At 47.5% G+C, this 72,089-nt stretch overlaps 1 protein-coding gene across 1 annotated transcript; it reads right to left on the bottom strand.

Moving 5' to 3' along the window:
• Nucleotides 1-49,371: 49,371 nt before the first annotated feature.
• On the bottom strand, nt 49,372-62,755 carry ZDHHC19 (zinc finger DHHC-type palmitoyltransferase 19). Its single transcript, XM_038750689.1, has 8 exons — nt 62,610-62,755; nt 61,949-62,070; nt 59,479-59,618; nt 55,793-55,965; nt 52,517-52,622; nt 51,043-51,128; nt 49,868-50,036; nt 49,372-49,550 (listed from the first exon to the last, which is right to left on the bottom strand). The coding sequence occupies exons 1-8, from the start codon at nt 62,711-62,713 to the stop codon at nt 49,392-49,394; spliced, it is 1,059 nt and encodes a 352-aa protein (XP_038606617.1). The 5' UTR covers nt 62,714-62,755; the 3' UTR covers nt 49,372-49,391.
• Between the last annotated feature and the right edge of the window lie 9,334 nt (nt 62,756-72,089).

Here is a 72,089-nt window from a genome sequence, read left to right as displayed (position 1 = left end):
CATATAGCTATAATTCTATTTATTCTGATGGTACCGACACCTGTCTATTTGTTTTGTTTTGTTGTCTGTCTCCCCCTTCTAGACTGTGAGCCCGTTGTTGGGTAGGGACCGTCTCTATATGCTGCCGATTTGTACATCCCAAGCGCTTAGTACAGTGCTCTGCACACAGTAAGCGCTCAATAAATATGATTGAATGAATGAATGAGAACTTCCAGGCCTGCCCAAGTACCTCTAGGTCCCTCTGTCTGAGGGCAGAGCTAGGAGAATCCCCAATCTGGCTTGACAGGCTGTCAGGTGGGACAAGAGAAATTCACCCTTTCCAGGGCAAGTGGGCAAGTGGGCAAGAGAAATTCACCCTTCCCTGCTCTGCCTCGGTGACTGGCCCAACTTCAGAAGCAGCGTGGCTTAGTGGAAGGAGCCCAAGCTTGGGAGTCAAAGGTCATGGGTTCTAATCCCGGCTTCGACACTTATCAGCCGTGTGACTTTGGGCCAGTCGCTTAACTTCTCTGTGCCTCAGTTACCTCAGCTGTAAAATGAGGATGAAGACTGTGAGCCTCACATGGAACAACTTGATTGCCTTGTATCCACCTCAACACTTTAAACAGTGCTTGGCACAAAGTAAGCGCTTAACAAATATCATCATCATTATTATTATTATTCAGCTCAGGAGATAATTAATTCCTGGGGAGGGCAGTTTCTCTGAGCAGTGCTTAGCAAGTCAAGGTCAGCCTTCTCTTCAAAAGAAAGAAATGATGAGGACCAGATTGGCCAACTGGAAAGAGCATGGGACTGGGAGCCAGGAGACCTGAGTTCTAATCCCAGCTTGGCCAATTGCCTTTTACGTGACTTTAGCCAAGTTGTGTGACTTGTTTGGCCCTCAGTTTCCCCATCTGCAAAAAGGAATGCAATGCCTTTCCTCCCTCCCCCTTTGACTGTGAGCCCTGTACAGAACAGGGACTGTATCCATCTGATCGTCTTGTATCCACCCCAGAGCTTAATACGGTACTCGGCACATAGTAAGACCTCAACTAATACCATAAAAAAAAAAGAGGCTGGGACCAAAGCAACAAAAAGAGTGTGGCTTAGTGGCCATAGCATAGGCTTGGGAGTCAGAGGTTGTGGATTCTAATCCTGGCTCCACCACTTAACAGCTGTGTAACTTTGGGCAAGTCACTTAACTCCTCTGAGCCTCAGTTACCTCATCTGCAAAATGAGGATTAATACTGTGAGCTCCACATGAGTCAACTTGATTACCTTGTATCTACCCCAGTGCTTAGAACAGTGCTGGGCATATGGTAAGCCCTTAACAAATACCCTCATTATTATTATTATTATTATTATTAAAAAGGCCAACTGGAAGATCATCATTATTAATTGCTTATTAATCATAATAACAATTAAGATTATGCTAAATCGGTGGTATTTATTGAGAGCTTACTCTGAGCTGAGCACTGTGCCAGGAGCTTGGAAGAGAACAGTGCAGGAGATTTGATAGATGCATTTCTTGCGCACGACTAGGGGATATGGGAGAATATAAGGATACGTTCATAAGTGATGTGCGGCGGGGAATGGAGTGGTTATCAAACACGAGCCCGTTGTTGGGTAGGGATTGTCTCTATCTGTTGCCGAATTGTACTTTCCAAGCGCTTAGTATTCATTCATTCAGTCGTATTTATTGAGCACTTACTGTGTGCAGAGCACTGGACTAAGCGCTTGGGAAGTACAAGTTGGCAACATATAGAGACGGTCCCTACCCACCAGCTTAGTACAGTGCTCTGCACACAGTAAGCCCTCAATAAATACGATTGAATGAATGAAATGCTTAAAGGGCGTAGATCCAAGATCCAGAAGAAAGAGTATTTAGGAGAAACGAAGGCCTAGTCAGGAAAGACCTCTTGGAGAAGGTGTGATTTTAATAGGCTTTGATGGTGGGAGGAATGGAGATCAGTAGGATATGAGGTGGACGGACAGTGACTTCTAGGCCAGGAGGAGGTCATGGGCAAGGCGTTGGCAATGTGACAGACAAGATCAAGGTACAGTGGAGATGAGTGAACTTTATAATAATAATAATAATAATCCTGGCATTTATTAAGTGCTTTCTATGTGCAAAGCACTGTTCTAAGCGCTGGGGAGGTTACAAGGTGATCAGGTTGTCCCACGGAGGGCTCACAGTCTTAATCCCCATTGTACAGATGAGGGAACTGAGGCACAGAGAAGTGACGTGACTTGCCCAAAGTCACACAGCTGACAATTGGCAGAGCCGGGATTCAAACCTATGACCTCTGACCCCAAGGCCTGGGCTCTTTCCACTGAGCCACGCATTGTAGTAGGGAATCAGCAAGGTAAGATATGAGGTAGAGAGCTGGTCAGATCAATCAATGGTATTTACTGAGAGCTCCCTATAATAATAATAATAATAATAATAATGATAGCATTTATTAAGCGCTTACTATGTGCAAAGCACCGTTCTAAGCACTGGAGAGGTTACAAGGTGATCAGGGGGGCTCACAGTCTTCATCCCCATTTTACAGATGAGGGAACTGAGGCCCAGAGAAGTTAAGTGACTTGCCCAAAGTCACACAGCTGACAAGCGGCGGAGCTGGGATTTGAATCCATGACCTCTGACTCCAAAGCCCGTGCTCTTTCCACTGAGCCATGCTGCTGTGTACTAAGTGCCTTAAAGCTCCCCACCTTCAAAGCCTTATCATTATTACTGTTATAATTGTAATATAATTATTAATAACAATAACATTAATAATCAATCAATCGCATTTATTGAGCGCTTACTGTGTGCAGAGCACTGTACTAAGTGCTTGGGAAGTACAAGTCGGCAACACATAGAGACAGTCCCTACCCAACACCAGGCTCATAGTCTAGAAGGGGGAGATAGAGAACAAAACCAAACATACTAACAAAATAAAATAAATAGAATATATATGTACAAGTAAGACAAATAAATAAATAAATAAATAAATAAATAAATAGAGTAATAAATATGTAGAAACATATATACAGGTGCTGTGGGGAAGGGATGGAGGTAAGATGGGGGGATGAAGAGGGGGACGAGGGGGAGAGGAAGGAAGGGGCTCAGTCTGGGAAGGCCTCCTGGAGGACATAATGGTCCTCCATAATAATAATAATGGTGTTAAGCACTCACTATGTGTCAAGCACTGTACTAAGCTCTGGGGTAGATACAAGATCATCAGGCCCTACGTTGGGTTCACAGATTAAGTCGGAGGGAGAACAGGCATTGGATACCAATTTGCAGGTGAGGGAACTGAGTCGCAGAGAAGTTCAGGGACTCGCCTAAGGTCATCATCATCATCATCATCAATCGCATTTATTGAGCGCTTACTGTGTGCAGAGCACCGTACTAAGCGCTTGGGAAGTACAAGTTGGCAACATATAGAGACAGTCCCTACCCAACAGTGGGCTCACAGTCTAAAACGACTAAATGCAGGTCATGCAACAGACAAGTGGTGGGACCAGCATGAGAACCCAGGTCTTCTTACTCCCAGGCCCATGCTTCTTCCTCCAAGAGGCTTTCCCCAACTACTCCCTCAATCAAGCACTTAGAACAGCGCTTGGCACATAGTAAGTGCTTAACAAATACCACCATCATCATCATCACCATTTCCTTTTCTCCCACTCCCTTCCGTGTTACCCTTGCACTTGGATTTGCATCCTCTCTTCTCCTCCACTCAGGGCCACAGCACTTATCCGCCTGGCTCAATGGAAAAAGCACAGGCTTTGGAGTCAGAGGTCATGGGTTCAAATCCTGACTCCACCAATTGTCGGCTGTGTGACTTTGGGCAAGTCACTTCACTTATCTGTGCCTCAGTTACCTCATCTGTAAAAATGGGGATTAAGACTGTGAGCCCCCCATGGGACAACATGATCACCTTGTAAACTCTCTAGTGCTTAGAGCAGTGCTTTGCATATAGTAAGAGCTTAATACATGCCATCATTATTATTATTACATATCTGTAATTTACTTATGTATATTTATGTCTGCATCCTCCTCTAGACTGTAAACTCACTGTGGGCAGGGAACATATCTTCTAGACTGTGAGTCCTTTTTTGGGTAGGGACCGTCTCTATATGTTGCCAACCTGTACTTCCCAAGCGCTTAGTACAGTGCTCCGCACACAGTAAGCACTCAATAAATACGATTGAATGAATGAATGTCTACCAACTCTTTTATATTGTACTTTCTCCAAATGCTTAGTGCCAAGCTCTGCATACAGTAAGAGCTCAACAACTACAACTGATTGATGGAGTAATTGACTGGTTGATGTTTGATGCAGAGGTGGATGGGCAACTCTTGGAGGTTTCTGAGAAATGAGACGCAGACAGAACAGTTTTGCAGAAAAAGATCAGTAAGCAGAGTGAAGTATGGATTGGAGAGGGGAGAGACAAGAGGAAGGGAGGTCAGTGAGGAAGCCAACGTGGTAGTTAAAGGTGGGATATGATAAAAGTTCAGATCATCCCGGTAGCTATTTGGTTGGAAAGGAAGGGATGGATTCTAGAGATGTTGTGATGGAAAAATAGACCAGATTTGGTGATATATTGAATATCCTTCCTTCCTTCCTCTCCCCCTTGCCCCCCCTCCATCCCCCCATCTTACCTCCTTCCCTTCCCCATAGCACCTGTATATATGTATATATGTTTGTACATATTTATTACTTTATTTATTTATTTTACTTGTACATATCTATTCTATTTATTTTATTTTGTTAGTATGTTTGGTTTTGTCCTCTGTCTCCCCCTTTTAGACTGTGAGCCCACTGTTGTGTAGGGACTGTCTCTATATGTTGCCAACTTGTACTTCCCAAGCGCTTAGTGCAGTGCTCTGCACACAGTAAGCGCTCAATAAATATGATTGATTGATTGATTGATTGATATATTGAATATGTGGGATGAGAGAGAGAGAGAGAGAGAGAGAGAGAGAGAGAGAGAGAGAGAGAAAGCAGAGGATAATGTGAGATTTCAGAGGAGAGAGATCAGGACTGGAGAGCTGGATTTGGAAGTTAATCTCTTGAAGCCCTGGGAGCAGTTCATTCATTCAATCAGCCCGTTGCATTTATTGAGTGCTTACTGTGTGCAGAGCACTGTACTAAGTGCTTGGGAAAGTACAACAATGAACAGTGACATTCCCTGCCCACAACGAGTTTACAGGCTAAAGCTGGAGAGACAGACATCAATACAAATAAATAAAATGACAGATATGTACATAAGTGCTGTGGGGCTGGGAAGGGGAAGAGAAAAGGGAGTAAGTCAGGGGGACGCAGAAAGGGAGTGGGAAGTGAGGAAAAGTGGGGCTTAGTCTGGGAAGGCCTCTTGCAGGAGATGGGCCTTCGATAAGGCTTTGAAGTGGTGGAGAGTATTGTGAGCCCACTGTTGGGTAGGGACTGTCTCTATATGTTGCCAACTTGTACTTCCCAAGCGCTTAGTACAGTGCTCTGCAATCAATCAATCAATCAATCAATCATATTTATTGAGCGCTTACTGTGTGCAGAGCACTGTACTAAGCGCTTGGGAAGTACAAGTTGGCAACATATAGAGACAGTCCCTACCCAACAGTGGGCTCACAGTCTAAAAGGGGGAGACAGAGAACAAAACCAAACATACTAACAAAATAAAATAAATAGTAAGCACTCAATAAATATGATTGAATGAATACGGGGAAGCAACGTGGCTCAATGGAAAGAGCACGGGCTTTGGAGTCAGAGGTCAGGGGTTCAAATCCTGGCTCCTCCAATTGTTAGCTGTGTGACTTTGGGCATGTGTCTTCACTTCTCTGGGCCTCAGTTACCTCATCTGTAAAATGGGGATTAAGACTGTGAGCCCCCCGTGGGACAACCTGATCACCTTGTAACCTCCCCCCAGAGCTTAGAACAGTGCTTTGCACATAGTAAGTGCTTAATAAATGCCATTATTATTATTATTTGTTATATGAGGAGGGAGGGGGTTCCAGGCCAGGATGTGGACTAGGGGTCGGTGGCGAGACAGGCAAGATGGAGGCCCAGTGAGAAGGTTAGCACTAGAGGAGCGAAGTATGTGGGCTGGGTTGTAGAAGGAGAGAAGCGAGGTGAGGTAGGAGGGGGCAAGGGACGGCTTTATAGCTAACGGTGAGGAGTTTTTGTTTGATACAGAGGTTGATGGGCATCCCAAAGCTTGAACTCCCCAGTGGAGGTGGGTGTGAGTGGAGGATAGAAGGGGATCCAGAGCTGGGCCTTGAAGAGGAGGAACTGGTGAAAGAGATTGACAAGGAGGGGCCAGAGAGATAGAAGGAGAGGCAGTGACAGAGAAACCAAGATTAGAGAACATTTCCAGGAGAAGGGGGTGGTCCATGGTTTTAAAGGCTACTGAGAGGTCAAGGCGGGTTGGGGTGGACTCTGCTAGATATTTCTCTTTTCCATTCCGGTCCTCCTAAGTTTTATCTAGCTCCCCCATTGGTCTCCATCTTTGTGCACAAGCCAATTGAGGCCGAGCAGGGTTTGCTATTTATCCTTTATTGTTGTAATGTACTTTCCCAAGTGCTTGGTACAGTGCTCTGCACACAGTAAGCGCTTAATAAATACCATTGAATGAATGAATGAATGAAAAGAAGGCCCACAGAAATGTTATAATAATAATAATGATGGCATTTATTAAGCGCTTACTAGGTGCAAAGCACTGTTCTAAGCACTGGGGAGGTAACAAGGTGATCAGATTGTCCCACGGGGGGCTCACAATCTTAATCCCCATTTTACAGATGAGGCAACTGAGGCCCAGAGAAGTTAAGTGACTTGCCCAAAGTCACACAGCTGACAATTGGTGGAGCCGGGATTTGAACCCATGACCTCTGACTCCAAAGCCTGTGCTCTTTCCATTGAGCCATGCTGCTTCATTAATAATAATGATGGCATTTATTAAGAGCTTACTATGTGCAAAGCACTATTCTAAGCGCTGGGGAGGTTCCAAGGTGATCAGGTTGTCCCACGTGGGGCTCACAGTCTTAATCCCCATTTTACAGATGAGGTAACTGAGGCACAGGGAATAATAATAATAATAATGGTATTTGTTAAGCGCTTACTATGTGCAAAGCACTGTTCTAAGTGCTGAAGCACTGTTCTAAGAGCTGAAGTTAAGTGACTTGCCCAAAGTCACAAGCTGACAATTGGCAGAGCCGGGATTAGAACCCATGACCTCTGACTCCAAAGCCCCTGCTCTTTCCATTGAGCCGTGCTGCTTCTCTAATGTTCCATGTTATGTTTCCATGGCCACAGATCATGAACACAATAATTGGTACAGTGAATGTGAGTGTCTCACTCAGTAATGGTATACAGCAATTTACAGCATTCACTCAAAATTCACTACTTGCTATGAGCTAATAATAATAACAATAATTACGGTACTCATTAAGTGCTTACTATGTGTCAAGCACTGTTTAAATGCTGGGGTAGATACAAGCTAATCAGGTTGGTTGACAGGATCCCAGCATGCACATCCAAACAGCTGCAAAATCTGTGGATTCTTCCTGCAAAACACTTCCCAGATAATAATAATGGCATTTATTAAGCGCTTACTATGTGTAAAGCACTGTTCTAAGCGCTGGGGAGGTTACAAGGTGATCAGGTTGTTCCGCGGGGGGCTCACAGTCTTCATCCCCGTTTGACAGATGAGGTAACTGAGGCACAGAGAAGTTAAGTGACTTGTCCAAAGTCACACAGCTGACAGGTGGCAGAGCCGGGATTTGAACCCGTGACCTCTGACTTCAAAGCCCATGCTCTTTCCACTGAGCCACGCTGCTTCTCCTAGGAAAAGATCTATCTTTTCCTCTGCCCCTATCCAGGTTCCACCCTGCTCCCAGCCGGCGTCAGCTCCCGGAAGGCTGGATCAGCTTGTTTTCCTTGTTTCCAGCCTCTCCAGCCCTTTCATCCAGAACTTCCCACTGCGGTCCCATTCCCCTCCCGGAAAGCCCGCTCAGCACCCGTCTTCCCTCTCCTCAAAGGTTTCCCTTCTCCTCGCCACATCAGCCTGGCTTAGTGGAAAGAGCTCAGGTTTGGGAGTCGGAGGTCATGGGTTCTAATCCCGGCTCCACCACTTGTCAGCTAGGTGACTTTGGGCAAGTCACTTCACTTCTCTGGGCCTCAGTTACCTCATCTGGAAAATGGGGATGAAGACTGTGAGCCCCATGTGGGACAACCTGATTGCCTTGTAGCTACCCCAGTGCTTAGAACAGTGCTTGGCACATAGTAAGCGCTTAACAAATACCATCACTATTAGAGAAGCAGCTTGGCTTAGTGGAAAGAGCACGGGCTTGAGAGTGAAAGATTGGGGGTTCTAATCCCGACTCCGCCACTTATCAGCTGTGTGACTTTGGGCAACTCACTTAACTTCTCTGGGCCTCAGCTACCTCATCTGTAAAATGGGGATGAAGATTGTGAGCCCCACGTGGGACAACTTGATTACCTTGTATCTACCCCGGCGCATAATACAGTGCTTGGCACATAGTAAGCGCTTAACAAATTCCATTATTATTATTATTATTAAATAGCAATTCCTGACCATTGGCTTCAAGGCACTCGACTGGCTCTAATCATTTTCCATGATTAGAGAAGCAGCATGATTAGAGAAGCAGCGTGGCTCAGTGGAAAGAGCCCGGGCTTGGGAGTCAGAGGTCATGGGTTCGAATCCCGGTTCCTCCACTTATCGGCTGTGTGACTTTGGGCAAGTCACTTAACTTCTCTGTGCCTCAGTTACCTCATCTGTAAAATGGGGATTAAGATTGGGAGCCTGCTGTAGGACAACCTGATCACCTTGTATCCCCCCCAGCGCTTAGAACAGTGCTTTGCACATAATAAATGCTTAATCAATGCTATTATTATTATTATTATTATTATTATTGTTATTATTATTATTATGTCGGCCCTATTCACCTGGCTACTCCCCCATCCCCTCGTAGCTACACTACTCTCTTTTTCACTCATTCATTCCTTCAATCACATTTATTGAGCCCTTACTGTGTGCAGAGCACTGTACTAAGCATTTGGGAAAGCGGCGCTCAATAAATACGGTTGAATGAATGAATGAAAGTACAACACAACAATAAACAGTGACATTACCTGTCCGTATCAAGTTTACAGTCTAGAGGGGGTGAGACAGACATCAATACAATTAAATAATCCCTGCAAGCAATGTTGTTCTCTCCCCAAAACCAACCGACCATAGCTCTCCCCAGAGACAATCCCTACCCAAAAATGGGCTCGCAGTCTAAATAAACTCATGAGCCATCTCTACCACGTATGTTTTTTTTTAATCGTATTTATTGAGCGCTTACTGTTTGCAGAGCACTGTACTAAGCACTTGGGAAGTACAAGCTGGCAACATATAGAGACAGTCCCTACCCTATAGTGGGCTCACAGTATGTTCTTTAAAAAAATTAGTTAAAAGGCCTCTGTGGGGAGAAGGGGTGTTGGATTCAAGGCAGGTGAGGAGGTTACGTTCAGATCGAGGGATTTCAGAGTTGCTGAGGTTAGAGACTGTACAGTGACTACAGGGGATGAGAGAAAGTATGTCAAGCCCTGTTCTAAGCTCTGGGGCAAATACGAGTTCAACAATCAAGTTAAACATATTTTTTGAGCACTTACTGTGTGCAGAGCACTGTACTAAGCGCTTGGAAAGTACAATTCAGCAATAAAGAGAAGGAATCCTTGCCCACCCTAGCCTTACAGTCTAGGAGGGGGAAGACAGACATCAAAACAAGTTATCAGACAATACTACTACTAATAATAGTAATATAAATAAATAGAATTGTGGATCTATACATCAAAACAAATACGCAGGCATTAATATAAATAGAATTATAACAGTGCTTGGCACAGAGTAAGCGCTTAATCAATCAATCAATCGTATTTATTGAGCGCTTACTGTGTGCAGAGCACTGGACTAAGCGCTTGGGAAGTCCAAGTTGGCAACATCTAGAGACGGTCCCTACCCAACAGTGGGCTCGCAGTCTAAAAGGGGGAGACAGAGAACAAAACCAAACATACTAACAAAATAAAATAAATAGAATAGATATGTACAAGTAAAATAAATAAATAAATAGAGTAATAAATATGGCTTAACAAATGCCATCATTATTATTACATATGTACACAAGTGCTGTGGGGTGGGGAAGAGGGGGATAGAACAGAGGGAGCAAACTGGACTGGACAGAGAGTGGGAATCCCTCTCAGTTCCCTCATCTGTAAAATGGGGATTAAGAGTGTGAGCCCCACGGGGAACATGGACTGTGTCCAGCCTGACTTTCTTGTATCTACCCCCGCGCTTAGTAAAGTGTCTGGCACATAGTAAGTGCTTAACAAGTACCATAAGAAAAATCACCTTTCATTGCCCCTTCTTTTTTCCAAAGGCTCTCAAACGTTTTGAGGCTATCTGGTAGGAGGAGGAGGAGGAGAAGCAGTATTAAAGGAGCACTCACTGGGTGCAATGTATTATTGATGTGCTTGGAAAGGTCAACAGAAGCGGGAGACAAATTCCCTGTTCACAAGGATCTCACATTCTAACAGGAAGACAAACATGAAACGATTTATAGAGTAGTCAGAATACAAGACTGTAAAATGATCATCTACATAATCATTTAAGTGAGCCCACTGTTGGGTAGGGACTGTCTCTATATGTTGCCAACTTGTACTTCCCAAGCGCTTAGTACAGTGCTCTGCACACAGTAAGCAATCAATAAATATGATTGATGATGATGATGATATCACATCATCATCATAAGATTATGGCATCGCATTATACATTATTCATATATTGTATGTTCTATATTTTATTATGTATATATGTATATATGTTTGTACATATTTATTACTCTATTTATTTATTTATTTGTTTTACTTGTACCTATCTATTCTATTTTATTTTGTTAGTATGTTTGGTTTTGTTCTCTGTCTCCCCCTTTTAGACTGTGAGCCCTAGGTAGGGCTCACAGGGTAGGGACCGTCTCTATATGTTGCCAACTTGTACTTCCCAAGCGCTTAGTGCAGTGCTCTGCACAAAGTAAGTGCTCAATAAATATGATTGATTGATTGATTATTATATTACATTGTATAAACATGCACTAATAATCTATAGTATTCCGTCTACTTGTTTTGTTTCCGTCTATTTGTTTTGCTTTATTGTCTGTCTCCCCCTTCTAGACTGTGAGCCCGCTGCTGGGTAGGGACTGTCTCTATATGTTGCCAACTTGTACTTCCCAAGTGCTTAGTACAGTGCTCTGCACACAGTAAGTGCTCAATAAATATGATTGATTGATTGATTGATTATTATATTACATTTTATAATCATGCACTAATAATCTATAGTATTCCGCCTACTTGTTTTGTTTCCGTCTATTTGTTTTGCTTTATTATCTGTCTCCCCCTTCTAGACTGTGAGCCCGCTGTTGGGTAGGGACTGCCTCTATATGTTGCCAACTTGTACTTCCCAAGCGCTTAGTACAGTGCTCTGCACTAATAATCTATAGTATTCCATCTACTTGTTTTGTTTCCGTCTATTTGTTTTGCTTTATTGTCTGTCTCCCCCTTCTAGACTGTGAGCCTGCTGTTGGGTAGGGACTGTCTCTATGTGTTGCCAACTTGTACTTCCCAAGTGCTTAGTACAGTGCTCTGCACACAGTAAGTGCTCAATGAATATGATTGATTGATCGATTGATTGATTGATTATTATATTACATTGTATAATCATGCACTAATAATCTATAATATTTCGTCTACTTCTTTTGTTTCCGTCTATTTGTTTTCCTTTATTGTCTGTCTCCCCCTTCTAGACTGTGAGCCCACTGTTGGGTAGGGACCGTCTCTATAGGTTGCCAACTTGTACTTCCCAAGCACTTAGTACAGTGCTCTGCACACAGTAAGTGCTCAATAAATACAATTGATTGATTGATTGATTATTAAATTACATTTTATAATCATGCACTAATAATCTATAGTATTCCATCTACTTGTTTTGTTTCCATCTATTTGTTTTGCTTTATTGTCTGTCTCCCCCCTTCTAGCCTGTGAGCCCGCTGTTGGGTAGGGACCGGCCCTATATGTTGCTGACTTGTACTTCCCAAGTGCTTAGTACAGTGCTCTGCACACAGTAAGTGCTCAATAAATACGATTGATTGATTGATTATTAAATTACATTTTATAATCATGCACTAATAACCTATAGTATTCCATCTACTTCTTTTGTTTCCGTCTATTTGTTTTGCTTTATTGTTTGTCTCCCACTTCTAGCCTGTGAGCCCGCTGTTGGGTAGGGACCGTCCCTATATGTTGCCAACTTGTACTTCCCAAATGCTTAGTACAGTGCTCTGCACACAGTAAGTGCTCAATAAATATGATTGATTGATTGATTGATTATTATATTACATTTTATAATCATGCACTAATAATCTATAGTATTCCGTCTACTTGTTTTGTTTCCGTCTATTTGTTTTGCTTTATTGTCTGTCTCCCCCTTCTAGACTGTGAGCCCGATGTTGGGTAGGGACCGTCTCTATAGGTTGCCGACTTGTACTTCCCAAGCGCTTAGTACAGTGCTCTGCACCCAGTAAGCGCTCAATAAATAGGATTGAATGAATGAATGAATGAACCCATCAATCCCATCTAGTATTTATGGATTTCTTTTACCTTTCTCAGCACTCATGAGGAGCAGCACCGAGCTAAGCCCGGGAATCAGAAGACCTGGGCTCTAATCCCGAGTCTCCCAGTTGCTTGCTGGGGGACCAGGGGTGAGTCACCTATTTTCTCAGTACCTCAGTTTCCTCACTTATGAAATCAATCAATCAATCAATCGTATTTATTGAGTGCTTACTGTGTGCAGAGCACTGTACTAATACCTGTTCTCCTCCTACTTAGACTGTGAGTTCCATATGGGACAGGGACTGTGTCTGATCTGATTAACTTGTAGCTAGTCAGTGCTTGGAACAATGCTTGACATGGCATGGCTCAGTGGAAAGAGCACAGGCTTGGGAGTCGGAGGTCATGGGTTCTAATCCTGACTCTGCCACTTAGCTGTGTGACTTTGGGCAAGTCACTTCACTTCTCTGGGCCTCAGTTCCCTCATCTGTAAAATGGGGATTAAGACTGTGAGCCCCACGTGGGACAACCTGATCACCTTGTATCCCCCCCAACGCTTAGCACAGTGCTTTGCACATAATAAGCGCTTAACAAATGCCACCATTATTATTAAGTGCTTAAAAAGTGTATCAAGTGCTTTAAAAATCCACAATTATTTCTATTATATATGATTATAATAATTCATTCATTCAATCATATTTATTGAGCGCTTACTGTGTGCAGAGCACTGGACTAAGCGCTTGGGAAGTACAAATCGGCAACATATATAGATGGTCCCTACCCAACAACAGGTTCACAGTCTAGAAGGGGGAGACAGACAATAAAGCAAAACAAATAGACAGAAACAAAACAAGTAGCCAGAATACTATAGATTATTAGTGCATGATTATAAAATGTAATATAATAAAATATTTATTCTTCTATTCATTTTTTAATGATGTGTATATATATCTATAATTCTATTTATCTTCTAGACTGTGAGCCCACTGTTGGGTAGGGACTGTCTCTATATGTTGCCAACTTGCACTTCCCAAGTGCTTAGTACAGTGCTCTGCACACGGTAAGCACTCAATAAATACTATTGAATGAATGAATGAATGAATTTATCCATTTGTGATGCTATTGATGCCTGCCTATTTGTTTTGTTTTGTTGTCTGTCTCCCCTTTCTAGACTGTGAGCCCGTTGTTCGGTAGGGACCGTCTACATGTTGCCCACTAGTACTTCCCAAGCGCTTAGTACAGTACTCTGCACACATAAGCGCTCAGTAAATACGACTGAATGAATGAATAAATGATTGACTGACTGATTGGAAGACGTGAGGATTATAAAACTGGGGGAAGTGGGGAGGAAGTCCCACCCCTGAGAAACAGGGTCTCAGGAAATAATAATAATGATGGCATTTATTAAGTGCTTACTATGAGCAAAGCACTGTTCTAAGGCTGGGGAGGTTACAATAATAATAATAATAATATTTGGCATTTGTTAAGCGCTATGTGCCAAGCACTGTTCTAAGCGCTGGGGAGGATACAGGGTGATCAGGTTGTCCCACGTGGGGCTCACAGTCTTAATCCCCATTTTACAGATGAGGTAACTGAGGCCCAGAGAAATGAAGTGACTTGCCCAAGATCACACAGCAGACATGTGGCGGAGCGGGATTCAAACCCATGACCTCTGAATCCAAAGCCCGGGCTCTTTCCACTGAGCCACACTGCTTCTCTACCAAGGTGATCAAGTTGTCCCACGGGGGGGCAGTGAAAAGAGCCCAGGCTTTGGAGTCAGAGGTTGTGGGTTCGAATCGCAGCTCTGCCACTTGTGAGCTGTGTGTCTTTGGGCAAGTCACTTCACTTCTCTGGGCCTCAGTTCCCTCATCTGTAAAATGGAGATGAAGACTGTGAGCCCCACGTGGGACAACCTGATTACCTTGTATCTACCCCAGCGCTTAGAACAGTGCTTTGTACATAGTAAGCACTTAACAAATACCAACATTATTATTATTATTATTTAATCCCCATTTAACAGATGAAGGAACTAAGGCCCAGAGAAGTGAAGTGACTTGCCCAAAGTCACACAGCTGACAATTGCGGAGTCAGAATTTGAACCCACAACCTCGGACTCCAAAGCCCGGGCTCTTTCCACTGAGCCACGCTGCTAAGGGAAAGTCAATTTGGTAAAGCAAATGCTGAGGGGGTAAATGTGGTAACTGTTGCAGCAGCTGCAGCAGCAGCAAGAGGAGGAAAGAACATTTCACACTGGAGATTGCCTGGTGGCTCTCAATTCCGGGAACTGGGAATTCTCCGGACTTTGCGGAAAAAGCAGTGCCCTGCACACAGTCGGCGCTCAATAAATACGATGGAATGAATGAAGAAACAACGGTCAGAAGGTGCCTGCGAACCCCAAATAACGGGCTCTGGGAGAGGGTGTCCCTTAGTGTGTTCGGAACTTGTCACATCCCCTGGAAAGCGTCCCCCGAGAAGTAGCATGGCCTGCTGGAAAGAGCCAGGGCCCAGGAGTCGGAAGGCCCTGGGTTCTAATTCTGACCCTGCCACTTGTCGACTGTATGTCCTTGGGCAAGACACTTCACTTCTCCATGCTCAGTACCTCATCTGTAAAACAGGGATTAAGACTGTGAGCCCCATGTGGAACCGGGACTGCGTCTGTTAATTGTTGTGTTGTGCTCTCCCAAGCGCAGGAGTCGGAAGGCACTGGGTTCTAATTGTGACCCTGCCACTTGTCGACTGTATCATCAATCGTATTTATTGAGTGCTTACTATGTGCAGAGCACTGTACTAAGCGCTTGTATGACCTTGGCCAAGACACTTCACTTCTCTGTGCTCGGTACCTCATCAGTAAAACAGGGATTAAGACTGTAAACCGCATGTGGGACAGAGACTGCATCTGTTTATTGTTGTGTTGCGCTCTCCCAAGCGCTTATTACGGTGCTTTGCACACAGTAAGCACTCAATAAATACCATTGAATAAATGAATGAATGTGAGCATGGCGTAGTGGCTAGAGCATGGCCTTGGGAGTTAGAAGGTCATGGGTTCTAATCCTGACTCTGCCACTTGTCTGCTGTGTGGCCGTGGGCAGGTGACTTCACTTCTCTGGGCCTCAGTTACCTCATCCATAAAATGGGGACCAAGACTGTGAGCCTCACATGGGACAGGGACTGTGTCCAACCCGATTTGCTTTGTCTCCACCCCAGCACTCATTCATTCATTCATTCAATCATATTTATTGAGCGCTTACTGTGTGCAGAGCACTGTACTAAGCACTTGGGAAGTACAAGTTGGCAACATATAGAGACGGTCCCTACCCAACAGTGGGCTCACATTCTACAATGCCTGGCACATAGGAAGCACTTAACTAATACCATCTTTATTATCATTATTATTGTTCAGTGCCTGGCATAAAGTAAGTGCTTAACAAATACAATTAAAAAGTCAGGGCTAGAGGAGGGTAGGGGGGTCCTGGAGGTGTGGGTGGAGGGTAATAATAATAATGGCATTTAATAAGCGCTTACTGTGTGCAAAGCATTGTTCTAAGTGCTGGGGAGGTTACAAGGTGAACAGGTTGCCCCACGGGGGGCTCACAGTCTTAATCCCCATTTTACAGATGATTTAACTGAGGCACAGAGAAGTTTAGTGACTTGCCCAAATCACACAGCTGACAACTGGCGGAGCCGGGGTTTGAACCCATGACCTCTGACTCCAAAGCCCAGGCTCTTCCACTGAGCCACTTCTGCTGAATCCTGCTCCTTTCCTGCAGGCCTAGCCTGATGCTCCTTGGCAGAACCTATAAATGGCCTGGCAGTTCCCTGAGATCATTAATTATAATAATAATGGTATTTATTAAGCACTTATTACTCGCCAGGCACCGTTTAAAGCACTGGGGTAGATATGAGGTAATCAGGTTGTCCCACATGGGGCTCACAATCTTAATCCCCATTTTAGAGATGAGGGAACTGAGGTCCAGAGAAGTTAAGTGACTTGCCCAAGGTCACACAGCAGACAAGTGGAGGAGCGAGGATTAGTGGAAGAGACGCAGACCCCAATCCTTCCCCTGACCTCGGACTGCTGGGGCTCCCCGAGTGACTTGCCCAAAGTCACACAGCTGACAATTGGCGGAGCCGGGATTTGAACCTATGACCTATGACTCCAAATCCCGTCCTCTTGCCACTGAGCCACGCTACTCTCCCCAACACTTAGTACAGTGCTCGACACATAGTAAGCCCCCAGCAAATACCACTGATTGATTGAGTCACTGATTTTTCACTCATTCACTACTGGCTGATATTTATCGGGCACTGACAATGCTCAGAGCATAGCTGTTCAAGGCGCCGGGGAATATACAAAGGAGATATAAATGAAAATCGTCCCTGCCCTCAAGTTTTGGGGGTTTTTTAATGCTATTTGTTAAGCGCTTGCTCTGTGTCAAACACTGTTCTAGGCGCTAGGGTAGGTACAGGTTAATTAGGTCAGACACAGAGTCCCTTTCCTGCATGGTGCTTATAGTCTAAGTAGGAGGGAGAACAGGTGTTTAATCTCCATTTTACGGTTGACTCTTTTAGACTGTGAGCCCACTGTTGGGTAGGGACTGTCTCTATATGTTGCCAACTTGTACTTCCCAAGCGCCTAGTACAGTGCTCTGCACACAGTAAGTGCTCAATAAATACGATTGATGATGATGGTTGAGGGAACTGAGGCACGGAGAAGTGAAGGGACTTGTCCAAGGTCACACAGCAAGCAACTGGCAGAGCCACTATTAGAAACCAGGCCCATTTAATCCCCATTTTACGGTTGAGGGAACTGAGGCACGGAGAAGTGAAGGGACTTGTCCAAGGTCACACAGCAAGCAATTGGCAGAGCCACTATTAGAACCCAGGCCCTTTGACGCCCAAGATTGTGCCCTTTCCACTAGATCATGCTTCTTCTCTGCATTTTGCCTCCCATTTTACAGATGAGGAAACTAGACAAAGAGAAGTTGTTTCTTGCCCTAGGCCACACAGCAAGCAAGTAGCTGGGACAGAATTAGAACCCAGTTCCTCCAACTCCCAGGCCCCTGCTCTTTCCATTAGACCATGCTGCTTCTTATTCAGTCGGATTTATCGAGTGCTCACTGAGCAGCCCATTCTACTGAGCGCTTGGGGGAGTACAAATACCGTCATCATCATTACATTATCATCATCATCATCAATCATATTTATTGAGCGCTTACTGTGTGCAGAGCACTGTACTAAGCGCTTGGGAAGTACAAGTTGGCAACATATAGAGACAGTCCCTACTCAACAGTGGGCTCACAGTCTAAAAGGGGGAGACAAAGAACAAAACCAAACATACTAACAAAATAAAATAAATAGAATAGATATGTACAAGCAAAATAAATAAATAAATAAATAGAGTAATGAATATGTACAAACATATATACATATATACAGGTGCTGTGGGGAAGGGAAGGAGGTAAGATGGCATAACAATAAACAGTCACATTCCCTACCCACAGCGAGCTTACAGTCTAGAGGGAAGACCGAAGACTCGGGTGAGGAAGGGTGAAGTAATCAGGCGGGAATTCCCTGGAGAGGGGAGGAAAGATTCTGTAAGGAAAAGACCAAAAGACCATACAGTGACAGGGCTCGCGGTGGGGAGAAGGAAGTGGGGAAGAGGCCCAGGAAAGGTAAGAAGGGGTAATCAATCAATCAATCATATTTATTGAGTGCTTACTGTGTGCAGAGCACTGTACTAAGCGCTTGGGAAGTACAAGTTGGCAACATGTAGAGACAGTCCCTACCCAACAGTGGGCTCAGAAGTGAGGGGATCATCATCAATCGTATTTATTGAGCGCTTACTGTGTGCAGAGCACTGTACTAAGCGCTTGGAAAGTACAAGTTGGCAACATATAGAAACAGTCCCTACCCAACAGTGAGGGGATGATGTCTGGCTTCCAAGGGCAGTAGAAGAAACAGCGTGGCTCTGTGGAAAGAGCCTGGGCTTTGGAGTCAGAGGTCATGGGTTCAAATCCCGTCTTCGCCAATTGTCAGCTGTGTGACTTTGGGCAAGTCACTTCACTTCTCTGTTACCTCATCTGTAAAATGGGGATTAAGAATGTGAGCCCCACGTGGGACAACCTGATCATCTGGTATTCCCCCAGTGTTCAGAACGGTGCTTGGCAGATAGTAAGTGCTTAACAAATACCATTATTATTATTATTATTAAGAAACATGAAAGGAATGAGGGGGCGTGGAGGGATGTCTGGGAAGAGCAGAAGAGGAGGATGTGGGCAGGAGCAGAGAGATAGGAACAGGAAGCAGGAGAGGTAGAGGGTGGCTGAGTGAGTTGTGATAAAAAGGGGCTCTCCCCACAGCCCCGCCAAGTGCCGGGACTGATAGCGGGGCCCTGCCCGCTGTCACCCATCCGCCCACCCTCCTACCGACGGACCCACCCACCACCCACCCTCCCACGATAAGGCTGGAAGAAGACAGATCTCCCCGGATGGCTGTCCGGGCGGATAGGGCCGGGGAGAAAAACCGGGACGCAGAGGCCACCTGGGGAAACCAAGGCTCCGGAGCCCATCATCATCATCATCAATCGTGTTTACTGAGCGCTTACTGTGTGCAGAGCACTGGACTAAGCGCTTGGGAAGTACAAATTGGCAACATATAGAGACAGTCCCTACCCAACAGTGGGCTCACAGTCTAAAAGGGGGAGACAAAACCAAACATACAAACAAAATAAAATAAATAGAATAGATATGTTCAAGCAAAATAAATAAATAAATAGAGTAATAAATATGTACAAACATATGTACATATATGCAGGTGCTGTGGGGAAGGGAAGGAGGTAAGATGGGGGGGATAGAGAGGGGGGCGAGGGGGAGAGGAAGGAAGGGGCTCAGTCTGGGAAGGCCTCCTGGAGGAGGTGAGCTCTCAGTAGGGCCTTGAAGGGAGGAAGAGAGCTAGCTTGGCAGATGGGCAGAGGGAGGGAATTCCAGGCCCGGGGGATGACGTGGGCCGGGGGTCGATGGTGGGACAGGAGAGAACGAGGTACGGTGAGGAGATTAGCAGCAGAGGAGCGGAGGGTGCGGGCTGGGCTGGAGAAGGAGAGAAGGGAGGTGAGGGAGGAGGGGGTGAGGAGATGGACAGCCTTGAAGCCCAGGGTGAGGAGTTTCTGCCTGATGTGCAGATTGATTGGTAGCCACTGGAGATTTAGGCATCGGGCTCTGCTCAGCCAGAGGCGGCTTGTCGGGGCCCAGGGAAGGAAAGGGTGAAGGAAGAGGTGGTCAACTGCAGGATTCTACCCTTGTCCTCCTCCTTTCTTTCCCTCTTCCGCCCTCTCATTGCTCCCAGGGGCTGCGGCCTCCTTTCAGATTAGGATCGGAGAGCTCGTGTGGGAGGGCAGTGACCTCTGGAGGTCAGAGAAGCAGCGTGGCTCAGTGGAAAGAGCCCGGGCTTTGGGATCGGAGGTCATGGGTTCAAATCCCGGATCCGCCGCTTGTCAGCTGTGTGACTTTGGGCAAGTCACTTCACTGCTCTGAGCCTCAGTGACCTCATCTGTAAAATGGGGATTAAGACTGTGAGCCCCAAGTGGGACAACCTGATCACCTTGTAACCTTCCCAGCGCTTAGAACAGTGCTTTGCACATAGTAAGCACTTAATAAATGCCATTATTATTATGTATATATGTTTGTACATTACAGATGAGTTAACTGAGGCACAGAGAAGTTGAGTGACTTGCCCAAAGTCACACAGCTGACAATCAATCAATCAATCAATCAATCGTATTTATTGAGCGCTTACTATGTGCAGAGCACTGTACTAAGCGCTTGGGAAGTACAAATTGGCATCACATAGAGACAGTCCCTACCCAACAGTGGGCTCACAGTCTAAAAGGGGGAGACAGAGAACAGAACCAAACATACCAACAAAATAAAATAAGTAGGATAGAAATGTACAAATAAAATAAATAAATAAATAAATAAATAGAGTAATAAATATGTACAACCATATATACATATATACAGGTGCTGTGGGGAAGGGAAGCGGTGGAGCCGGGATTTGAACCCATGAACTCTGACTCCCAAGCCTGTGCTCTTTCCACTGAGACACGCTGCAAGTGTTTAAGAAGTACCATCATTATTAGAAAAGATACTGGTGTATATGAACTATACAAAGATGGATCTTAAATCTTGAATTGAATTGAATCTTGAATCTGGGGGAAGCAGCGTGGCTCAGTGGAAAGAGCACGGGCTCTGGAGTCAGAGGTCGTGGTTCAAATCCCGGCTCTGCCAAATGTCAGCTGTGTGACTTTGGGCAAGTCACTTAACTTCTCTGGACCTCAGATACCTCATCTGTAAAATGAGGATGAAGACTCCGAGCCCCCCGTGGGACAACCTGATCACCTTGTAATCTTCCCAGCGCTTAGAGAAGTAGCGTGGCTCAGTGGAAAGAGCATGGGCTTTGGAGTCAGAGGTCATGGGTTCGAATCCTGACTCCACCACATGTCTCCTGTGTGACCTTGGGCAAGTCACTTAACTTCTCTGAGCCTAAGTTACCTCATCTGTAAAATGGGGATTAAGACTGTGAGCCTTACGTGGGACAACCTGATCACCTTGTAACCTCCCCAGCGCTTAGAACAGTGCTTTGCACATAGTAAGCGCTTAATAAATGCCATTATTATCATTATTATTAGAACAGTGCTTTGCACATAGTAAGCGCTTAATAAATGCCATTATTATTATGTATTTTACTTGTACATATCTATTCTATTTATTTTATTTTGTTAGTATGTTTGGTTTTGTTCTCTGTCTCCCCCTTTTAGACTGTGAGCCCACTGTTGGGTAGGGACCGTCTCTATATGTTGCCAACTTGGACTTCCCAAGCGCTGAGTCCAGTGCTCTGCACACAGTAAGCACTCAATAAATACGAATGATTGATTGATTGATTGATTGATTATTATTATTATCTCTTTCAGTCCCCTGCTTCCAGACAGAGCAGCCCCTCTGCCGGCCCAGGGGACAGGCACCTCATCCTCCTTTTCCAGTCTCCGGGACACCAGTCCCCGAGATGCCTAACGGCCCCCTGAGGGGAAGGAGGCAGAGCTGGTGGAAGGGGCAGACTTCCCCTCTTTCTCTCTAGCTGGAGACACTAGCCATGAGAATCCAACCCGGGTTGGCCACTGAGGCAGCAGCTGAAGTCAGGACGGAGCCCAGGGGTCCGGGCAAGAAGGTTGGCATATGATAGCCGGTTGAGGTTGTTGCCAACTTGTACTTCCCAAGCTCTTAGTACAGTGCTCTGCACACAGTAAGCGCTCAATAAATACGATTGATGATGATGATGAGGCTGGGGACCTATGTGGTTGAGCTTCCCGGTGGCCCTGCTGTGCCTCCATAAAGGCGGAAGCCCCAGGGCGGCCGACATGGTGAGCAGAGCGAGGTGGTTTCCCGTTCTGTGGTGAAGGTAGAGCTCAGGGGATTTCCACCTTGGAGCCCGGCCGCCCACCGCCCGGCGAGGCTGACTTCCTCACTCTTGTCTCTCGCTGACTCTGGGAGTCTCTGGGCCCAAACCGAAACCCACCGTGGGCACCGGCAGGGCGGGCCAAAGGGAAGCATTGGCAGGGAAGTCGGAAACGGTCCGGGAGCAGCCCTGCAGCCCACCAAACCCTACAAACGGCTTCAACGGCAGCTCCCTCCTTGCCAGGGCCTGGCGGGGTCCGTCCGCCCTCCCGCCCTTCGGGCCCTTCCTCCAGAGACGATGCAGCCTTCTCCACGCAGGGTCCCCAAGGGCAACTCTTTTTTTATTTCCTTTTTTATTTTTTGATGGTACCTGTTAAATGCTTACTACAAAGGAAGCACTGTACTAAGCGCTGGGCCCTGGCAAGATAATCAGGTGGTACCACAGTCCACGTTCCACGTGGGACTCACAGTCTTGATCCCCACTTTACAGGGAAGCAGCGTGGCTCAGTGGAAAGAGCCCGGGCTTTGGAGTCAGAGGTCATGGGTTCAAATCCCAACTCCTCCAATTGTCAGCCGTGTGACTTTGGGCAAGTCGCGTCACTTCTCTGGGCCTCAGTGACCTCATCTGTAAAAAGGGGATTAAAACTGTGAGGCCCCCTGTTGGGATAACCTGATCACCTTGTAACCTCCCCAGCGCTTAGAACAGTGCTTTGCACATAGTAAGCGCTCCTCTTCCGCTAATCTCCTCACCGTACCTCGTTCTCGCCTGTCCCGCCATCGACCCCCAGACCATGTCATCTCCCGGGCCTGGAATGCCCTCCCTCTGCCCATCCGCCAAGCTAGCTCTCTTCCACCCTTCAAGGCCCTACTGAGAGCTCACCTCCTCCAGGAGGCCTTCCCTGACTGAGCCCCTTCCTTCCTCTCCCCCTCGTCCCCCTCTCCATCCCCCACATCTTACCTCCTTCCCTTCCCCACAGCACCTGTTTATATGTATATATGTTTGTACATATTTATTACTCTATTTATTTATTTATTTATTTTACCTGTACCTATCTATTCTATTTATTTTATTTTGTTAGTATGTTTGGTTTTGTTCTCTGTCTCCCCCTTTTAGACTGTGAGCCCACTGTTGGCTAGGGACTGTCTCTATATGTTGCCAACTTGGACTTCCCAAGCACTTAGTCCAGTGCTCTGCACACAGTAAGCGCTCAATAAATACGATTGATTGATTGATTGATTAATAAATACCATTCTTCTTATTATTATAAGGTAACTGAGGCACAGAGAAGTGAAGTGGCTTGCCGAAGGTCACACAGCAGACAAGTGGCAGAGCTGGGATTAGAACTCAGGGCCTTCTGAATTCCAGGCCCGTGCTCTATCCACGGGAGGCAGGGGAGAGGGGGAACAGGTTGTCTGCTGGCCTTGTAAATTCATCCATTCTGGGAAGGAGTCCCCGTGTCACCCAGTGGCTGGCAGGAACAGTCTAGCTAAGAGGAGGGTGCGCCCGGGTGCCTGTCAGGGAAAAAAAGCGCCGTTCCCAGCGTGGGGTTGTGGAGAAGGGAAGATTGAGGCCCTCCCTCCAGAGCCCAGTCTCTCCTTACATCCCCTGAGCAATGAGGCAGTGTGGCTCAGTGGAAAGAGCATGGGCTTGGCAGCCAGAGGTCATGGGTTCTAATCCCTGCTCCACCACTTGTCAGCTGTGTGACTTTGGGCAAGTCACTTCACTTCTCTGGGCCTCAGTTCCCTCATCTGGAAAATGGGGATTAAGACTGTGAGCCCCACGTGGGACAACCTGATCACCTTGTATCCCCTCCCCCCCAGTGCTTAGAACAGTGCTTCACACATGGTAGGCGCTTAACAAATGCCATCATTATTATTATTATGAGAAGCAGCATGGCTCAGTGGAAAGAGCACGGGCTTTGGAGTGAGAGGTCATGGGTTTAAATCCCGGCTCTGCCAGTTGTCAGCTGTGTGACTTTGGGCAAATCACTTAACTTCTCTGTGCCTGTTACCTCATCTGTCAAAAAGGGATTAAGACTGTGAGCCCCCCGTGGGACAACCTGATCACCTTGTAAACTTCCCAGCACTTAGAACAGTGCTTTGCACATAGCAAGTGCTTAATAAATGCCATCGTCATTATTATGAGGCCACAGTGTCATGAGGTCACTGGCAGGGAGGCCACAGGGAGGAGCGATGGCAGCCACAGGAAAAGCAACAGGTGCCGCGGGATCTTGGCAGGCCGGGCAGACCTCATGATGGGCAGGGCAGAGCCCAAGACGGGCAAGGCCGAGTTCACGACAGGCAGGGCAGAACTCAGGGTGGGCAGGGAAGAGCTTTTGACAGGGAGGGTAGAACCGCAGAAGGCAGGGCAGAGCTCACGACAAGCAGGGCAGAGCACGCAGCGGGTAGGGCAGAGTTCACGATGGGCAGGGCAGACCCCGGGACCTTTCTCTGTTGCCCCTGTTTCACCCCACCTTGCTCCGTGGGTCCCCCGCACTTGCTGAGGAGATTCAGCCCTGGAGTGGCCCCCGGTCCCCGCTTCCTCCCTGCGGCTAAGTGTGAAAGTGGCCGAGGGCATCCCACTGTCCAGCGACGCTGGGACCCTAGTGTGGAGTTAGTGCACAAATGCCGAAGCGTCGGGAGGGTGGAGAGCTTAGAAGTCAATCAGGGAAGGCCTCCTGGAGGAGGTGGGCTTTCAGAGGGACTTTAATGATGGGGAAAGCGGATGGGAAAGCTGGGGTGGGGAGGGCTTCCAGGCAGGAGGGAGGTAAAAGGAAGAGAGGCGGAGAATTGAGAACGAGGCCCAGCGAATTGGTTAGTGTGGGAGGAATGAAGAGAGCAGGGCCCTAGAAAAGCAGTGTGGCTCAGTGGAAAAAGCCCGGGCTTGAGAGTCCGAGGTCATGGGTTCTAATCCTACCTCTGCCACTTATCAGCTGGGTGACTGGGCAAGTCACTTATAATAATAATAATAATAATGCCAATTGTCAGCTGTGTGACTTTGGGCAAGTCAGTTAACTTCTCTGTGCCTCAGTTCCTTCATCTGTAAAAATGGAGATTAAGACTGTGAGCCCACCATGGGACAACCCGATCACCTTGTAACCTCCCCAGCTCTCAGAACAGTGCTTTGCACATAGTAAGCGCTTAATAAATGCCATTATTCAGGAGCCACTGCCCTCGGGGGGGGCCTCCGGCTGCTGGCCCGCTTCTTTCCCCGCCTCGGGGCCGGGGGGCAGGGCGACATCTGCTCAGAGCGCACTGTCAGGCCCCGTCTTCCTTAGCCTCAGATGCCCAAGGGGGCAAGTGAGCCACAGCCGAGGCCCAGACCACTTCCTGATCCCCTGAGGTCCACACCCACCCTAGGGTGGAAGGCTGGGGGGCATTCATTCATTCATTCAGAGAAGCAGCGTGGTTGCAGAGAAGCAGCGTGGCTCAGTGGAAAGAGCCCGGGCTTTGAAGTCAGAGGCCATGGGTTCAAATCCTGGCTCTGCCAATTGTCAGCTGTGTGACTTTGGGCAGGTCACTCAACTTCTCTGGTCCTCAGTTACCTCATCTGTAAAAAATGGGGATTAAGATTGTGAGCCCTCTGTGGGACAACCTGATCACCTTGTAACTTCCCCAGCACATAGAACAGTGCTTTGCACATGGTAAGTGCTTAATAAATGCCATCATTATTATTATTATTATTCAATCATATTTATTGAGCGCTTACTGTGCGCAGAGCACTGTACCATCATTATCATTATTATTATTATTATTCATTCATTCAATCGCATTTATTGAGCACTTACTGTGTGCAGAGCACTGTACCATCATTATCATTATTATTATTCATTCATTCAATCGCATTTATCGAGCGCTTACTGTGTGCAGAGCACTGTACTAAGCGCTTGGGAAGTACAAGTTGGCAACATATAGAGACGGTCCCTACCCAACATTGGGCTCACAGTCTAGAAGGGGGAGAAAGACAACAAAACAAAACATATTAACAAAATAAAATAAATAGAATAGTAAATATGTACAAGTAAAATAAATAGAGTAATAAATCTGTACAAACATATATACAGGTGCTGTGGGGAGGGGAAGGAGGTAAGGTGGGGGGGATAGGGAGGGGGAAGAGGGGGAGAGGAAGGAGGGGGCTGAGTGTGGGAAGGCCTCCTGGAGGAGGGGAGCTCTCAGTAGGCTTTGAAGGGAGGAAGAGAGCTAGCTTGGAGGATGTGCGGAGGGAGGGCATTCCGGGCCAGGGGGAGGACGTGGGCCGGGGGTCGACGGCGGGACAGGCGAGAACGAGGCCCAGTGAGGAGGTTAGCGGCCGAGGAGCGGAGGGTGTGGAGGGGAGCGGAGGGGCTGGAGAAGGAAAGAAGGGAGGTGAGGTAGGAGGGGGCAAGGGGATGGACAGCCTTGAAGCATTCCCGGGCTCTGACCCTGGCTCCCAGGCGGCCAGAGACCCTGGGAAACGAGCAGCTCCCCACACGGCCCATGGAGGGGCCAGGGCCGGTTGAGGCGGGCACGGACCCCAAGGACTTTATGGTATCGGGGCCGGGATCCGGAGCGGAGCAGGCCCGGAGTGGGGAAATGGGGTGGAGGAAATGTGCACCCAAATACCTGGGCCTGAAGCCGGGGATGAGGTGGAGGCCGAGGGGCCCTCTCAGCGGGGCTGGGTGAAATCCAGGCCAGAAATCAGAGGCGATTTGTTTCTCACCAGGAAATCTGGGCTCAAGACAGAGGACCCTTTGCCTCAAAGACGAGAAGACTTGGCGTTTGTTTTCTTTGTATATCCTGTGGAGGAAAGAGAAGTTAGCATCAAACGTCCAAGGAACACAGCTATTTTTCAAGGGAAAAACAAGAAGTTCGCCATCCGGTTTCCAGTCCGCCCTGTCTGTAGCCGACGTGGCCGGCCTGAGCCGCCGTTTGGAGTGGCCCAGCTGGGTTGTCGGGGGCTCAGAACCCACCCTGACAACATGCAAAACATTGGAAGGAAAATATGAAGCCTGTGATTGGATGTGCCCAAGAGGAAGAGGGCCAGGGCTACGCAGATTGCCACAAAATCACCATTCATTCATTCATTCAATTATATTAATTGAGTACTTACTCTGTGCCGAGCACTGTACTAAGCACTTAAGAGAGTATAATATAACCATAAATAGACACGTTCCCTGCCCACAACGAGCTTACGGTCTAGAGAGGCAGTATGGCTCAATGAAAAGAGCACGGGCTTGGGAGTCAGAGGTCATGGGTTCAAATCCCAGCTCCGCCAATTAGCTGTGTGACTTTGGGCAAGTCACTTCACTTCTCTGTGCCTCAGTTCCCTCATCTGTAAAATGGGGATGAAGACTGTGAGCCCCACATGGGACAACCTGATCACCTTGTATCCTCCTCAGCGCTTAGAACAGTGCTCTGCACAGAGTAAGCGCTTAACAAATGCCATCATTATTATTATTAAAGGGGGAGACAGACATGACTATAAATAAAGTTACAGATAGGTACGTAAGTGCCGGAGGGGTTCGGAGGGAGGATGAATAAACGGGAGCAAGTCAGGGTGACGCAGAGGGGAGTGGGAGAAGAGGAAAGGAGGGCAGGGAAGGCCTCTTGGAGGAGAACTTCAGTAAAACTTTGAAGCGGGGGAGTGTAATTGATGGCCTGGCTGTTCAGCCATTTGGAGAGGTTTAGTTTGGAGGTTCTTGAGGAATCCTTCCTCTTTTCCCAGCCCATGGGATGGACTGACAACAAAGTTCTTCTTAGTCATCCTACACACACAACTTCTCATCTGCAAATCACTGTTTGTGAACACCTGGGGTAAATGACAGTGGTCCCAATCTGGATTTTGGCCCCCAATTCCTGAATCCCCTGTGGCCCTATCCATTAGTCCGGATCAGGTTTCCCCTTCAATAATAATAATTATAATAATTTTGGTATTTGTTAAGCACTTACTATGTGCAAAGCGCTGTTCTAAGCGCCGGAGGGGGATACAAGGTGATCAGGTTGTCCCATATGGGGCTCACAATCTTAATCCCCATTTTACAGATGAGGTAACTGGGGCCCAGAGAAGTTAAGTGACTTGCGCAAAGTCACCCAGCTGAAAAGTGGCGGAGCCGGGATTGGAACCCATGACCTCTGACTCCCAAGCCCGGGCTCTTTTCCACTGAGCCACACTGCTTCTCTATGGACTGATTATTAGTGTTGGCCGAAATAAGGATTTCCTCCTTTTTGGGCCACCTTTCTGTCCCCTGTGCCAGTAGGAGTCTTTAGGATGGGGGTGCTTTGTGGCCCTGAGTTGCTGGGTCTGTAGCAAAAAAGGCAGTGACAATTGGCTTCCATTCCAATCAATTAATTAATCAATCATATTCATTGTTTTCTGTGTGCGGAGCACTGTGCTAAGCACTTGAGAGAGTACAATATATCAATGCTGGTACACTTGGTTCCGGCCCCTCAAGGAGCTTGCAGTCTAGGAGGGTCTAGCTCACTTTCTACCTCAGTTGCTGCGATGTGAGGGAACTGGGGGGGTCAGTCAATAATAATTGTGATTTTATTGAGCGCTTACTTTGGGCCAGGCACTGTACTAAGCACTGGGGTGGATACAAGCAGATGGGGTTGGATACAGTCCCTGTCCCACATTGGGCTCACAGTCTCAGACCCCATTTTACAGACGGGGTAACTGAGGTGGCAGAGAAGTGAGGTGACTTGTCCAAGGTCACACAGCAGACAAGTGGCAGAGCTGGGATTAGAACCCTCCACCCTCTGACTACGCATGCTGCAGCCTCGACAGTCCATCCACCGTACTGGATCCATCACAGAGAAGCAGCGTGGCTCAGTGGAAAGAGCCCGGCCTTGGGAGTCAGAGGTCATGAGTTCAAATCCCGGCTCCGCCACGTGTCAGCTGTGTGACTTTGGGCAAGTCACTTCACTTCTCTGGGCCTCAGTTCCGTCATCTGTAATCAATCAATCAATCGTATTTATTGAGCGCTTACTGTGTGCAGAGCACTGTACTAAGCGCTTGGGAAGTACAAGTTGGCAACATATAGAGACAGTCCCTACCCAACAGTGGGCTCACAGTCTAAAAGGGGGAGACAGAGAACAAAACCAAACATACTAACAAAATAAAATAAATAGCATAGATATGTACAAGTAAAATAAATAAATAGAGTAATAAATCTGTACAAACATATATACATATATACATATATACAGGTGCTGTGGGGAAGGGAAGGAGGTAAGATGGGGGGATGGAGAGGGGGACGAGGGGGAGAGGAAGGAAGGGGAAGGAAGGAAGTCTTCATCCCTGTAAAATGGGGATGAAGACTGTGAGCTCCCCGTGGGACAACCTGATCACCTTGTAACCTCCCCAGCGCTTAGAACAGTGCTTTGCACATAGTAAGCGCTTAATAAATGACATTATTATTATTATTATCATTATTATTATCCAGAGTTGAGGTCAGTGGGGTCTTTCACGGGAAAACTAAAGTACGCTGCCTGCCTCTGGGGAGCTTACAGTTTAGTAGGGGAGAAAGGACAAATAGAAACCGTCTCTATATGTTGCCAACTTGTACTTCCCAAGCGCTTAGTACAGTGCTCTGCACACAGTAAGCACTCAATAAATACGATTGAAGAAGGAAGAAACCAATGGAACAGTGATAATTGTGCCCCTATCTCACCATCGCAGCACGGGCTAATGGGAGGAACAGGGGGATCTGGGAGAAAGGCAGAGGACCTAAGCTCTAATCCCGACTCTGCAACTTGCCTGCTGTGTGACCTTAGGCATGTCACTTCACTTCTTCGGAGAAGCAGCGTGGCTCAGTGGAAAGAGCCCGGGATTGGGAGTCAGAGGTCATGGGTTCTAATCCCGGCTCCGCCACTTGTCAGCTGTGTGACTCTGGGCAAATCACTTTATTCATTCATTCAGTGGTATTTATTGAGCGCTTACTGTGTGGAGAGCACTGTATGGAGCGCTTGGGAAGTACAAGTTGGCAACATATAGAGACGGTCCCTACCCAACATGCTCTGTGCCTCAGTTATCTCATCTGTAAGATGGGGATGAAGACTGTGGGGCTCCATGTAGGACAACCTGATTACCCTGTATCTCCCCAGTGCTTAGAACAGTGCTTGGCACATAGTAAGCGCTTAACATATGTCATTATTATTATTATTATTCTCTTTGCCTCAGTTACCTCATCTGTAAAATGGGGATGAAGACTGTGGAGCTCCATGTGGGACAATCTGATTACCTTGTATCTCCCCAGTGCTTAGAACAGTGCTTGGTACATAGTAAGCGCTTAACAAATGTCATTACTATTATTATTATTCTCTTTGCCTCATTTACCTCATCTGTAAAATGGGGATGAAGACTGCGGGGCTCCATGTGGGACAACCTGATTACCTTGCATCTACCTCAGCCCTTAGAACAGTGCTTGGCACATAGTAAGTGCTTAACAAATGTCATTATTATTATTATTATATTATTATTATTTTCTTTGCCTCAGTTACCTCATCTGTAAAATGGGGGTGAAGACTGTGAGCCCCACGTGGGACAACCTGATTGCCTTGTATCTCCCCAGTGCTTAGAACAGTGCTTGGCAGCTTGGCAGGCAGAGAAGCAGCGTGGCTCAGTGCCAAGAGCCCGGGCTTTGGAGTCAGAGGTCATGGGTTCAAATCCCAGCTCCACCACTTGTCAGCTGTGTGACTTTGGGCAAGTCACTTCACTTCTCTGGGCCTCAGTTACCTCGTCTGTAAAATGGGGATGAAGACTGTGAGCCCCATGTGGGACAACCTGATCACCTTGTAACCTGAACAGTGCTTTGTACATAGTAAGTGCTTAATAAATGCCATTATGATTATTATTATTGGCATCATCATCATCATCATCAATTGTATTTATTGAGCGCTTACTATGTGCAGAGCACTGTACTAAGCTCTTGGGAAGTACAAACTGGCAACATATAGAGACAGTCCCTACCCAACAGTGGGCTCACAGTCTAAAAGGGGGAGAGACAGAACAAAACCAAACATACTAACAAAATAAAATAAATAGGATAGATATGTACAAGTAAAATAAATAAATAAATAAATAAATAGAGTAATAAATATGTACAAACATATGTACATATATACAGGTGCTGTGGGGAAGGGAAGGAGGTAAGATGGGGGGATGGAAAGGGGGAGAGGAAGGAAGGGGCTCAGTCAGGGAAGGCACATAGTAAGCACTTAACAAATGTCATTATTATTATTATATTATTATTCTCTTTGCCTCAGTTTCCTCATCTGTAAAATGGAAGTGAAATACCCATTCTCTCACCTACTTACACTGTGAGCCCCATGTGGGACAGGGAATGTGTCTGACCTGTTCAACTTGTATCTGCCCGAGTGCTTAGGACAGAGCTTAGCGCCTAATACTCACTTCACAAATACCACTCCACCCGACTCCTTTGGATCACAGGAAGCTCTCTGAAGCATTGTTCCTGGGTGGAGGATATTAACGAATGGAGCCATCCCTCTTCAATCAATCAATCAATCAATCGTATTTATTGAGCGCTTACTATGTGCAGAGCACTGTACTAAGCGCTTCTTCCCTCTTCCCAGGACAATTTCCTTTCTCTTTCCTGGGATTCAAGGAGGGGCCAGGGATGGATTCGCTCTATGATAGTGGTGCCTTGTTTTAATAATAATAATAATAATAATGGCATTTATTAAGTGCTTACTATGTGCAAAGCACTGTTCTAAGCGCTGGGGAGGTTACAAGGTGATCAGGTTGTCCCTCGTGGGGCTCACAGATTTAATCCCCGTTTTCCAGATGAGGGAACTGAGGCCCAGAGAAGTGAAGTGACTTGCCCCAAGTCACACAGCTGACAATTGGCGGAGCTGGGATTTGAACCCATGACCTCTGACTCCAAAGCCCATGCTCTTTCCTACTGAGCCACACTGTTTTGAGGCCTGCCTCCCCACTTCTACGCTATGAGCCCGTTGTGGGCAGGGATTGTCATTCATTCGTTCATTCAATCGTATTTATTGAGCGCTTACTGTGTGCAGAGCACTGTACTAAGCACTTGGGAAGTCCAAGTTGGCAACGTATAGAGACGGTCCCTACCCAACAGTGGGCTCACAGTCTATAAGGGGGAGACAGACAACAAAACATATTAACAAAATAAAATGAATAGAGTAAATATGTACAAATAGAATAAATATTCATTCATTCAATCGTATTTATTGAGCTCTTACTGTGTGCAGAGCACTGTACTAAGCGCTTGGGAAGTCCAAGTTGGCAACATATAGAGACGGTCCCTACCCAACAGTGGGCTCACGGTCTAGAAGGGCTCAAGGGTTGTAAATAAGGGCTAAATCTCAAGGGTATCCTATCAGTTATGGATGAATAATAGAGAAGCAGCGTGGCTCAGTGGAAAGAGCCTGGGCTTTGGAGTCAGAGGTCATGGGTTCAAATCCCGCTCTGCCAAATGTCAGCTGTGTGACTTTGGTCTCTGTGCCTCAGTTCCCTCATCTGTGAAATGGGGATTAAGACTGTGAGCCCTGGGACAACCTGAACACTGTGTAACCTCCCCAGTGCTTGGAACAGTGCTTTGCACATAGTAAGTGCTTAATAAATGCCATCATGAATAATACAGCTACATTGAAGGATTTATGTTGAATCAGAGATATTCATTCATTCATTCATTCAATCACATTTATTGAGCGCTTACTGTGTGCAGAGCACTGTACTAAGCAATTGGGAAGTCCAAGGTGGCAACATACAGAGACGGTCTAGAAGGGGTAGACAGACAACGAAACAAAACATATTAACAAAATAAAATAGAATAAATATGTACAAATAAAATAAATTAATTCATTCATTCAATCACATTTATTCATCATCATCATCATCATCAATCGTATTTATTGAGTGCTTACTATGTGGAGAGAACTGTACTAAGCGATTGGGAAGTCCAAGCTGGCAACATATAGAGACAGTCTAGAAGGGGGAGACAGACAACAAAAACATATAAACAAAATAAATAGAATAAATACGTACAAATAAAATTCATTCAGTCATTCATTCAATCGCATTTATTGAGCACTTACTGTGTGCAGAGCACTGTACTATGCGCTTGGGAAGTCCAAGGTGGCAACATACAGAGACGGTCTAGAAGGAGGAGACAGACAACGAAACAAAACATATTAACAAAATAAAATGCTTCCCTAGGAAGTTGCTGTGAGGCCTGCGATGGCCTAGAGGAAAGGTAACAGCCCTGAAAGGCTGGAGGCCTGGGTTCTAATCCCACTGGGGCATGAGAGTTAAAAAAAAATTGTAAGTACACAGGAAGTTTTAGAATAACTCACCTAGGAGTGCTGAGATAAAATTTCCCAGCACTTAGAACAGTGCTTTGCACATAGTAAATGCTTAATAAATGCTATTATTATTATTATTTTCTTCTTCCGAGCCCCATCCCTCCCTGTCACAACTGCCAAGGGCCATACGAAGCTGCAAGAAGCAGCGTGGCTCAGTGGAAAAGAGCCCGGGCTTTGGAGTCAGGGGTCATGGGTTCAAATCCCAGCTCTGCCAATTGTCAGTTGTGTGACTGTGGGCAAATCACTTCACTTCTCTGTGCCTCAGTTACCTCATCTGTAAAATGGGGATTAAGACTGTGAGCCCCCCATGGGACAACCTGATCACCTTGTAACCTCCCCAGTGCTTAGAACAGTGCTTTGCACATAGTAAGCGCTTAATAAATGCCATCATCATTATTATTATCATTATTATAAGGGAGGCCAGTGTTGGAAAATTAATAATAAATCGTGGTATTTACTAAGCGCTTACTACAAGCCACTCATTCATTCATTCAATTGTATTTATTGAGTGCTTACTGTGTGCAGAACACTGTATTAAGCACTTGGGACGTATAAATCGGCAACATATAGAGACGGCCTCTAGTCAACAACGGGCTCACAGTCTAGAAGGGGGAGACAGACAACAAAACAAAACAAGTAGACAGGTGTCAATACCATCCAAACAAATAGAATTATACAGTGCCAGGCACTGTACTAAACACCGGGGGGGATACAAGCAAATCAGGTTGGACACCGTCCCTCCCCCATGTAGGGCTCACAGTCTCAATCCCCACTTTCCAGATGAGGGAACTGAGGTCGAGAGAAGTGAAGTGACTTGCACAGAGTAACACAGCAGACAAGTGGCAGAGGCAGGATTAGAACCCATGACCTTCTGACTCTCTGGCCTGTGATCTATCCTCACCATACTGCTTCTCTGTTGAAACTAATATATATAGTTGTGTATATGTATACCTGCATATATGTTTGTACATATTTATTACTCTATTTATTTTACTTGTACATATTTATTCTATTCATTTTATTTTGTTAATATGTTTTGTTTTGTTGTCTGTCTCCCCCTCCTAGACTGTGAGCCCGCTGTTGGGTAAGGACCATCCTATACGTTGTCAACTTGTACTTCCCAAGCGCTTAGTACAGTGCTCTGCACACAGTAAGCTCTCAATAAATATGATTGAATGAATGAATGAATGAAACACGTGTTGTAAAGCTGCAATGGGGTGCCCATTTAGAAATGTTGGGAGTCCTATCATTATAGCTCAAAGCGTTTCAAGTCCCACATGACAATGACAATGTAGAAGCAGCGAGGCTCAGTGGAAAGAGCCCGGGCATTGGAGTCAGAGGTCGTGGGTTCGAATCCCAACTCTGCTAATTGTCAGCTGTGTGACTTTGGGCAAGTCACTTAACTTCTCTGTGCCCCAGTACCCTCATCTGCAAAATGGGGATGAAGACTGTGAGCCCCATGTGGGACAACCTGATCACCTTGTAACCTCACCAGAGCTTAGAACAGTGCTTTGCACATGGCAAGCCTTAATAAATGCCATAATAATAATTATTATTATTATTAGTCAAACTCCGGGAGGGAGGAATGCATAACACGCTCTAACACACTCTACAAAAATGTGGATGCGTCATGAATAATCTTATCATACAGTATGTTTTCCCACATACTTACATGTAATTAATTAGGTCGCACCTCAAAACTCGTCATTCATTCATTCAATCGTATTTATTGAGCACTTACTGTGTGCAGAGCACTGTACTAAGCTCTTGGGAGGTACAAGTTGGCAACATGACAAACAAGCCTGACTGGTAATTACATGGTGGGTCGCTCTCTACCATCTACAATAATAATTGTGATATTTGTTAAGTGTTGACTCTGTGCCAAGCACTGTTGATGATGACGATGATGGTATTTGTTAAGCGCTTACTATGTGCCAAGCACTGTTCTAAGCGCTGGGATAGATTTAATGTAATCAGGTTGTCCCACGTGGGGCTTACAGTCTTCATCCCCATTTTACAGATGAGGTAACTGAGGCACAGAGAAGTTAAGTGACTTGCCCAAGGTCACACCGTAGACAAGTGATGGAGCCAGGATTAGAGCCCTCCGATAGGTCTGGAGTAGATAGGAGATAATCGGGTCGGACAGAATCCCTGCCCGCCTCATTCCTTGTTTGGGGAAGTAGCGTGGCTCAGTGGAAAGAGCCCGGGCTTTGGAGTCAGAGGTCATGGGTTCAAATTCCGGCTCCGCCACTTAGCTGTGTGACTTTGGGCAAGTCACTTCACTTCTCTGTGCCTCAGTTACCTCATCTGTAAAATGGGGATGAAGACTGTGAGCCCCCCATGGGACAACCTGATCACCTTGTAACCTCCCCAGTGCTTAGAACAGTGCTTTGCACTTAATAAATGCAATCATCATCATTATTATTACTATTATTAGTCCTTTGGTCTCCTGGTTCACTCATTCATTACTATTCACTCAGGGTCTTTTGGGTGGTGAGCACTGTGCCTAAGCACTTGAGAGAGTCCAGTATGGTTCCCACCCTCAAGGAATTTACAGTCTATTAGGTTGAAAAGAGGTACATACTCTACCTGTCCCTTACCTCCATCCTGGAGTGCTGCTCGGAAGACTTCTAGCTCTCTTCCTCCCTTCAAGGCCCTACTGAGAGCTCACCTCCTCCAGGAGGCCTTCCCACACTCAGCCCCTTCCTTCCTCTCCCCCTCGTCCCCCTCTCCATCCCCCCCATCTTACCTCCTTCCCTTCCCCACAGCACCTGTATATATGTACACAGGTACATATTTATTACTCTATTTATTTATTTATTTATTTATTTTAATTGTACATATCTATTCTATTTATTTTATTTTGTTAGTATGTTTGGTTTTCTTCTCTGTCTCTCCCTTCTAGACTGTGAGCCCACTGTTGGGTAGGGACTGTCTCTATATGTTGCCAACTTGTACTTCCCAAGTGCTTAGTACAGTGCTCTGCACAAAGTAAGCGCTCAGTAAATACGATTGATTGATTGATTGATTGATTGATTGATTCACCCAGAATTCCCCCGGGCAATACCAAGATGGAAACTTCTGGGATTCCGGCCCTAATCTGAATGTGCCTTTAGAATCACCACACTCCTGTGATCTAGCAAAAATAAATTTGTTCCTTCCTCTCACACCCTTAAACCCAGTCAGAGACGAATTTCCAAGCTCCTTAATCGGGAGCTCTCGGGGGGAAACTGGAAATCCCAGGACACCTACCTGGCTGGCTGATTGTCCCAGTCACTGCGATTCCCTTATCCTCACTATCAATCAATGGTATTAATTGAGCACTTACTGTGTTTCCCTCATCCTCACTATCAATCAGTGGTATTAATTGAGTGCTTACTGTGTGCAGAGCACTAGGCTAAACACTTGGGAGAGTCAATTACAAGACTGTGAGCCCATTGTTGGTTAGGGGCTGTCTCTATAATAATAATAATGATGATGATGGCATTTGTTAAGCCATCTCCATCCATCTCATCCAGCCATCTCCATTTGTTCCCCCTCTCCATCCCCCCCATCCTACCTCCTTCCCTTCCCCACAGAACCTGTATATATGTATATACGTTTGTACATATTTATTACTCTATTTATTTATTTTACTTGTACATATCTATTCTATTTATTTTATTTTGTTAGTATGTTTGGTTTTGTTCTCTGTCTCCCCCTTTTAGACTGTGAGCCCACTGTTGGGTAGGGACTGTCTCTATATGTTGCCAACTTGGACTTCCCAAGCACTTAGTACAGTGCTCTGCACACAGTAAGTACTCAATAAATATGAATGATTGATTGATTGATTAAGAGCATACTATGTGCAAAGCACTGTTCTAAGTGCTGGGGAGGTTACAAGGTCATCAGGTTGTCCCACGGGGGGCTCACAGTCTTAACCCCCATTTTACAGATGAGGTAACTGAGGCCCAGAGAAGTCAAGTGACCTGTCCAGTCACACAGCTGACAATTGGCAGAGCTGGGATTTGAACCCATGACCTCGGACTCCAAAGCTCATGCTTTTTCCACTGAGCCACGCTGCTTCTCCCGCTATATGTTGCCTAATTGTACCTTCCAAGCTCTGCACACATTAAGCTCTCAATAAATACGATTGATTGAATGAATGAAGGAAGGAAGGAATGAGTTGGTAGCCACAGTCCCTACCCACAAAGACTTCGCTGGTTATGAGATAAGGTTTGAATGAATAGAGAAAATTTATTTTTAATAAATCATGACGCGTTGAGATTAGCAACTCAAAAATCTTTCTCAAGCTATTAAGGAAAGTACATTTATTGATTATGTAAGTCAGCTTATATTTGTCAACATTTAAGAGATAATTACATCACTGCCCCAGACGGTTTCTAGGTATTGTGGACATCTTGTCTTTGGCCATTTTGGTTTTCTGTTCTCATAATCATTCCCACATTCTGGGTTCCTGTAAAAATGTAGATGGATGCTTTGTAATCTTGTCTTTGCTATTTTTATCATACATTTCCCTCTAGAATGTGGGCAGGGAATGTGGCTACCAACTCTGTTGCATCACAGTCTCCCAAGGGCTTAGTACAGTGCTCTGCGCACAGTAAGCAATCAATAAAATACCAGTGATTGATGGATTTTGGGTAAAGAGCTTCCATCCAAGTGTTCTGGCCATAACTATAATAATAATGATGGTATTTGTTCATCGTCATCAATCGTATTTATTGAGCACTTACTATGTGCAGAGTGCTTACTATGTGCCAAGCACTGTTCTCAGCACCTGGGTAGATACAAGATAAGCAGGTTGTCCCACGTGGGGCTCACAGTCTTAATCCCCATTTTACAGAGGAGGTAACTGAGGCACAGAGAAGTTAAGTGGCTTGCCCAAGGTCACAGAGCAGACAAGTGGCAGAGGCGGGATTAGAACCCAAGTCCTCTGACCACCAAGTCCGGGATCTTTCCACTAGGCCATGCTGCTTCTATCTATCCTATGCCTATCTATCTCTGTGAGTTTATTATAAGCAGGGGACATGTTTGCTAATTCTGTTGTATTGAACTCTCCGGAGCATTTAGGTCAGTGTGCTGCACCTAGTAAATGTTCAATCAACACAATTGATTGATTGCTTGATCGATTGGTATCTGTCACTCTACATTCTTCCACATGGGCACCTGACAATAGATTTTTCTGCTCTTTTATGGATGCCTCTCCCAGACAGGCTCATAATAATAATAATGATGATGATAATAATAATAGCAATAATTGTGGCATTTGTTAAGCGCTCACTATGTGTCAGGCCCTGAATTAAGCACAGGGGTGGATACATGCAAACCAGGTTGGACACAGTCCCTGTCCTTCCTGGACAGGCAAAGTCTTAATCCCCATCTTACAAATGAAGTAACTGAGGCACAGAGAAGTGAAGTGACTTGCCCGAGGTCACACAGCAGACAAGTGGTGGAATCAGGATTAGAACCCAGGGCATCTGATTCCCAGGCCCGTGCTTTATCCATTAGGCAACACTGCTTCCCTTCAGGTCATTTGAGGCTCATCTAAGGTCCCATATCACCTTCTGTGGGAGGGTAGGGGCTCTTGCAGCTCTGTTCAATCAGTCGATCACTAAATCAATCAACCAATCAATGGTATTTGTTGAGCAGTTACTCTGTGCAGAGAATTGGAGTAATTGCTTGGTTGAGTACAATAGGACAGAGTTGGTAGAAATGTTCCGTGAGAAACCTCCGTTAGCTGCAAATTTGGATCTAATTACTAATTTAAATGATAGACTTCTTACAGCCTCTAATTCACAGCAGCCTCAATGCAGTCACCTCCTGATTCATTCATTCATTCATATTTATTGAGCGCTTACTGTGTGCAGAGCACTGTAATAAGCACTTGGGAAGTACAAGTCAGCAACATATAGAGACGGTCCCTACCCAACGATGGGCTCACCATCTCTAAGGGGGAGACAGACAACAAAACAAAACATGTAGACAGGTGTCAAAATCGTCAGAACAAATAGAAGTAAAGCTAGATGCACATCATTAACAAAATAAATAGAATAGTAAATATGTACAAGTAAAATAAATCGAGTAATAAATCTGTACAAATATAGACAGGTGCTGTGGGGAGGGGAAGGAGGTAGCGCAGAGGGGGGTGATGAGGAGGAGGAGAGAAAAAAGGGGGCTCAATCTGGGAAGGTCTCCTGGAGAAGGTGAGCTCTCAGTAGGGCTTTGAAGGGAGGAAGAGAGCTAGCTTGGCAGATGTGCGGAGGGAGGGCATTCCAGGCCAGGGGAAGGACGTGGGTCCTAACCCAAACCTCAAAATACAGAGCTCTTGACCGGACCTGGGATCCAGAAGATTTAGGTTCTAATCCCGGTTCTGCTACGTGTCTTCTGTGTGACTTTGAGCCTGTGCCTCAGTTATCCCAGCCGTTAAAGTGGGGATTAAATCCTGCTCCTTTCTGCTGTGAGAGAGCCCCCTCTCACATTTGAAAGCCCCTCCCTGCACCACCCACCGATTCCTTGAGAAGGGGGTTCCCATGGGAGCCAGGGGTCTTGGCCTCCCTCTCCTGCTCCCTCCAGGATGCCGAGCTCTGAGAAGCAAGAGACGAGAGAGGAGTGCAGAGCCAGTGAGCGCCATGTGCGTCTTCGTGCCCTGTTACAGGAGCTGTCACGCACTGGGAGTCCTCATTATAAACGCTCAGTCATTATAATGAGGACTGGGAGACCTTGGTGAGGACTTGTTAGGGCAAGTTTCCACCTAGAAACATAAAACTCCGGAGACACAGAAAAGATCCTTGAGAACCCAAGGGCCGGGCGGAAACAGGCAGACGAGCATGGGGAGGACCGATGCTTCAGATGCTTCAGCCCTCTCGTCCCCCTCTCCATCCCCACCGTCTTACCTCCTTCCCTTCCCCACAGCACCTGTATATTTGTATATATGTTTGTACATATTTATTACTCTATTTATTTATTTTACTTGTACATATCTATTCTATTTATTTTATTTTGTTAATATGTTTGGTTTTGTTCTCTGTCTACCCCTTCTAGACTGGGAGCCCACTGTTGGGTAGGGACTGTCTCTAGATGTTGTCAACTTGTACTTTCCAAGTGCTTAGTACAGTGCTCTGCACATAGTAAGCGCTCAATAAATACGATTGATTGATTGATTCAGAGCTGAGGGATGGGTGGGTAGGTTGGGTGGGCAACGGACTGGAGCCAGAGAGCTGGGCCCTCCGGCCTGAGCCCGGGCAGACCCCTTGGGCAGCGGGTGTGGGATTTGGGAAGTGGCTGGGAGAGGATTCTCACTAGGGAACACAAGGCCAACCCCAACCCAGCCAGGCGGACAACCCCCAGTGCCTTTCTCTTCAGAAGACAAGGGGGCTTAGCCTCATTCCTCCTGGCAGCTAGGTCGAGGCAGAGTTCAATGCCTGTGGGCCTGATGGAGAAACTGAGGCCTGGACGAGGCTACCCAGGGCCCCAGAAGCAGAGACGGGGCAGGCCAGAGGGAGAAACTGAGGTTTGGACAAGGCTGACGAGGAGCCCAGCAGCAGAGGTGAGGCCAGCCTTTCTCTAGCCTGGGCTTCCACATTCTGGGGGAACATTCCCTCAGGGTCTCCATGGGCAGGAGATGCCATTGTGCAGGGTGGGGGGCAACAGAAAGGGGGTCCAGGGGGTTGAGGAGGAGGAAATGGGGGTGGGGGAGGAGATTCCTCAATCAATCAATCATATTTATTGAGCACTTACTGTGTGCGGAGCACTGTACTAAGCGCTTGGGAAGTCCAAGTTGGCAACATATAGAGACGGTCCCTACCCAACAGTGGGCTCACAGTCTAGAAGGGGGAGAGCAGTCAGAGGCACATCAAAACAATCACAATAAGCTCCTCACACTCGTGCATCGCTTTCACGAGGGAAGCAGCGTGGCTCAGTGGAAAGAGCACGAGCTTTGGAGTCACAGGTCAGGGGTTCAAATCCCGGCTCCGCCAATTGTCAGCTGTGTGACTTCGGGCAAGTCACTTCACTTCTCCGTGCCTCAGTTCCCTCATCTGTAAAATGGGGATTAAGATTGTGAGCCCCCCATGGGACAACCTGATCACTTTGTAACCTCCCCGGCACTTAGAACAGTGCTTTGCACATAAAGCGCTTAATAAATGCCATTATTATTATTATTTCATTGGGCCAAGTGCTTCCATATCAATCAATTGCATTGATTGAGTGCTTACTGTGTGCAGAACACTGTACTAAGTGCTTGGGAGAGTAGCGTTACACCAGAGTTGATAGACACATTCCCTGCCTGTGATGAGCTCAATGATCTCCTCTTACTCTCCGACCCCTCTGTGGGGTGAAGAGAGGCAGGCATTACTGCCCCATTCTACAGGTGCTCAGTGACTTGTCTGAGGGCACACAGCAGGGGAGTGGCAGAGCTCAGTCTAGAACTCCAATCTCCTGCCCCCTCACACCAGACCTCCTCCTCCCTCCGTCCCCCTTCTCCTCACATGGGAGTCAGAGGATGGAGGCGGCTCAGGCCGGAGCCCCCCTGTTCTGGACCCCCGGGCCGGAAGGTCTGTTTCCTTTCCTCCTCCAGGATCCCCGCCTGCCTCTTTCTACCCCTATCGGAGGCCAGGTGCCAGCCCGGACCCCTGGCACTCACCCCCACCCAGGGAGTTCAAGCCTGTCTGAAACAAGGGCTGCCCAGATTGGGGTCACCTCTGAGATTCCCCCGGCTTCCTGCCAACTCCAGGAAAGCCTTTAATTCTCCTCAGAGAGGGACAGAGGGAGGCTGAGAGGGTGAGCCACCCCAGAGCACCCTGTTTTCAGGGAAGAGGAGGCCCGGATCTCCACCACTCTACAAACTCCTCTAATCCCACCCAGAAAATGCTCCAATTATTCCCAGGTGTCCACCACTCTACACACTCCTCTAATCCCACCCAGAAAATTCTCTAATTATTCCCAGGTGTTTAGGGGCGAATAAACTCTCCAGCTGTGGTTGGAGCCCTGATCCCAGCTCTCTCTGCTGGCCTCCCCCTTCCCCTCCTTCTCTCTGCCCCTCTCTGCCCGCCTCTCTCTGGACACACACAAACCACCCAGTGTCACTGTTGGCTCCTTCCAGGAGCAGCCCAAATCACCAGTGATGGAAATTATCCAGTCAGCACCCCTCTCCTCTTCCCAGTCCGTTGTTGGGTAGGGACCGTCTCTATATGTTGCCGATTTTGTGCTGTTCAAGAGCTTAGTACAAGTGCTCTGCGCACGGTAAGCACTCAATAAATACGATTGAGTGAGTGAATGAATGAATGCCCCACTGGCTCCTAGGAATGAGTTGGGGAGAAGTCTTCCTTCCCTGTCCAACTGCCCTGGCCTGAGGGGATTGGAGCCTGACACGAGGTGGGAATTCCAGGTTCCTGCTCAGTGGTGGAAGACCCCAATCCAGCCCGGTACCCGCTCCAAGCAGATGTGGCAGAAATAATGGGGTGCCTGTTTGTGAAGTTGATTTTGCCATCCTTGCACAAACCCTGACATTGCATTTCTGACCACTGAGGCAGCTCCCCTCTATCCCGACCTGGGAGAAGAGCCCCGAGGGGAAAGGGCTCAGTTTGGGGGTCATCCCCACCTGGATCTTGGTGCTTGTGGCCCTTAAAAATAATAATAGTGGTATTTGTTAAGCGCTTACTATGTGCCAAACACTGTTCTAAGTGCTGGGGTGGATACAAGGTAATCAGGTTGTCCCGTTTGGGGCTCATGGTCATAATCTTCATTTTACAGATTCATTCATTCGTTCATTCATTCATTCAATCGCATTTATTGAGCACTTACTGTGTGCAGAGAACTGTACTAAGCACTTGGGAAGTCCAAGTAGGCAACATATAGAGACAGTCCCTACCCAACAGCGGGCTCACAGTCTAGAAGGGAGAGACAGACAACAAAACAAAACACATTAACAAGATAAAATAAATAGAATAAATATATACAAGTAAAATAAATAGAGTAATAAATATGTACAAACATATATATATGTATATGTATATATACATATGCATATGTACATATGTATATATATATATATACAGGTATTGCCCAAAGTCACACGGCTGACAATTGGTGGAGCTGGGATTTGAACTGAGGCAGAGAAGAGTGAAATGACTTGCCTAAGGTCACACAGCAGCCAAGTGGTGGGTCCGGGATTAGAACCCAGGTCCTCTGACTCCCAAGCTCAGCTCTTGCCCCTAGGCCTGGCCCTTGTGCCCTCATGCTTTTCTGGGCCAGTGTGGCACTCTCTCTAGGGGAAAGGGAGTAGGAGAGGGGTGTCAGGAGTTTCCTACATGGGAAATAATAATAATAATAATTATGGTATTTATTAAGTGCTTACTATGTGCAAGGCACTATAATAAGTGCTGAATAATTGTATTTTTTAAGCACTTTCTATGTGCCAAGCACTGTTCTAAGTGCTGGAGTAGATACAGGGTAATCAAGTTGTCCCACATGGGACTCACTGGCTTCATCCCCATTTTACAGGTGAGGTAACTGAGACACAGAGAAGTCACCTGTGTGACCTTGGGCAAGTCACTTCACAAGTGGGAGAGGCAGGATTAGAACCCACAACCTCTGACTCCCAAGCCCATGCTCTTTCCATTAAGCCATGCTGCACTGGAGAATGACCACACATGCTCCAGATGATGGTAAATTTACACAGGCTCTGAAATCACCCCTGCTGACAGTCAACATTTTGACAGAGAATCCACTTCATTCATTCACTCAGTTGTATTTATTGAGCACTTACTGTGTGCAGAGCACTGGACTAAGCGCTTGGGAAGCGCAAGTTGGCACCAAATAGAGTCCCTACCCAACATCGGGCTCACAGTCTAGAAGGGGGAGACAGACAACAAAACAAAACATGTAGACAGGTGTCAAAATCGTCAGAACAAATGAAATTAAAGCTATACACACATCATTATCAAAATAAATTGTATATAGGTACAAGTAGAATAGAGTAATAAATCTGTACAAATATATATATATATACAGGTGCTGTGGGGAGGGGAAGGAGGTAGGGTGGGGGGGATGGGGAGGAGGAGTGGAAAAAGAGGGCTCAGTGTGGGAAGGCCTCCTGAAGGAGGTGAGCTCTCAGTAGGGCTTTGAAGGGAGGAAGAGAGCTAGTGTGGCGGATGTGCGGAGGGAGGACATTCCGGGCCAGGGGGAGGACGTGGGCTGGGGGTCGACGGTGGGATGAGCGAGAACGAGGCCCAGTGAGGAGGTAAGTGGCGGCAGAGGAGAGAAGGGTGTGGGCTGGGCTGGAGAAGGAGAAAAGGGGGGTGAGGTAGGAGGGGGCGAGGTGATGGACAGCCTTGAAGCCCAGGGTGAGGAGTTTCTGCCTGATGCATAGGTTGATTGGTAGCCACTGGAGATTTTTGAGGAGGGGAGTAACATGTCCAGAGTGTTTCTGCACAAAGACAATCCGGGCAGCGGTGTGAAGTATGGATTGAAGTGGGGAGAGACACGAGGATGGGAGATCAGAGAGGAGGCTGATACAGTAATCCAGACGGGATAGGATGAGAGCTTGAACGAGCAGGGTAACGGTTTGGATGGAGAGGAAAGGGCGGATCTTGGCAATGTTGCAGAGGTGAGACCAGCAGGTTTTGGTGACAGCTTGGATGTGAGGGGTGAACAAGAGAGCGGAGTCGAGGATGACACCAAGGTTGCGGGCTTCTGAGACAGGAAGGATGGTAGTGTCATCAACAGTGATGGGAAAGTCAGGGAGAGGGCAGGGTTTGGGAGGGAAGACAAGGATTTCAGTCTTGGACATGTTGAGTTTTAGGTGGCGGGCAGACATCCAGATGGAGATGTCCTGAAGGCAGGAGGAGATGCGAGCCTGGAGGTAGGGAGAGAGAACAGGGGCAGAGATGTAGATTTGGGTGTCATCAGCGTAGAGATGATAGTTGAAGCCGTGGGAGCGAATGAGGTCACCAAGGGAGTGCGTGTAGAACGAGAACAGAAGGGGACCAAGAACTGAACCTTGGGGAACCCCCACAGTAAGGGGATGGGAGGGGGAGGAGGAGCCTGCAAAAGAGACTGAGAATGAACGACCGGAGAGATAAGAGGAGAACTAGGAGAGGACGGAGTCTGTTGAGGAGAAAGGGGTGGTCCACAATGTCGAAGGCAGCTGAGAGGTCGAGAAGGATTAGGATAGAGTATGAGCCATTGTTCATAAAGAAGCAGCGTGGCTCAGTGGAAAGAGCCCGGGCTTTGGAGTCAGAGGTCATGGGTTCAAATCCTGGCTCTTCCAATTGTCAGCTGTGTGACTTTGGGCAAATCACTTCACTTCTCTGGGCCTCGGTTCCCTCATCTGTAAAATGGGGATTAAGACTATGAGCCCCATGTGGGACAACCTGATCACCTTGTATCCCCCCTAGCGCTTAGAACAGTGCTTTGCTCATAGTAAGCGCTTAACAAATACCAAAATTATTATTATTATTATTCCGGGAGAGATGTGGCCATGGCGTCGATATGAGTCAGAAATGACTCAACGGCATAAGACAAGACAAGATGCCAAGCACAGTACCAAGCGCCGAAGTAGATACAAGAGAATCAGATGGGAAGCAGTCACGATTGAGGTGGAGTTCCCGGTCTAAGAGGGAGGGACAACAGGCATCTTCTCTGCCTCAGTTTCCTCATCTACGAAATGAAGATAAGTGAGGTGTTGTCCATTCCCAACAGGCAAATGGGAAGCTGGGACAAGAATCTGGATCTCCTGACTCCTAGGCTTGGGGGGGGTCTCTTCATTACACTGTGTTGCCTCTCAACTGGGTGGGCTGTGGGTGGACTGGGAGTAGACTGGGGGTGGGCTCTGGGTGGGCTCCCTGGAGCTCTCACAGAACTGGTTATTGGGTAGGGACCGTCTCTCTATGTTGCCAACTTGTATTTCCCAAGCGCTTAATACAGTGCTCTGCACACAGTAAGCGCTCAATAAATACGATTGAATGAATGGTTATTCTCCCACTGCCTCTGTCCTCAGCCCAGAGGGAATGCAGCGTACAAGCATCACTGCCTGCCCCCCTTCTAGACTGTGAGCCCGTTGTTGGGTAGGGACCGTCTCTATATGTTGCCAACTTGTATTTCCCAAGCGCTTAGTACAGTGCTCTGCACACAGTAAGCGCTCAATAAATACGATTGAATGAATGAATCAATGACAGACCTGAGCCGGGGTATTGTTGGGGCAGGAGGTCCCAATCTTCCATCCCTGGGAACCCCTCCTTAACTCCAGCCTTGAGTGGTGGGAGTGGTAGGCGAGGGAGGGAGCAGCATGGCCTAGTGGTTAGAGCCCAGGCTTGGGAGTCGGAGGTCGTGCGTTCTAATCCCATCTCTGTCACTTGTCTGCTGAGCGACCTTGGACAAATCACTTCTCTGTGCCTCAGTTCCCTCATCTGTAAAATGGGTACGAAGACTGTGAGCTCCACCTGGGACAACCTTTCATTCAATCGTATTTATTGAGTGCTTACTGTGTGCAGAGTACTGTACTAAGCGCTTGGGAAGTACAAGTTGGTGATTACCTTGTATCTACCCCAGAGCTTAAAATAGTGCTTGGCACATAGTAAGCACTTAACAAATACCATTATTATTATTATTATTAGGAAAGGTTGGCCCAGCCCTTTGGGGCTACTAAAGCCACTGGTCTTTCCAGTGGGTCTCTGAGACCTTAAGCCACCAGGCTTTCCTATAGAGAAGCAACGTGGCTCAATGGAAAGAGCACAGGCTTTGGAGTCAGACGTCATGGGTTCAAATCCCTGCTCCGCCAATTGTCAGCGGTGTGACTTTGGGCAAGTCACTTCACTTCTCTGGGCCTCAGTGACCTCATCTGTAAAATGTAGATTAAGACTGTGAGCCCCACGTGGGACAACCTGATCACCTTGTATCCTCCCCAGCGCTTAGAACAGTGCTTGGCACATAGTAAGTGCTTAACAAATGCCATTATTATTATTGTTGTTGTTATTATTATTATTAAAAGGGAAAGAGAGGGGGAGAAACAGGGAGAGGGGCTAGGGGGAGAAGAAGAGAGATAAGATGGATAGAGAGAGGAGGGAGAGAGGGGGAGAGAGGGAGGGAGAGAGACAGAGGGAAAGACAGAAAGGGAGGGGGAAGAGGAATAGACTGTGAGCCCACTGTTGGGTAGGGACTGTCTCTATATGTTGCCAACTTGTACTTCCCAAGCACTTAGTACAGTGCTCTGCACACAGTAAGCGCTCAATAAATACGATTGATTGACTGATTGATTGATTGATTGAATAGGGAGGCAGGAGTGGCAGGGGGGAGAGGAAGAGGGAGAGAGGGAAAGACCAAAACAGAAAGAGAGGGGGAGAAAGAGGGAGGGGGGAGAGGGAGAAGAAGAGAGATAAGATGGGTAGAGAGAGGAGGGATAGAGGAAGAGAGAGAGGGAAAGACAGAAAGGGAGGGGGAAGAGGAATAGGGAGGCAGGGGTGGCAGGGGGGAGAGGAAGAGGGAGAGAGGGAAAAACCAAAAGGGAAAGAGGGGGGAGAAAGGGGGAGAGAGAGAGAGAGAGAGGGAAAGACAGAAAGGGAAAGACAGGGGGAGAAAGAAGAAGAGGGGGTAGAGGGAGAAGAAGAGAGAGGGAGAGGGAGAGAGGGAAAGGGAGGGGGAAGAGGAATAGGGAGGCAGGGATGGCAGGGGGGAGAGGAAGAGAGAGAGAGGGAAAGACCAAAAGGGAGAGGAGGAGAAAAAGGGAGAGAGAGAGAGAGAGAGGGAAAGACAGAAAGGGAAAAAGGGAAAGACGGGGAGAAAGAGGGAGAGGGGGTAGAGGGAGAAGAAGAGAGAGAGGAGGGAGAGAGGGAGGGGGAGAGAGAGAGAGAGAGAGGGAAAGACAGAAAGGGAAAGACAGGGGGAGAAAGAAGAAGAGGGGGTAGAGGGAGAAGAAGAGAGAGGGAGAGGGAGAGAGGGAAAGGGAGGGGGAAGAGGAATAGGGAGGCAGGGATGGCAGGGGGGAGAGGAAGAGAGAGAGAGGGAAAGACCAAAAGGGAGAGGAGGAGAAAAAGGGAGAGAGAGAGAGAGAGAGGGAAAGACAGAAAGGGAAAAAGGGAAAGACGGGGAGAAAGAGGGAGAGGGGGTAGAGGGAGAAGAAGAGAGAGAGGAGGGAGAGAGGGAGAGGAAAAGAGAGAGAGAGAGGAAGACAGAGCTGATGCTGCTGCAGCCATGGCTGTGTGGGCCTGGGCTGGGAGGTGACAGGGCCACTCGGTGCTGACAGAGCAGCCTGGAAGAAGCAGCCGGAAGAAGCAGGCCCAGGAAGCGGGAAGGAAGGCCCAGGGTGGAAGGAGAAAGTGCTTGGGAAATTCCTCCCAGGAAGAGGGAGCGGTGAAGAGCAGAGTTGGGTCAATGGGGAGGAATCTCCCAGAGCGACCCCTACCCTAGGAGAAGGAGCAGGAGAAACAACTTGGCCTAGCGGAAAGGACACAGGCCTGGGAGTCCTGAGTGACCTTGGACTTCTCTGGGCTTCTACTTCCACATCTGTAAAATGGGAATGCAGAACCTGTTCTCCCTCTCCCTTAGACTGGGAGCCCCATGTGGGATGGGAACTGGGTCCAACCTGTTTAATCTGCATCTACCCCAGTGTTCAGAACAGTGCTCTGCACATAATAAGCACTTAACCAATGCAAATATTATAACTGCAATAATGGGGTACACACCCAAAGGGTTCCCCGTCTGTCCCCCGATCCTAGCCAGGGCTCTGGGCTGGAGAGGGGATGGGGAGAGGAGGATGAGGAGGGAGGGGATGTTGACTCCAGCCCAACTGGGGAATGGTGGGAAACAAAGCTAAGGGAAGAGAAGCTATCATCCCTTTCTCCTTGCTGTTCACCAGGGCCCTGGGGATTGATACCCGCCCACCCATTCACTTGCCCCCTTCACAGACCCCCTGCCCCTCCCTCATTTCCCAGGAGCCCCCCACGTGGGGACCCAGAGACATTCAGGAGTCCTGTAAGGGCTGGTGAAGGTGATTTAATGATGACTAAGGGAGTCCATCACTCCCACGGGCAGGAGGCCTGGGGGGTTCTGGGCAGGAGATGGGATCCAGCTGGGGTCCTTGCCTGGGCCCGGCATGCGGGTTCGGGCTGGGGGACAGGCCCCATCTTGGGGTCTCCTTCGGCTGGGGCAGGACATCGGACACCTGCGGTCAAAGATGAGAGGGAGGAGGGCGGGGGAGAAATCTATGCACTCACTCACGCACACAAACACAAAGTGTCTCCTCTTCTTGGTGCCTCAGTTCCCCAGTTGTGTTCCGCTGGTCTTCCCCCTCCCCAGCTCTGCTCCCCTCTCAGGGGTGGGTCTCAGGGCTGGGATGGAGGATTGGAGGAGGGGAAGGGAGACTCGGTTCTCTGGGTCTCATGGAAGCCTCCACCTCTGCCCTCCCCGCTTCCCGCTTGCCTTCAGTCAGAGCTGCCCACCGCTAACTGGCTTCTCCCGCTCTGCCACTCTTCCCCTTACCTCCTGAAGAGCGGCTGCCTCCCCTCTGCCCAGAGACTCCCTCTCCAGCCTCCACAGAGGCTGCGGGAAGACATCGGGGTTTGCTTGCCAGCGGGCCCAGGGGTGGTCAGGCACCCCAGTCCAGTCAGGGCCCAACACCCTCTGCAGCTGGACAGCCTCGGCCATGTACCTGGAAGACACCCCGCCAGTCATAATAATAATAATGGTATTTGTTAAGCGCTTACACATCCTCCCCTGTCAGAGAGGGCCCTCTGCCTGGATCCGTAGACCCCCTTCCCCTGATCTGGACCACCCCCATCCCACCTCCATTCTGGGTGGGGAGTGTGATCAGGGGAGGAAAGAGAAGCAGGGAGAGATGGAGGCAGGGAGAATTTGGAAGAGCTGGGAAAGGGACGTGGGCACCCTCCTCCCAGCCCTTGCCAACTGGGTCCCATCTAAAAATCCCTGAGGCAAGATCAAGGGGGAAGAGGAAGGGGGGAGAGGAGAAAGAGGGAGAAGGGATGAAGAGAAGGAGTAGACCGTGAGCCCACTGTTGGGTAGGGACTGTCTCTATGTGTTGCCAATTTGTACTTCCCAAGCGCTTAGTACAGTGCTCTGCACATAGTAAGCGCTCAATAAATACGATTGATGATGATGATGATGGATAATAATAATAATGGCATTTATTAAGCGCTTACTGTGTGCAAAACATTGTTCTAAGCGCTGGGGATGTTACAATAATAATAATAATAATGGCATTTATTAAGTGCTTACCGTTTGCAAACTATTGTTCTAAGCGCTGGGGATGTTACAATAATAATAATAATGATAATGGCATTTATTAAGCACTTACTATGTGCAAAGCACTGTTCTATGCGCTGGGGAGGTTACAAGGTGATCAGGTTGTCCCGCGGGGGGCTCCCAGTCTTAATCCCCATTTTATAGATGAGATAACTGAGGCACAGAAAAGTTAAGTGGTTTGCCCAAAGTCACACAGAGGACAATTGGCAGAGGAGGGATTTGAACTCATGACCTCTGACTCCAAAGCCCGGGCTCTTTCCACTGAGCCATGCTGCTTCTCACGAAAGGAATGAAAGGGATGAAAGGAAAGGACAGTCCCGAGGGGAAACGGGACAGGTGAGGGAGTGACGGAGATGCCGTCACCCTCTTCTGGAGCCCCACTTCCCCCGACTCACTTGGGTCCCAGTGGCGCACAAAGGGCCAAATACCAATTGAGGAGGCAGCCCTGGTTGAAGGGGTTGTAGTTCCGCAGGTAATGGCACTGAGGAGAGAGGAGTGGGTGGGGGCCATCAGGGAAAAGAAGGGAGAGGAAATCCCCCAGTCAAGGCCCTAGTCGGCTGCCTCTACCTCCCTTCAAGGCCCTACTGAGAGCTCCCCTCCTCCAGGAGGCCTTCCCACACTCAGCCCCCTCCTTCCTCTCCCCCTCCTCCCCCTCTCCATCCCACCCGCCTTTCCTCCTTCCCCTCCCCACAGCACCTGTATATATGTATATATGTTTGTATGGATTTATTACTCTATTTATTTATTTTACTTGTACATATTTATTCTACTTATTTTATTTTGTTAATATATTTTGTTTTGTTCTCTGTCTCCCCCCTTCTAGACTGTGAGCCCGCTGTTGGGTAGGGACCGTCTCTGTATGTTGCCAACTTGGACTTCCCAAGCGCTTGGTAGCATGCTCTGTACAGAGCTGGGAGCGAAGCAGCGTGGCTCAGTGGAAAGAACACGGGCTTGGGAGTCAGGGGTCATGGGTTCAAATCTCTATATGTTGCCAACTTGTACTTCCCAAGCGCTTAGTCCAGTGCTCTGCCCACAGTAAGCGCTCAATAAATACGACTGAATGAATGAATGAATGAGAGACCAGGCCACCCCAAGACAAGGGCAGTGCCTGACCTCTGCCGGTCACCCCGGGATCTGCACCAAGAGGGGTCAGGAATAATAATAATAATAATGATAATAATAATAATAATAATAAATTAAATAATAATTAAAATGGGGGTGAAGACTGTGAGCCCCCGTGGGACAACCTGATCACCATGTAACCTCCCCAGCGCTAAGAACAGTGCTTTGCACATAGTAAGCACTTAATAAATGCCATCATTATTATGATTATTAGATACAAGCTAATCAGGTTGGACCCAATCCCTGTCCCACATAAGGCTCCCGGTCTAAACCCCATTTTACAGATGAGGAAACTGAGGCACAGAGCAGCGAAGTGACTTGTCCAAGGACACAGAGCAGACAAGGCCTTCCCAGACTGAGCCCCTTCCTTCCTCTCCCCCTCGTCCCCCTCTCCATCCCCCCATCTTCCCTCCTTCCCTTCCCCACAGCACCTGTATATATGTATATACGTTTGTACGGATTTATTACTCTATTTATTTATCTATTTATTTTACTTGTACATATCTATTCTATTTATTTTATTTTGTGAGTATGTTTGGTTTTATTCTCTGTCTCCCCCTTCTAGACTGTGAGCCCACTGTTGGATAGGGACCGTCTCTAGATGTTGCCAACTTGGACTTCCCAAGCGCTTAGTACAGTGCTCTGCACACAGTAAGCGCTCAATAAATCCGATTGATGATGATGAGGACGGGCTTGGGAGCGGGTTGCTTGTGTTACCGCGGCGGTGACTGCGTTGGCCACCCTTACCTTGCTCTCGAAGGACCGCTCGGCCGCGCTGACCGACAGGGCCTGCAGACCCAGGAGCAGCAGCAATGGCACCAGGAAGATCGCCGCTGGGACCGATACCACCACGCTGGTCCCCTCCCGCGTTAAGGAGAACCGACCGATCAATAAGTCCAAGCCGTCCGTCAATCAGTCCGTAGTATTTAGTGATCGCCCAACCTGTGCACTGCATGAAGCGCTTGGGAAAGTCTAATCGAGTAAGTAGACAGCTTGTATTTCCCAAGAGCTTAGTACAGTGCTCTGCACACAGTAAGCGCTCAATAAATATGATTGATTGATTGATTGATTCCCCCTCTAGACTACAAGCTCACTGTGGGCAGGGAATGTGGCTATTGTATTGTAATAATAATGTTGGTATTCGTTAAGCGCTTACTATGTGCCAAGCACCGTTCTAAGCGCTGGGGTAGACACAAGGCAATCAGGTGGTCCCACGTGGGGCTCACAGTGGAAAGAGCCCGGGCTTTGGAGTCAGAGGTCATGGGTTCGAATCCCAGCTCCGCCAACGTGTCTGCTGTGTGACCTTGGGCAAGTCACTTAACTTCTCGGAGCCTCAGTTCCCTCATCTGTAAAATGGGGATGATGACTGTGAGCCCCATGCGGGACAACCTGATCACTTTGTATCCCCCCAGCGCTTAGAACAGTGCTTTGCACATAGTAAGTGCTTAACAAATGCCATTATCAACCCCATTTTACAGACGAGGGAACTGAGGCCCAGAGAAGTTAAGTGACTTTTTAGACTGTGAGCCCACTGTTGGTTAGGGACTGTCTCTATATGTTGCCAACTTGTACTTCCCAAGCGCTTAGTACAGTGCTCTGCACACAGTAAGCGCTCAATAAATACGATTGATGATGACTTGCCCAAGGTCACACAGCTGACAAGAATCCACGACCTCTGATTACCAAGCCCGTGCTCTTTCCACTAAGCCACGCTGACTCTCCCAAGCGCTTAGCAGTAGAGAAGCAGCATGGCTCAGTTGAAAGATCACGGGCTTTGGAGTCAGAGGTCATGGGTTCAAATCCTGCCTCCACCGCACGTCTGCTGTGTGACTTTGGGCAAGTCACTTCACTTCTCTGGGCCTCAGTTCCCTCATCTGTAAAAATGGGGGTGAAGACTGTGAGCCCTCCGTGGGACAACCTGATCACCTTGTAACCTCTGCAGCGCTTAGAACAGGGCTTTGCACATAGTAAGCACTTAATAAATGCCATCATTATTATTCAGCACTTAGAACAGTGCTTTGCACCTAGTAAGCGCTTAATAAATGCAATTATTATTATTCAGCGCTTAGAACAGTGCTTTGCACATAGTAAGCGCTTAATAAATGCCATCATTATTATTCAGCGCTTAGAACAGTGCTTTGCACATAGTAAGCGCTTAATAAATGCCATCATTATTATTCAGCGCTTAGAACAGTGCTTTGCACATAGTAAGCGCTTAATAAATGCCATCATTATTATTCAGCGCTTAGAACAGTGCTTTGCACATAGTAAGCGCTTAATAAATGCCATCATTATTATTCAGCGCTTAGAACAGTGCATTGCACATAGTAAGCGCTTAATAAATGCCATCATTATTATTCAGCACTTAGAACAGTGCTTTGCACATAGTAAGTGCTTAATAAATGCCATCATTATTATTCAGCGCTTAGAACAGTGCTTTCCACATAGTAAGCGCTTAATAAATGCCATCAGTATTATTAGCACAATGCTCTGCACACAGGAAGTGCTCAATAAATAGCACGGATTGTTTGATTGATTCCTTGCCCTTTGCCCAAATTTGCCCAGATTGACGGGCGAAGGAGGGGACCACCTCTCTAACACCTCTCCTGGCCTCTTTTTTATGATATCCGTTCAGCGCTTACTACAGACCTGTCACTGTACTAGGCACCAGGGAAGATACAAGCTAATCAGGTTGGACACAATCCATGTCCCATATAGGGCTCATAACCCCCATTTTACAGCGGAGGTAACTGAGGCCCAGAGAACAATAATAATAATAATAATAATAATGACGGTATCTGTTAAGCGCTTATTATGTGCCAAGCACCGGGGTAACTGAGGCCCAGAGAACAATAATAATGATAGTAATAATAATGATGATGGTATCTGTTAAGCGCTTATTATGTGCCAAGCACTGGGGTAACTGAGGCCCAGAGAACAACAACAATAATAATAATAATAATAATAATGATGGTATCTGTTAAGCACTTATTATGTGCCAAGCACTGGGGTAGCTGAGGCCCAGAGAACAATAATAATAATAATAATAATAATAATAATAATAATAATAATAATGAGGGTATCTGTTAAGTGCTTATTATGTGCCAAGCACTGGGGTAACTGAAGCCCAGAGAACAATAATAATAATAATAATAATAATGACGGTATCTGTTAAGCGCTTATTATGTGTCAAGCACTGGGGTAACTGAGGCCCAGAGAACAATAATAATAATAATAATAATAATAATAATAATAATAATAATAATGGTATCTGTCAAGTGCTTATTATGTGCCAAGCACTGGGGTAACTGAGGCCCAGAGAACAATAATAATAATAATAATAATAATAATAATAATAATAATAATGACGGTATATGTTAAGCGCTTATTATGTGCCAAGCACTGGGGTAACTGAGGCCCAGAGAACAATAATAATAATAATAATAATAATGACGGTATCTGTTAAGTGCTTATTATGTGCCAAGCACTGGGGTAGATACAAGCTAATCAGGCGGTCCCACGTGGGGCTCCCAGTCTCCATCCCCATTTTACAGATGAGGGAACTGAGGCACGGAGAAGTTCAGTTAAGAAGTTAAGTTGGAAGCGGCGTGGCTCAGTGGAAAGAGCCCGGGCTTTGGAGTCAGAGGTCAGGGGTTCAAATCCCGGCTCCGCCACTTGTCGGCTGTGTGACTTTGGGCAAGTCACTTCACTTCTCCGGGCCTCAGTTCCCTCATCTATAAAATGGGGATTCAGTCTGTGAGCCCCACGTGGGACAACCTGATTACCTTGTATCTCCCCCAGCGCTTAGAACAGTGCTAAGCGCTTAACAAATACCAACATTATTATTATTATTATTAAGTGACTTGACCCAGGTAAAACAACAGACTAAAAGGCGGATGTGGCATTAGAACCCAAACCCTTCCGATTCCTAGGCTCGGGCTTTATCCAGTAGGCCGGACTGCCTGGGCTCTGCCCGTCCCCTCGCCCCTCGCCCGCTCTCTCGGCCCGTTCCCGCTCGGCTACGCGCAGAACTTGTCCACGGAGAAAGGCCGGTGATAGCTGTACACGAAAAAGGCCAGGCAGGAGGCCAGCACAGCGCCGGTGTACAGGCTGAGCGACCACACCAGCAGCAGGAAGCAGCGGAAGTTGCGGTGGCCGACGCAGTTGTTCACCCACTTGCAGTGGTGATCGAAGTCCTGCGGAGCAGCTTGGGGTTCAGGGGAGCGGTGGCCCGGCCCGAACCCCTTCCCCACTCCCGAATCCTGAATTCCTGGCTTCCCTCTCCCGGCCCCGTCTTGCTCCCGTCCCAGGTTCTCCCTCCCTCTGCCCCCCAGAATATGTACGAATCATCAATCAATCGCATTTATTGAGCGCTTACTGTGTGCAGAGCACTGTACTAAGCGCTTGGGAAGTACAAATTGGCAACATATAGAGACGGTCCCTACCAACAGTGGGCTCACAGTCTAAAATCAGCTAAAACACCCCAAGAGTCCCAGTTCCCAAGCCCGGATAATCCAACGGATTTCCCGCTCTCCGCTCTCCCGTCATCCTCCGCTGGACTTCCCAGCTTCCCACCTGGACTAGCCGTCCCTACTCTCTGTCTCCCACCGATGTAGTAAGCAGATGTAATAAAAGAAGCAGCGTGGTTCAAGTGGAGAGGGCACGGGCTTTGGAGTCAGAGGTCATGGGTTCGAATCCCGGCTCCGCCACATGTCTGCTGTGTGACCTTGGGCAAGTCACTTCACTCCAGCGCTTAGAACACTGTTTGCACATAGTAAGCGCTTAACAAATACCATCATTATTATTATTATTCTCTGGGCCTCAGTGACCTCATCTGTAAAATGGGGATGAAGACTGTGAGCCCCCTGTGGGAAAACCTGATCACCCTGTAACAGCCCCAGCGCTTAGAACAGTGCTTTGCACATAGTAAGCGCTTAATAAATGCTATTATTATTATTATAATAGCAGTGGTGGCGGCGACAGCGGCACTTTCGGAGCACCCCCTTCATTCAGTCATACTTATTGAGCGCTTACTGTGTGCAAAGCACTGTACTAAGTGATTAGCGCTGTACTTAATAATCAATCAATCGTATTTATTGAGCGCTTACTGTGTGCAGAGCACTGTACTAAGCGCTTGGGAAGTACAAGTCGGCAACATATAGAGACAGTCCCTACCCAACAGTGGTATTCAGCGCTTACTATGTGCAAAGCACTGTTCTAAGCACTGGGGAGGCTACAAGGTAATCAAGTTGTCCCATGGGGGGCTTACAGTTTTAATCCCCATTTTCCAGATGAGGTAACTGAGGCCCAGAGAAGTGAAGTGACTTGCCCAAAGTCACACAGCTGACAGTTGGTGCAGGGCACCGTACTGATTGGGAAGCACAGGATAAAGACATGACCCATTCTCTGCCCACAGGGAGCTCACGACTTAGTGGTTTGGGAGTCAGAGGACATGGGTTCTAATCCCGGCTCCACCATTTGGCTGTTGTGTGACCTTGGGCAAGCCACTTAACTTCTCTGTGCCTCAGTGACCTCATCTGTAAAATGGGGATTAAAACCGTGAGCCCCACATGGGACAACCTGATCACCTTGTAATAATAATAATAATGGCATTTATTAAGCACTTACTATGTGCAAAGCACTGTTCTAAGCACTGGGGAGGTTACAAGATGATCAGGTTGTCCCTCGGGGGGCTCACAATCTTCATCCCCATTTTCCAGATGAGGTAACTGAGGCACAGAGAAGTTAAGCGACTTGCCCAAAGTCACACAGCTGACAATTGGCGGAGCCGGGATTTGAACCCTTGAGCTCTGACTCCAAAGCCCATGCTCTTTCCACTGAGCCCCGTATTTACCCTTCTAGACTGTGAGCCCGCTGTTTGGTAGGGACTGTCTCTATATGTTGCCAACTTGTACTTCCCAAGTGCTTAGTACAGTGCTCTGCACACAGTAAGCACTCAATAAATACGATTGAATGAATGAATGAATACCCCAGCGCTTAGAACAGTGCTCAGCACATAGTAAACACTTAACAAATACCATCATTATAATAATAATAATGGCATTTATTAAGCACTTACTATGTGCAAAGCACTGTTCTAAGCACTGGGGAGGTTACAAGGGGATCAGGTTGTCCCACGGAGGGCTCACAGTCTTAATCCCCATTCATCCATTCATTCATTCAATCGTATTTATTGAGCGCTTACTGTGTGCAGAGCACTGTACTAAGCGCTTGGGAAGTACAAGTTGGCAACATAACTTTAGGTAACTGAGGCACAGGGTAGTGAAGTGACTTGCCCTGGAATGCCCTCCCTCTGTCCATCCGCCAAGCTCGCTCTCTTCCTCCCTTCAAGGCCCTACTGAGAGCTCATCTCCTCCAGGAGGCCTTCCCAGACTGAGCCCCTTCCTTCCTCTCCCCCTCGTCCCCCTCTCCATCCCCCGCATCTTACCTCCTTCCCTTCCCCACAGCACTTGTATATATGTATATATGTTTGTACATATTTATTACTCTATTTATTTATTTATTTTACTTGTACCTATCTATTCTATTTATTTAATTTTGTTAGTATGTTTGGTTTTGTTCTCTGTCTCCCCCTTCTAGACTGTGAGCCCACTGTTGGGTAGGGACTGTCTCTATATGTTGCCAGCTTGTACTTCCCAAGCACTTAGTACAGTGCTCTGCACACAGTAAGCGCTCAATAAATACGATTGATTGATTGATTAATTGATTGCCCAAAGTCACCCAGATGACAATTGGAAGAGCCGGGATTTGAACCCATCACCTCTGACTCCAAAGTCCGGGCTCTTTCCACTGTGTCAGTATTATGATTACACTCTAACGGGGTAGACACACACAGAGACATTTACAGTCCTCTATCAATCAATCGTATTCATTGAGCGCTTACTGTGTGCAGAGCACTGGACTAAGCGCTTGGGAAGTACAAGTCGGCGACATATAGAGACGGTCCCTACCCAACAGTGGGCTCACAGTCTAGAAGGGGGAGACAGAGAACAAAACAAAACATATGAACAAAATAAAGTAGATAGAATAGATACGTACAAGTAAAATAGAGTAATAAATCCGTACAAACATATATACAGGTGCTGTGGGGAAGGGAAGGAGGTAAGGTTGGGGGGATGGAGGGGGAGAGGAAGAAGGGGGCTCAGTCTGGGAAGGCCTCATAGACTCTAGACTAGACTCTAGACTGTAAGCTTGTTGGGGGCAGGAAACATGTATGTTTATTGTTGCGGCGTACTCTCCCAAGCATTTAGCGCAGTGTGTGAGCCCACTGTTGGGTAGGGACTGTCTCTATATGTTGCCAACTTGTACTTCCCAAGCGCTTAGTACAGTGCTCTGCACACAGTAAGCGCTCAATAAATACAATTGATTGATTGATTGATTGATTGGTAAGCGCTCAATAAATACGGCTGACCTACGGCCTGACATTTATCGTGACTCAGGGTAAGGCAGTGGGTGTGATCGCCTGGGAACGGAACCAGCCTGCGTGGCTTGTGTCCTGTTAGACTGTGAACCCACTGTTGGGTAGGGACCGTCTCTATATGCTGCCAACTTGGACTTCCCAAGCGCTTAGTACAGTGCTCTGCACACAGGAAGCGCTCAATAAATACAATCGATTGATTGATTGGAGCCTGTGACCGTGTGGGCGGGAGGCGGGAGGCGGGTGGGGGTAGCGGGCAGGGCCGTCTCACCTCCACACAGATGTTACAGGTAGGGCAGTGGATGGTGCGCGGAGGCCGGTGGTAACAGCACTTTGGACACCACTGCAGGCGGAAGGCCGTCCTGTTCACCCACATCACCCGCACTTCCCGTGGGCACTGCCATTCGGTGCCTGGCCCCCGGGAGAGACCCCCGAATCTCAGACACCCGACGCTGGGCATCGGGTGGTAGCGGGAGAGGCCGAGCAGCTGCCAGCCTGCAGTCCTGGCCAGCTTCCTGGCCTGGGCATCCTGCTCTGGCCGGTAACCAGCCATGCCACCCAGCTCTGTCCAGTAAATAATAATAATAATGGCATTTGTGAAGCGCTTACTATGTGCAGAGCACTGTTCTAAGCACTGGGGGGGATACAAGGTGATCAGGTTGTCCCACATGGGGCTCACAGTCTTCTCTCTCCCCCTTCTAGACTGTGAGCCCGCCATTGGGTAGGGACCGTCTCTATATGTTGCCAACTTGTACTTCCCAAGTGCTTAGTACAGTGCTCTGCATACAGTAAGCGCTCAATAAATATGATTGATTGATTGATTGATTTAACGACAGAAGCAGTGTGGCTCCGTGGAAGGATCCCGGGGTTTGGAGTCAGAGGTCAGGGGTTCAAATCCCGCCTCCACCATTTGTCAGCTGTGTGACTTTGGGCAAGTCACTTCACTTCTCTGGGCCTCAGTGACCTCATCTGTAAAATGGAGATTAATCAATCAGTCATATTTATTGAGCGCTTACTGTGTGCAGAGCACTGTACTAAGCGCTTGGGAAGTACAAGTTGGCAACATATAGAGACAGTCCCTACCCAACAGTGGGCTCACAGTCTAAAAGGTTAAGACTGTGAGCCCCACTTGGGACAACCTGATCACCTTGTAACCTCCCCAGCGCTTAGAACAGTGCTTTGCACATAGTAAGTGCTTAATAAATGTCATTATTATTATTATTTAATCCCCATTTTACAGATGAGGGAACTGAGGCTCAGAGAAGTTAAGTGGCTTGCCCAAGGCCACACAGCAGACATGTGGTGGAGCCGGAATTAGAACCCATGACCTCTGACTCCCAAGCCCGGGCTCTTTCCACTGAGCCGCGCTGCTTCTCTAAATAAACAGTAGTGCCACCCCACTCTGTCCAGAAACCCAGAGGTGCCACCAGTTTCCTCCTGCAGCAGAGGGAAAGTATGGCTTATTAACGGGCAAAGTCTCTTCCTGCAGGAAGTAATTTCATTCACTCAATCGCATTTATTGAGTGCTTACTGTGTGCAGAGCACTGTAAAATTTGCCTTAGGAGCAAGCTGCTTCAGAGTTCCCACTGAAGGGGAACAGAGTGGGAAGCAACGAGGCACTCCATCAAACAACGGTATTTATTGAGCGCTTACTGTGTGCAGAGCATGGTACTAAGTGGTTGGATGGGGGAAGCAGCATGGCTCAGTGGAAGGAGCCCGGGCTTTGGAGTCAGGGGTCACGAGTTCAAATCCCGGCTCCGCCAACTGTCAGCTGGGTGACTCTGGGCAAGTCACTTCACTTCTCTGGGCCTCAGCTGCCTCATCTGTAAAATGGGGATTAAGACTGGGAGCCCCATGTGGGACAACCTGATCACCTTGTATCTTCACCAGCACTTTGAACAGTGCTTTGCACATAGTAAGGGCTTAACAAATGCTATCATCATTATTCTCTGGGCCTCAGTTCCCTCATCTGTAAAATGGGGATTAAGACTGGGAGCCCCATGTGGGACAACCTGATCACCTTGTATCTTCACCAGCACTTAGAACAGTGCTTTGCACATAGTAAGCGCTTAACAAATGCCATTATTATTATTATTATTATTCTCTGGGCTTGAGTTCCCTCATCTGTAAAATGGGGATGAAGACTGTGAGCCCCCCATGGGACAACCTGATCACCTTGTAACCTCCCCAGTGCTAAGAACAGTGTTTTGCACATAGTATGTGCTTAATAAATGCCATAAAAAAAAACAGCAGGAGCCCCAAAAGAAGGGAGAAGAAGTCACAACCGGATTTCCCTTCCTGTCCTCCCTCCAGTGCTCACCCCTCCAGCTTCCCATCCTGACCTCTCTCCAGTGCTCAACCTTCCTGCTCCCCTTCCTCCAGTGCTCCCCCCTCCAGCTTCCCTCCCCAAAGCGCTCCCTCCTCCGGCTTCTCTCCCTGCCCTACTTCCCTCTGACTTTCCTTCCTCCAACTCTCCCCCTTCTGGCTTCCCTCCTGCTTCCCTTCCTCCCATCCTTTTCCCTCTCTCCAGTGCTCACCCCTCCGGCTTCCCTCCAGCTTCCCTCCCTCTATCACTCATCCCTCTCGCTCTCCTGGCCTCCCACCCCCAGACGGGACTCCTCGACTTGAAACCGCCTTTTAGCTATCGTTGGGAGACGCGACTTCAAGGAAGCTGAGCCCAGGGCGGTGGAGCGATGGGGTGGACTGAGGCCCGGTGGTGGTGGCGAGGCAGCCTTCCTCACCCCGATGGAGGGTTCCAGGGTCGGAGAAGTTGAGGAGGACCAGGCTGACCAGAGTGGGGACAAATAGGGTCCCAGTCAGGACTGGAAATACCCAGTGGCCCTGTTGCACCAGCCACCTGCAACTGAGAGATGACCCCTCCAGTCAGCCCCAGGGCTAATCACTGCCCTCCCTCTGGCCTCCCTTCATCCTCCCATGCCCCGCACACCCCCTGGCCCTCAGGGAGCTCTCCATCAGAAATTCAGCAGGCCAATAAATTGAGACAGGGGAGATGGGAGTTGGGGGTTACCATTTCTTCTTGACCCACTGATTGATGGATTGATTGATGGCGACTGGGGTGGGCCAATCTGCTCTCCAGTCTGGCCAGCTGCTCTGCTCCCCCCTACCCCATCCCCCAACTCCCCATCTCTCCCTTTTCCCCTTGGCCCCCCACCCCAGGTTCAGATAGCCTTCCCACACCCCAGCTGGTAGTGCCATCACTACAGCCCAGGGCAGTAGGCTGAGTTGGGGTGTCCCTTGGGTACTGGTGGGGGCCAAGGGGAAGACCACCTGGGACAAAGGTCCAGAAGGTGGGAGGGGTGAGGAAAGCCAGGGAGGACTCTGGGACTGGGCCCCTGCCCACCATGGGAGGCACAGTGAGCCGGGGTTGGCGGGGAAACTCACGGGAAGGAGAAGAAGAGGCCGCTGAGGCTGACCAGTAGTGCCACGTTGATGGCGGCGAATAAGCTGGGCAGGGCCCAGGGCCGGGGCGACGGGCCCGGAGGCATGGCCACACACCCGCCCCTAGGGAACCGTCAAACTCCGGCCCCTCGTGGGATGCCCGGCTCCTGGAACCCCAAGGTGAGGCCACCATGTTGCCACGGCGACGACCCAACCCGAGGTCTGCAATATGATGTCACAGTGAGGAAGAAGGGGTCAGTGCAGCCGCTTCCCCCTTCCTGCCCTCTGCCCACCACTCAGTCCCCATCACAGACCTCCCAACTCCCCACCAAATCCCTCCAGAGCTGGCAGCCAGTACTGGTTAAGCGCTTACCACGTACCAAACACTCTGCCAAGCGCTACGGTGGACACAATACAAATCAGATCTGACACAGTCCCTGTACCACACAGCGATCGTGGTGGAACAGGAAGGATATCTCCCCTCTGTCTCGGGGAGAGGCAGACAGGGAAGATTCTCCCCTCTGCCAGGGGGAGAGGCAGAAGGGAAAGAGTTGCCCTCTCTGTCTTGGGGCAGAGGCAGACAGGGAAGACTCGCCCCTCAGTCTGGGTGAGAAGCAGACAGGGAAAACTCTCCCCTATGCCTGGGTGAGAGGCAGACGGGGAAGACTCTCCCCTCTGTCTGGGGGAAGAGACAGACAGGGAAAAATCTCCCCTCTGGGAGAGAGGCAGACAGGGAAAACTCTCCCCTTTGCCTGGGGGAGAGGCAGATGGGGAAGACTCTTCCCTCTGTCTGGGGGAAGAGGCAGACAGGGAACAGTCTCCCCCTCTGGGAGACAGGCAGACAGGGAAAATTTTCCCCTTTTCCTGGGGGAGAGGCAGAGAGGGAAGACTCTTCCCTCTGCCTGGGGGAAGAGGCAGACAGAGAAAACTCTCCCCATTGCCTGGATGAGAGGCAGACAGGGAAGACTCTTCCCTCTGTCTGGGGGAAGAGGCAGACAGGGAAAAATCTCCCCTCTGGGAAAGAGGCAGACAGGGAAAACTCTCCCCTTTGCCTGGGGCAGAGGCAGACAGGGAAGACTCTCCCCTCTGTCTGGGGGAAGAGGCAGACAGGGAAAACTCTCCCCTGTGCCTGGGTGAGAGGCAGACGAGGAAGACTCTCCCCTCTGTCTGGGGGAAGAGGCAGACAGGGGAAAATCTCCCCTCTGGGAGACAGACAGACAGGGAAGACTCTCCCCTCTGTCTGGGGGAAGCGGCAGACAGGGAAAAATGTCCCCTCTGGGAGAGTGGCAAACAGGGAAGACTCTCCCTCTATGCCTGGGGGAGAAGCCGACCTGGAAGACTCTCCCCTCTGTCTGGAGGAAGGGGCAGACAGGGAAAAATTTCCCCTCCGGGGGAAAGGCAGACAAGGAAGACTCTTCCGTCTGTCTCAAGGAGAGGCAGACAGGGAAGACTCTCCCCTCCAGAGGGAGAGGCAGAAAGGGAAGCAATTTGTCTGGGCCCATCTAGGATGTCAGAGGCTGAACCAATCTATCAACGGGATTTATGATTACTTCTTCTGGGCAGAGCATAGCAGGAAGCACTTGAGAAAGTACAATGGAGATAGTGGATACAATCCCTATCCTAGTTTAAAACGCAGCAAGGGAAACAGACACTGAACTAGATTACAAGGAATCAGTCCTTTCCTCTCCCACCTGACTGGTACCCTGCTGAAGCAAACGCTTATTCATTCATTTATTCATTTATATTCATTGAGCGCTTACTGTGTGCAGAGCACTGTACTAAGTGCTTGGGAAAGTACAAGCTGGAAACATATAGAGACAGTCCCTACCCAACAACGGGATCCTATCAGGCTTTTTACTGACCTCTCTGCATCTTGTCTCTCCCCACTCCAGTCCATACTTCGCGTTGCTGACTCTGCCTCATTTTTCTAAAAAAGGATACTGTTCTTGTTTCTCCACTCCTCAGAAATCTACACTGGTAACCCATCCACTACCAATCAATCAATCAATCAGTCAATCGTATTTATTGAGCGCTTACTGTGTGCAGAGCACTGTACTAAGCACTTGGGAAGTACAAGTTGGCAACATATAGAGACGGTCCCTACCCAACAGTGGGCTCACAGTCTAGAAGGGGGAGATGGAGAACAAAACCAAACATATTAACAAAATAAAATAAATAGAATAGATATGTACAAGTAAAATAAATAGAGTCAACCTGAAGGTACTCAATCAGCTCTTCCCGTCTATCTTACCTTGCTGATCTCCGACTACAAGCCAGTCAATCCGTCAGTGGAATGTATTGCACACTTACTGTGTGCAGAGCACTATACTAAGCGCTTGGAAGAGTACAGTACAACAGAGTTGGTAAACATGTTCCCTGCCCACAAGGAGCAGTGCAGTGCCAAGCATTTAGTACAGTGCTCTGCACACAGTAAGCGCTCAATAAATACGACTGAATGAATGGAGGAGCTTACAGTCTAGAGGAGAAGAAAAAATTAAAATGAATAAATTATTGCTATGTACTTTAGTGCTGTGGGGGTGAGGCGAATATCAAGTGCTTAAAGGCTATGGATCTACGTGCCTAGGTGATGCAGAAGGGAGAGGAAGTAGGGGAAAAAAGGGCTTATTCATTCAATCGTATTTATTGGGCGCTTACTGTGTGCAGAGCACCGTACTAAGCGCTTAGCTTAGGGAGGGTCTACTTGTAGGAGATGAAATTTTTAATAAGGCTTTGAAAGTGGGGAGAGTGGTGGTCTGAGAGCTCACCTCCTCCAAGAGGCCTTCCCAGACTGAGCCCCCTTTTTCCTCTCCTCCTCCCCATCCCCCAACCCTACCTCCTTCCCCTCCCCACAGCACTTGTATATATATATTTGTACAGATTTATTACTCCATTTATTTTACTTGTACATATTTACTATTCTATTTATTTTGTTAATGATGTGCATATACCTTTAATTCTGTTTGTTCTGACGACTTTGACACCTGTCCACATGTTTTGTTTTGTTGTCTGTCTCCCCCTTCTAGACTGTGAGCCCATTGTTGGGTAAGGACCGTCTCTATATGTTGCCGTCTTGTACTTCCCAAGCGCTTAGTACAGTGCCCTGCACATAGTAAGTGCTCAATAAATACAATTGAATGAATGAATGATGCAGAAGTGAGAGGGAGTAGGGGAGAAAAGGGCTTATTCATTCGATCGTATTTATGGAGTGCTTACTGTGTGCAGAGCACAGTACTAAGAGCTTAGCTTAGTTAGGGAGGGTCTACTTGTAGGAGTTGAGATTTTTAATAGGGCTTTGAAGGTGGGGAGAGTGGTGGCCTGTCATATATGAAGAGCAACCCAAGCGCTTAGTACAGTGCTCTGCACACAGTAAGCGCTCAATAAATATGATTGAATGAATGAATGAAGAGCAAAGGAGCTCCAGGCCAGAGGGAGGATGTGGACAAGTGGTTGGTGATTCATTCATTCATTCATTCAATCGTATTTATTGAGCACTTACTGTATGCAGAGAACTGTACTAAGCGCTTGGGAAGTACAGGTTGGCAACATATAGAGACGGTCCTTACCCAACAGCGGGCTCACAGTCTAGAAGGGGGAGACAGACAACAAAACAAAACACATTAACAAAATAAAATAAATAGAATAAATATGTACAAATTAAATAATAGAGTATGCATATATGTATATATGTTTGTACAAATTTATTACTCTATTTATTTATTTATTTATTTATTTTACTTGTACATATCTGTTCTATTTATTTTATTTTGTTAATATGTTTGGGTTTGTTCTCTGTCTCCCCCTTCTAGACTGTGAGCCCACTGTTGGGTAGGGACTGTCTCTATCTGTTGCCAACTTGTACTTCCCAAGCGCTCAGTACAGTGCTCTGCACACAGTAAGCGCTCAATAAATACGATTGATTGATTGAGTAATAAATCTGTACAAACGTATATACATATATACAGGTGCTGTGGGGAGGGGAAGGAGGTAAGGCGGAGGGGATGGGGGCCGGAGGGGGAGAGGAAGGAGGGGGTTCAGTCTTTGCTGAGTGATGACAGTGATTGATGTCAGTGATGACATAGATGAGATTGAGGAGCAATGAGGAGGTTGGCATTTGAGCCTGATTATTGCGTATCTATCCCAGAGCTTAGAACAGTTCTTGGCACAGAGTAAGTGCTGAACAAATACCACAGTTATTATTATTAGAGGGCCAAAGTGTGCAGGCTTGGCTAGCATAAGAAATCAGGGAGGGCGAGGTGATTGAGTGCTTTAAAACCTATGGTGAGGAGTTTCTATGGGACATGGAGGAGGCTGGGCAACCCCTGGAGGGAGGTTCTTGAGGAGTGGGAAGCAGGGACTGAATGGTTCTGTAAAAAAATGATCCAGGCAGCAGAGTGGAGTATGGACTATGGAGTATATGTTGCCAACTTGTACTTCCCAAGCGCTTAGTACAGTGCTCTGTGCACAGTAAGTGCCCAATAAATGCGATTGAATGAATGAATGAATGACTGGAGTGGGGAGAGACAGGAGGCTGGGAGGTCAGTGGGGAGGTTAATGCACTGGTCAAGGTGAGACAGCATAAGTGCTTGGATTCATCATCATCATCATCATCAATCGTATTTATTGAGCGCTTACTATGTGCAGAGCACTGTACTAAGCGCTTGGGAAGTACAAATTGGCAACATATAGAGACAGTCCCTACCCAACAGTGGGCTCACAGTCTAAACTGGATTCATTAATCCAGTAAAAAGAGCCCAGGCTTTTGAGTCTGAGGTCATGGGTTCAAATCCCGGTTCCGCCACCTGTCAGCTGTGTGACTTTGGGCTAGTCACTTCACTTCTCTGTGCCTCAGTTACCTCACCTGAAAAATGGGGATTAAAAACTGTGAGCCCCCGTTGGGACAGCCTGATCACCTTGTAACCTCCCCAGTGCTTAGAACAGTGCTTTGTACATAGTAAGCACTTAACAAATACCATCACTTCCTTCCCCACAGCACCTGTATATATGTATATATGTTTGTACGTATTTATTACTCTATTTATTTATTTTACTTGTACATATTTATTCTACTTATTTTATTTTGTTAATATGTTTTGTTTTGTTGTCTGTCTCCCCCTTCTAGACTGTGAGCCCACTGTTGGGTAGGGACCGTCTCTATATGTTGCCAACTTGGACTTCCCAAGCGCTTAGTCCAGTGCTCTGCACACAGTAAGTGCTCAATAAATACGGTTGAATGAATGAATTATTATTATATTAGCAGTTTGGATGCAGAGGAAAGGGTGCAGAGATGGTATCTGAAGCCATGGGTGTGAATGAATTCTCCAAGGGAGTGGATGGAGATGGAGAAAAGAAGGGGGCCCAGAACTGAGCCCTGAGGGGCTCCCACAGTTAGGAGGTGGGAGGCAGAGGAAGAGCCCATGGAAGAGACTGAGAATGAGCAGCCAGAGAGATAGGAAGAGAATCTTCAAAGCCCTACTGAGAGCTCACCTCCTCCAGGAGGCCTTCCCAGACTGAGCCCCCTTTTTCCTCTCCTCCTCCCTATCCCCTCAACCCTACCTCCTTCCCCTCCCCACAGCACTTGTATATATTTGTACAGATTTATTACTCTATTTATTTTACTTGTACATATTTACTGTTCTATTTATTTTGTTAATGATGTGCATCTAGCTTTAATTCTCTTTGTTCTGACGATTTTGACACCTGTCTACATGTTTTGTTTTGTTGTCTGCCTCCCCCTTCTAGACTGTAAGCCCGTTACTGGGTAGGGACCATCTCTATATGTTCCCGACTTGTACTTCCCAAATGCTTAGTCCAGTGCTCTGCACACAGTAAGTGCTCAATAAATATGACTGAATCAATCAATCAATCAATCGTATTTATGAATGAATGAATGAACCAGGAGGGGACCATGTCGTTGAAGCCAAGGTTGGATGATGTTTCCAGGAGAAGCCAAGGTTGGGTAATGTTTCCAGGAGAAGGGGATGGTCCACAGTGGAAAAGGCAGATGAGAGGTCGAGGAGGATTAGGAGGGAGGAGCATGCGCTTTGCTCCTGTAAAAGACCAACCTACTCTCTATGTCTCCGTCTCATCCATCTCACCACTACCCCTTTGCCCAGGTCTTTCCTTGTGCCTGGAATTCCCTTCCCCTTCCTATAATAATAATAATAATAATGATAGCATTTATTAAGCGCTTACTATGTGCAAAGCACTGTTCTAAGCACTGGGGAGGTTACAAGGTGATGAGGTTTTTCCACAGGGGGCTTACAGTCTTAATCCCCATTTTACAGATGAGGTCACTGAGGCCCAGAGAAGTTAAGTGACATGCCCAAAGTCACACAGCTGACAAGTGGCAGAGCCGGGATTTGAACCCATGACCTCTGACTCCAAAGCCCGGGCTCTTTCCACTGAGCCACACTGTCCACCACTCTCCCCACCTTCCCTCTGAGAGGCCTTCCCTGCTGGTTCACCTACGCACTTGTCCGTGTGCCCCTGAAAAATGTAGATATTCTCCCCAGCCCCACAGCCCTTCTGGAAACATCCTTAGACTCTATATTTCCTTTATCTGTCATGCCCATCATCTGTTGCATTCTAGCTTCACACGTGATTAGTACAGTGCTCTGCATGCAGTAAGCAGCGTGGCTCAGTGGAAAGAGCCCCGGCTTTGGAGTCAGAGGTCACGGGTTCAAATTCCACCTCCACCAATTGTCAGCTGTGTGACTTTGGGCAAGTCACTAAACTTCTCTGTGCCTCAGTTACCTCATCTGGAAAATGGGGATTAAACCCCGTGGGACAACCTGATCACCTTATAACCTTCCCAGCACTTAGAACACTGCTTTGCACATAGTAAGCACTTAATAAATGCTATTATCATCATCATCATCATCAATCGTATTTATTGAGCACTTACTGTGTGCAGAGCACTGTACTAAGCGCTTGGGAAGTACAAGTTGGCAACATATAGAGACAGTCCCTACCCAACAGTGGGCTCACAGTCTAAAAGGGGGAGACAGGGAACAAAACCAAACATACTAACAAAATAAAATAAATAGAATAGATATGTACAAGTAAAATAAATAAATAAATAAATGGAGTAATAAATATGTACAAACATATATACATATATACAGGTGCTGTGGGGAAGGGAAGGAGGTGAGATGGGGGGGATGGAGAGGGGGACGAGGGGAAGAGGAAGGAAGGGGCTCAGTCTGGGAAGGCCTCCTGGAGGAGGTGAGCTCTCAGTAGGGCCTTAATAAATGCTATTATCATCATCATCATCATCATCATCGGTAAGCACTCTATAAATACCATCGATTGATTGGGAAGCAACTGAGTTGAAGGATGGGTACATGCATCCATCAATCAGTGGTATTTATTGAGCTCTTACTGTGTGTAGAGCACTGTACCAAGGCCTTGGGAGAATATAGTACAACAGAGTTGGGAGACACATTCCCTGCCCACAACAAGCTTACAGTCTAGAGGACAAAAGCGCTACCGAAAGGATGGGGGACGGCAGTTGCTCAATCTGAAGTCATAGGTGCTTACTAAATTGGAAGTAGAGAGGAAAATAGTGGGTAAGAATAAGGGAGAAATCAGGGAGAGCATGTGATTTCAGAAGGGCTTTAAGGATGGGAGAGCGGTGGTCTGCCCGATGTGAAGAGGAAGGGAGATCCAGGCAGGAGGAAGGGGGTGAGCAAGAGGTCGCAGGTGAGAGAGACCAGAATGACACCCGATGAGTAGGTTGGCTTGAGAGGAGTGAAACTCCTGTGTTGAGTTACAGTGGGCGAGGAGAGACACCAAGTCGTGGAGATCTGGATCTGCAGCCTTTGGGCACTTGGTATTCAATCAATCGTATTTATTGAGCGCTTACTGTGTGCAGAGCACTGGACTAAGCGCTTAGCACTGTACTAAGTGCTTTTTATTGGTAAAAAGTTTTTTATAGGTATTCGCCCCTCCCTTATCCCCACAGCACTTTTGTCCATATGCCCTCCCTCCGCACATCCACCAAGCTAGCTCTCTTCCTCCCTTCCCTACTGAGAGCTCACCTCCTCCAGGAGGTCTTCCCAGACTGATCCCCCTCCTTCCTCTCCCCCTCTTCCCCCTTCCATCCCCCCCGCCTTATCCCCCTCCCTTCCCCACAGCACCTGTATATATGTATATATGTTTGTACGTATTTATTACTCTATTTATTTATTTATTTTACTTGTACATATTTATTCTATTTATTTTATTCTGTTAATATGTTTTGTTTTGTTTTGTTTGTTTGTTTTGTTTTGTTTTGTTCTCTGTCTCCCCCTTCTAGACTGTGAGCCCACTGTTGGGTAGGGACCGTCTCTATATGTTGCCAACTTGGACTTCCCAAGAGCTTAGTACAGTGCTCTACACACAGTAAGTGCTCAATAAATACGATTGAATGAATGAATGAATAACCATCCATATACCTCATCTGTAAAATGGGGATTAAGACTGTGAGCCCCACACGGGCCAGGGACTATGTCCAACCTGATCAATTTGTATCTACTTCAGCACTTAGAATGGGCTCAACAAGTAACAAGTACTATTGCTATTGTTATCACTATTATTATTACTTCTGCAATTCATTTATTTATATTAAGGTCTGTCTCCCTCTCAAGGCTGTAAGCTCGTTGAGGGCAGGAAATGTGTCTATCAACTCTGTTGCATTATATTCTCCCAAGCACTTAGTCCAATGCTCTGCACAGAGTTAAGCGCTCAATAAATACTATTGATTGGTCAGTTGACTGGGGAGAGAGTAGATTGATTGTCCTGAAGCCAATAAAGCCAAACCAGCCCCAGAAACTAGAGAGGGCTGAGCTTCCTCCAGATTATTATTAATAATCATAATAATTTTGGTATTTGTTAAGTGTTTACTACGCACTGTTCTAAGCGCTGGGGGAGCCCCTCATGGGGCTCACAGTCTTCATCCCCATTTTCCAGATGAGGTAACTGAGGCCCAGAAAAGAGAATTGACTCTCCCAAAGTCACACAGCTGATAAGTGGTGGAGTCGGTATTAGAACCCATGACCTCTGACTCCCAAGCCCGCACTCTTTCCACTGAGCCACGCTGCTTCTCAATAATAATAATAATAATAATTGTGGTTAAGCGCTTATTGTGTGTCAGGCACTGTAATATGCACTGGGGTCCATACAAACAAATCGAGTTGGACACAGTGCCTGTCCCTCATGGGACTCCCAGTCTCGATCCCCATTTTACAGATGAGGTAATTGAGGCCCAGAGAAGTGAAGTGACTCGGCCAAGGTACAGTGCTCTGCACACAGTAAGCACTCAATAAATACGATTGATTGAATGAATGAATGAATGAATGAAGGTCACATAACAGAAAAGTGGCAGAGACAGCATTAGAACCCACGACCTTCTGGTTCCCAAGAACACGCTCTACCCACTATTAAATTATAATGATGTTTGTTCAGTGTTTACTATGTGTGAAGCACTATTCTAAGCACTGGGGG

Source organism: Tachyglossus aculeatus, chromosome 1 (assembly GCF_015852505.1).
Source record: "Tachyglossus aculeatus isolate mTacAcu1 chromosome 1, mTacAcu1.pri, whole genome shotgun sequence".
NCBI lineage: Eukaryota > Metazoa > Chordata > Mammalia > Monotremata > Tachyglossidae > Tachyglossus > Tachyglossus aculeatus.
Note: the sequence above shows the minus strand (reverse complement) of the source record. Positions and strands in the feature narration are given on the sequence as shown.

Coding starts and splice junctions, on each gene's coding strand:
- ZDHHC19 (XM_038750689.1), bottom strand. CDS start 62,713: ATGCCTCCGGGCCCGTCGCCCCGGCCCTGGGCCCTGCCCAGCTTATTC. Junction 50,037..51,042: donor TGTGCGCCACTGGGACCCAA/GTGAGTCGGGGG, acceptor GGTGTCTTCCAG/GTACATGGCCGAGGCTGTCC. Junction 49,551..49,867: donor AGGCAGCCGCTCTTCAGGAG/GTAAGGGGAAGA, acceptor CTTTGACCGCAG/GTGTCCGATGTCCTGCCCCA.